Genomic DNA, 67,647 nt, shown 5'->3' with positions numbered 1-67,647 from the left:
GGATCCAAGAAACCAAAAATTCCTCGACTTAGTATAAACATCACTCAGCAACAACTAAAAACATCAGTTTGCTATCAACATTGTTCTCACACCAAATCCAAAACACAGCACTGCACCAGCTACTAAGAAGAAAATTAACTCTATCCCAGCTGAAACCAGGACATAGGAGTAGGTTGAGGATGGAAAATTTGTACCCCATAAGCACAATGTTTGTGAAGATGAAAATAATTACTTGGCTTCAAAAGGCATTTGTAGTAGCAAAGTGTTGAAGCTCAGAGGATCTATTTTCTATCAAGAAGTGCTGAGATTATCATGGCTATAGAGAAGGGAGCAAGAATTCATTGCCTTCGAAGGATGTAGGATGGAAATGGTCTGGGTAAACGTCCAGCGTTATCTTTGGAGACTGGAGAGTGCAGAAGGTCTCTGAGAAGGTATATGAACTCAGACTTTTGAAGAAGAGAATTTCCCTTTATTCTTCAAAGCTGGTAGATATACAGGGGAGATTTTAGAACAGATAGCCTCACAAACTGATGTTAGTAGACAGGAAGGACTGCTGCCTAGGAAGATATGTGTCCCCCATTGTGTCTGAGGAGGATAAGTAACATTTCTGTTTCAATCAAAACACTGGAGTTCTGACAGTAAAGGTCACTGGATCAAGGAGCAATCTGAGATCTGTCTGCAGAGCGATACCTGCACTCTCTTCTGTAAGATATTCTTTGAAAATTCTTTGCAGCTGATCCACGGGGCGGTGGAGGTTCGTGCTGCTATTAATACTGAATTGGTTCCTAACTTCAGATTACTTCAGGAGACGACGTACAACAGTTGGAGCTCTCCTTCTGAAACAGAAAATACTCAAAACTCTGAGCCTTCCACAACCAGCCTCTGCTTGAAAGCGCCTCGATTGTCTCTGACTTCTGGAAGATGTGCACAACACGTGAGCGATACTTGCTGTGTTTGCCCATAGCTTGCATCTTTATTAAGCACATTTAACAGAAGGTTTGTATAGGATGCCTTCTAGACGTTTCATACTTCCCTGTGTTATTAGTGCTAAACCAAATGTCTCAATAAGTACTAAGAAAGTGAGTTTATTTGACAAAGACATCAGGTGGGAAATGTGTTTCATAATTTGCGGTAGCAATAGCCAGAACCTAACGGAGGAGATGTGTGCTGAGGCGTGGGGGTAGACGTCCATGTGCAGTTCTTGCATTGGACGCCCAGTGCCGCTGTTGGCCAGCGTGTACTGGTGCTGCTGGGCGGGCAGCTCCCAAGCAGGGAGAGCCCAGCGAGCACAAAGTCAGATGCTGCATGGCTGACATCAGCTGAGAGCCCAGCCGAAATGTCTCGGTTGCACTGAAATACGCTCAAATTCAAAGCCCTTCCAAGGAATGTGCTGGGAATTCCGCATGGAGAAACGCCTGGAAACTCCAAGAGCACAAAGCAGAACCGAGAAGGTGAAGGAGGGAGACGGTGTCCCATGTCCGCCCCTAGGGATGTGGGAGGATTTCGCCGCAGGTCTGGGGTGACTCAGGCAGAGCCCGTTGGTTGGTAAGCACCGACTTAATACCTCAAAAAAGGAATGCTTACATTTAACGGAGCGGTGGGGAAAGCGTTAACTGGACTGAATGCAGGCAGAAAGAGGAGGCCGGTATCTCTCTTGGAAGATGAACCACAAACAGGACGTGTACCAGTGATATTTACAGTATAACAGAGAGCTACAATGTTGGAACGATCTTCTCAGCCTCCCTCACGGTTGCAGCCAGCTGAGATCTCAGGGCAGAAGTTTCTTGGGAGAGCTGGGAATGCAGGTGCTGTCTCAGTGCTAGAGGTGAGAGAAGAAATCCGTCCTGGGAGCTGGCTGGGAATGAGAGGACAGGAACGTCAGTCCCTCTTTGCATTAGAGCATGGAAACCACAGTGACGGGGGAAGCATCTGTGCTTTTGATCTGCAGGCACCTGCTCCTTCCTTAGGGTGTGCTTGTTACCCTTAGGGTGTGCTGGAGTGGCGCCAGGGGTGGGGAAGAAGTCTATATCCAAGGGGGCAACAAAACCCGGCATGGGGCCTCTGAGGTTTCACTCGGTGGATCTGAATTCCTAGCTGGAAGACCAAGAAGGGAATTTTGGAAACTGAACTTGCTCAGGCTGCAGAAGTGCAGGCAGAATCTTCTTTTAGGAACACTATGTTCTGAAATATGGAGACATACCAGGAACTGAGCAGAATATGTTGCTTTATCTCTTTTCTAGTGTTAAGGTGTAAATTTCAGAGTAAAGAGGAGAACCGATTTTCAGCCGTTTTAACCTACCTTGTTAGGATAAAGATGTCATCACTAAACCAAAAAATGAGGAAGCCTGCGACATCACTACGCGCTCAAGCAGAAGCATGAATTCTCTGACACATTTATCTTATTGTGGCTATAGTTACTTAGCCTGTCCTAAAACATAGTATGCCTTCATCTGGCAGTATACATATTCTTTTTTCTACTCGTACATATTCATTTTGTTATTTTGACCCAACAGCAAACACCAGCATTAGTTAGCTATCCGGTGGTGCACAGTAAGTGAGCCTCTTCATTTCGCGTTTCTCTAAAATCTGAAAGAAAACGAGCTTCAGTCTAAAAGCAGCTTCTTCTGATGTGCCAAGATACTATTACAGCCAAGAGCTCCGTTAAGGGTCACCGTTCCTCTTGCACCCTTCTACACATGAAGCTGAAGGACACTGTTTCCCTTCTGAGATGAGGGGAGTAACAATTACCGGGTTACTGCAGCCAGGGTGGGAAGTGTCTATAGAAGCATTTCTCAGCTTGTGTCTTTTCCCTGCTGCCTAGGGGTGCCAAAGATTAGGTTATGTAGAAGCAAACACACCTTCCTCTCTCGGAGATGCCGAGAGCTGAGCAGGAGCACTGGCAAAGGCACAAAGCAGATGGATTCCAGGTGTCACTGTTATTTTTGCATGGCACGGGTGAGGAAAGAAACCGTGTTCCCAGCGCATCAACTGGTTTACTCGGCCTATGGTTGGTTTTACATCAAACTTCTGCGTTGGTGATGATAACAGCAGATGGCCACATCCCTGGAAAGGGAGAAAGGAAGAAAGAGCTGACCTGCTCTTTGATGGAAGTTAGTCTTCTACATTCTGTCATGCTTCCAAGTCAAAGGACGAGAAGAAGAAATCACCAAAAATGGCTGCATCCACGCAAAGTCCTCTAGTAGCTACAATTCTGGGGAATCTTAAAGTCAATTCTGGTTGTTACTGTCTCCTACTGATACAGTCACGAAGCTTTTATTTTAAAACAAATCAAGGCATCAGCGAATTTGTAGGACTTCACCTGGTGAGTATTGTTTGATAGTCAGCTCCCTTAGCAAACAAAAATATGGAGAAAACGTCAAAGAAATTAAAGGAAAAGTGTCAAAATCAAGGAGGTTAGGAAACTTTATATATATATATATATATAAAATACCGTGGTTCCTTTTAAAGTACAAGCTGAATTTAAATTGCTGGAACCAAAAATAAGTAGCACAAGCTGTATTTTGTTTTCTCCACTTTTTTTTTTGTTTGTTTGTTTGTTTCGTTTTGTTTTGTTCTGCAAGAGGAAGACTGCTCTTGGAAGCACCAGTATATCGCGTGCGCATCTGACGGTGCTCGCCGCTGCATCTGCAGTCGCAGTCGCGATCTAAATCAATCCCCAGGGCCGGCGGTGAGTGCCTGACCCTGGGGGTTTTGTCAGGTCTCCGGCACCCATCCTGGTTCGCACTACCACGGCCTTGCTTAGGACCCCTCGCTTTCCCGTCCCACCTCCATGTCCCCACGGTTGTTCCTCCCGAATCCACTCCTGACCTCTCCCTTTTACCGAGTTTGATTCTGCCTCTAATAATCCCGTAATGTGCTTTGCATATTCCTAGAACCCCCCTCAAACATCTCGTAAGCAGTTTGCTCTTCCCTGTTAGACCCTTTCTGATAATCCATAATAATACTTCCCTCCCCCCGCCCCCCTACTTGTTACAGAGTTTCTGGTTGTATCTCTTCTGGAGTTTACACTTCGTGGTTGCTTTAATGGCCTATCGATCGGCGCGCTTAGATCCCTGGTCTTCTATTGGCTTCATTAGCTCCGGATCGTATCTGGGGTGTTAATTTACGGCTCTCCTGATGTTTCCTTGCCTTCTGTATTAAATAGCTGTTGGCCATATATCCTTACACAGGTATAGGAGCTGAGGTTTGACCTCTGAGCACAGGAACTTCTAAAGTATTTCTAAGCCTGTGTGGTAAACATTAGCGGAGGAGGACAGTATACCCTCCAAAATATGAAACAGGTTTGCAGCATTTTGACGTTTGGTGTGGCTGGGGACATTTTTCACGCATGTGTTATACAGTGATACATCTTCTATGGGTACAAGGTCACAGGCAGGAGGGGAGAATATCTCTGTCAAATAAGGAAAATCAGCTGTTTCACACAGAAAGGTGTTAAATCTGTGTGTCCTTTGGGTGGGGTGTGGTACCACAATGTGAAGGAAAACACGCATTAGAGTGATGTGTCCTAGAACAGCATTATCGTTCTAGGATGGTGGTGAGCTAGCATGATGGTGAAGCATTTACTTACGGGGCCTTTTCTCCTGTAAGCTCTCTGGCACCAGATCTCATATTCAACAGCGGTGCTTCTCTGACCCGCCCCACTTGCTAACTGCCCTGTGCTCAGTAACAAGTGGAGAAGAGAAGGCAAATCCTGCAGTGCATCCTCTGGAAGTGGCAGATCTTGCAATGCCCACACAACACAGAGGAAAACCAAAAGTTGTGTATAAAGAGCTCGCGGTTGCGAGCTGGGAAGAGACGCCCAGAGCAGCGCTCTAGATGGGGGAGGGAGCCCGCTTCCAAGCGAGAAGCGCATTTACACTGCGCCTTTTGCCTTCGGTTTGGCATGGAGAGTGCAGATTCAAACAGCAAACTCCGAATCCGCAGCAATGCGCCGAGTGCGGAGGGAACTATTCCCCCTTGCGACGCTGGGTGGGGATATTGGCCACGGACCGGCCGGTGGCTCTGCCCGCCGCGTCTGCAGGCGCAGGGAAACAAAAAACCCGTGTGAGCTGCTGGGGAGCGCGGCGGGCACGGGTCGGGGTGCTCGGAGGCTTCAGACCCCCTTACCTCCGGATTCCGGACAAGCACCGCTCTGCCTCGGACCCTGCTTAAAAATGCTGGGAGGCACGGAGGACGGTGGATGGCTTTTCTGGAGAGTAATGGCGTGTGTGGGATGGAGCCGAAACAGCAAGAGGCAAGTGATCTTCTTTATTCTGTGCGTTTGCGTGTGTCAGAGCGGGGCCGAAAGCCTCCGCTATTCTCTGGCGGAGGAAATGGAGAGGGACTCCTTTGTCGCCAATATTGCAAAGGACCTGGGGGTTTCTCCGAGCCAACTGGCGGCTCGCAAGGCCCGCGTTGTGTCCGAGGGGAACGAGCAGCTTTTCCGCCTCAATCAAAACACCGGAGCCCTGACGGCAAAGGAGTCGCTGGACCGAGAGGAAATCTGTCCGCAGAGCGATACGTGCACACTCTTTTTTAAGATATTCTTTGAAAATCCGTTTCAGCTGATCCGAGGGGAGGTGGAGGTTCTCGATGTGAACGACAACTCCCCCGTGTTCCCGGAGAAGGAGATGGTTTTAGAGATCCTGGAAACGGCATCTCCTGGGTCCCGTTTCCATCTGGAAAGTGCCCAGGACAAGGACGTGGGCAGTAACGGTTTACAGAACTACAGCCTCGAATCCAATTCGCATTTCTCCCTCGCTCTCGAAACAGGGAAAGATGGACTGAGATACGTGGAGCTCGTCCTACAGCGCCAGCTGGACCGTGAAGAGCAGCGAGAACTGAATTTACTTCTCACCGCCACCGATGGGGGCTCGCCACCCAGATCGGGCACAGCCCAGGTCCGGATCGTGGTGGTGGATGCCAATGACAACATCCCGGTCTTCCGTCAGGAGGTCTACGAGGTGCGCCTGCCCGAGAACAGCCCCCCGGAGCAGCTGGTAGTCAGAGTGGCGGCTGCGGATCCCGACGAAGGGTCCTACGGGAAAGTGCGGTACGCCTTCACGCAGACATTGGAGAGGTCCCGGCAGCTCTTCGAGCTGAACCCTGCCACTGGGGAGATACGGGTCGCGGGCAACTTGGATTTCGAGGAAGCGAAAATGCACAAGATGGTGGGTGAAAGCCATGGACGGCGGGGGGCTGTCTGCGCATTGCAAAGTGCAGGTGGAGGTCCTGACATGAATGACAACGCCCGAGGATAGCGCTCACCTCCGTCACAGCCTCCGTTCCCGAGGACGCCCCGCCCCGCACCGTGGTGGCCCTGTTCAGTGTGCGGGACAAGGACTCCGGAGACAACGGCAGGACAGAGTGTTCGATCGATGGGGACCTGCCCTTTAGCCTCACCCCCACTTTCGATAATTACTACGAACTGAGAACAAATCAGGCGCTGGACAGGGAGAGGACGGCGTTGTATAACATCACCATCACAGCCACGGACTGGGGCACGACGCGGCTGAGCACTCAGGAAAGCATATTCGTGCAGATATCGGACGTGAACGATAATCCCCCAGAGTTCACCCAGGAGGTTTACACCATGTCGGTCGCGGAGAACAGCAGCCCCATGCTCCGGATCGGCAGGGTGAACGCGACGGACGCCGACGCAGGAAAAAACGCTCGCGTAAACTACACGCTGGTGCCACAGGAAGGCAAATTGCAGCCCGACGTGTCGGTCAACTCTGAAAACGGGGATGTTTATATCCTCCGCCCGCTGGACTACGAGGAGGTGCGCGCCTTCGAGGTGACGGTGCGCGCAGCCGACGGCGGCTCGCCGCCGCTCAGCGCCCAGGCGGTGCTACGCGTGGTGGTGCGGGACGAGAACGACAACGCACCCGTCGTGCTGCACCCGCCCCCCGACAGCAGCGCGGCGGCGGGCGAGCTGGTACCGCGCTGGGCGCGGGCGGACTACCTGGTGGCCAAGGTGGTGGCGGTGGACGCGGACGCGGGGCAGAACGCGTGGCTGTCGTACGAGCTGGCCAAGGCGACGGAGCCGGGGCTGTTCCGCGTGGGGCTGCACAGCGGCGAGGTGCGCACGGCGCGGGCCGTGTCGGAGAGGGACGCGGTCCGGCAGAGGCTCGTCGTGCTAGTGCGAGACCGCGGGCAGCCGCCGCGCTCCGCCACCGCCACCCTCGGCATCGCCCTGGTGGACGGCTTCTCCGACGCCCATGTGCGGGTGAGTGAGGAGGCGCCGGCTGCCGAGCCCGACGGGCCACTGACCCTGTACCTCATCGCCTCCCTGGCCTGCGTCTCGGCGCTGTTCCTGGCGACCGCGGTGGCAGCCGTGGTGGTGAAGGTGCGGCGGGCCAGGCGGAGCCAGGCGGAGCCCTTGCCCACGTTCCCGAAGGCTGCCACGGAGAGCAACGCGGGCTCCCTGCCCCGCAACTACGTGTACGACGTCTGCTTCGCCGCCGGGACAGTCAACAGCGAATTTCGGTTCCTCAGGCCCCTCTTCCCCTGTTTCCCCGCTGGGCTGCCCCCCGGTCCGGGCGAGCAGCGGAGCTCGGTGTGCTCACAAGAGGCAGCCAGCCCCAGGGGAGAAGGTGACTGGGCTGCACAGGTGAGGGACGTGGCCGCGCCGGGGCGATGAGAGAAGCAAGGAGCGAGTAGTGCGGAGGTGGGGGTGGGGCGTCATCCCTGGCAGGAAGGACTATCGATGTTGCGGAGATCGTGGTGGAGGAGCTGCTGGGGAGGGAGGAGAGGGTAGAAGAGGGTCCCAGAGCCGCTGTCGGGGGCCTCCCAGGAGGATCCGGCACGACTCAGCTGCTCCCTAAGTTCTGACTAACCGCACCTCTCTGCATCCAGCTGTATGCTCTGAGTGTCCGCGTTAGATCAAGTCTTTGGCATCACCACAAAGAGGGGCAGCTGGACCATGAGAAGGTGAGAAGTAGAGGTGTAGATGTGTGATCCACACAGCGGGTCCTGTCCATGCATTGTGTGGAGCCCGTAGGGACCCAGAGCAGGAGCGACACCGCTCCTCCCGGGGGCTGCAGCACCGGGAATGTAGTGGGTTCTATTCAGCGTCAGCTGGGGCTGTGGGGACAATAGTGCAAAGCGCAGTCACATCACTCACGGTGTCCCCTGCACTGCTGTTAGGAGCCTGTGCCCGGCGCTGCCAGGTGCCGTTCATCAGGGTGGTTGCGGTGCTGAACTCAAGCTGCTTTACAAGTTCCTGGAGTCTATGGAGGCGGGGCTCTCTGCCATTAAATTCCCTTATATTTTTGTGGCTTGCATGGACAGTATCAGCCAGGAAAATGTGGTTATCTGACTTTACAATGCGCTTTCCTAGTCCTTTCCTGGCCCAGGTGGGCTCTCCCAGGCAGTACCAGCACCTTTCTTTTCAGTCCTGCTGTGAACTCAGAGTCATAGCTGAGGCGCCCCTCAACCTCCAGCTTCAAAGAGCATGGGAGAGGCAAGGGGTGATCAGTGAAACAGTTTCTTCTCCCCTCACTCTCTCACTGGGTCCAAGTGGGACTTCTAAAACACGGGGTTACCAGTTCTGGGGATCCATCTAGCACTTCACAGGAGTCTAGACGATGAACATATGAGGTTGAAGACCTACCCACACCTTCTTACCCCTTAAAGTTTTTGTATTTAATCGCCACTGATGACTTGGACTAACTTTACTGCGGGTTCTCAGAACCGCAGTCGCAGTGGCCTCAGCGTAGATAAGGACACATCTTGATATATCACATTTCCTGTTTGTGAGAAAGTGGTTTTATTTCGGGCTCTTACCGCCTTAAATTACTTCCTCAGATTCATAAAAGGTTTCATTAGTGCCTTTGTGATGTCCACAGTGGAGGATGGTTTCTGGCTTTCGATTTTCCCTGTTCAGGTCAGAGACCCACCACCTAGTCCAACCTTTTCTTTGGCTCTGGATAGGGAAGAGTCTGGTGGTCTGGTGTCACTCATGCAGTAGTGTAAGACGTGACCTCCAAGATTCTCGCTGATGCCTGTTTACCTTCAGCACCCAAATGACAACCTCCACTCTCTGTTCTTTGCAGGGCAGAGCTCCCCTCCCCGAAGACACGGGTCCCAGACCTGCGGAAGCAGCTTGCTCTGCAAACAAGGGGATGGAGCTAAATATCAATTCTGATCAAAACCCTTGGGTCAGCCATCAGTAAGTGAAGAGAAAAACAAGCATCTCTGTCCTCACTGGCTAACATGCTCACGGGGAAAAGTGAACGAAGAGACCAAACACCCACCAAAAAAAGTACCAGGGAGATACAAAGCTTCTCTGTGAGAGAGCAAAAACACTCTCCTCTTGAGCATACTTTATTCATGTAGGTATTTTGTAATTGTGATATGGATGGGACGAGGACTGTGTTGCATGTTGATTACACTTAGACCTGATGTGTGATTGTGAGAGTGCTACCGCTTCTAAATGTTAAGGGAAGTACCGAGAACTGGAAGCAGATGTTCAAGAGAACTTTTTTCTACATCACCTTTTCTGTGTTTTTTCTTATGCAGAGGGATCTGTAATAATGTCTTAATTTCCTGCAGCCTGTTCAATACCAAACAATATTAAGCAAAATTAAGTGGTGCTTGCAAAGAAATTTCTTAATAACAAGCAGAAGCTGATTACATTACAAACGGCCGACAGTGGCACACTTTGTGTATTTGATCAAGAGTTTACAGGTTCTCCACACTGCAGAGTGGGCTTTGAGCAATGTATTCTTTTTTTTTTTCCCTTCATAACGTGAAGTTGAAATTAACATTTCAGAATTTTGGGGTATACAGTAGTAGAGAATTAAAAATACTGTCTGTAGTTTTAAAGTAGGCTAAACCATTTACAATAAACTTAAGGTATAGTAGAATATAGGGCGTCAATAAGCTTTCAGTTTTTCTTTCATTAATCAGTATTGATCTATAAAGTAATGTGGTATTTCCCGTCGCTCACACATTTTTTAGAGCCAAATGCCTGAAGACAGAAAACAATAAAATCTACTTGAAAGTCCCTCAGGTGAGTGTGCGGTCTCGAAGGTCACTTCTCATAGTCATCGCTGAGGAAATAGCCACCCCAAAGAGCAGGATTTCGGGAATAAATCCCTGCATTTGGGATGGAATTTATGCAGGGGAAATCAGAGCGATCTGGAAAGTAGGCTGCTCTCAGAAGCCAGAGTAAGGTGGAGGGGCCTTTTCTGAGCCAAGCTGAGGTTTGAGAGATGCTGCCTCCGGCCTCTTTGCGAGGGCTCCCAGCCTTGAGAGGTCGTGAACTGGGGGAACAATCTCGGTCCCTTCCAGAAACCCACCGAGAATTACTACATGGCCATCGCTGCCATGCGTGGTTCATGGACCAGCTCACTCTGGATGCCGGACATCTATAGCCATACACAGCTTTTTTTCTTTAGCTAAACGGGCTAAAACTCATTTCTTCACTGTGTATAAACAGTCCAAACCGTTATAGGGGGGACACATAAAAAAAAAAAAGCTTTAAATAAATCTCCTTTACAAATAAAAGGTAAAGAGAAGCATTGCTCACTCAAGCGGAGGCCATACTTTGAACAGGGTTGTATGGACAGCTAAATCCTTATGCCTTTGACCTCGTAAGAGAGAAATCGAACGGTCTGGGTCCCTCCCGCAGGCTCCGCGCTGGGAGATCTCCGTGTCTTTCCGCAGGTTGGCCGCCTGGTGCCGCTGCCGACCGCGGAGGCTCCGCGCAGCTCCCGGCTCCACCGCGCCGGGGCTCGGGCGGGCGGGGCGGCACCGTCCGGGCTGCGCTGCTCAGAGCTCGGCAGGCTGGCTCGGCAGCTCCATCCAGCTCACAGGGGGAAGAAATCGGTTCGCTGAGAAGGAATGGAGCTGACGAAGAGGGAGGAACCGCTCCTACGGCCAGCAGCGGCTCTGGTCCTGCTCCTCTGCGTGTCAGGGATGAGGGCAGAAACCGCCCGGTACTCTGCGCCCGAGGAGGCGGAGAGAGGCTCCTTTGTGGCGAATATCGCTAAGGATTTGGGACTGACCGGTGAAGAATTATCGGCTCGACAAGTTCGGCTCGTTCCTGAAGGAGAAAAGCAGTATTTACAGCTGAACCAGCACAGCGGGGATTTGGTGGTGCGAGAGCGGATGGACCGGGAGGAGCTGTGCGGGCAGAACGAGCCCTGCCTGGTGCGTTTCGAGGTGCTGCTGGAGAGCCCCCTGCAGTCCTTCCGAGCTGAGGTAAGACTCACAGACATCAATGATCATTCTCCTGTGTTCTTAAATAAAGAGATAGTTTTAAAGATCCCGGAAAGTGCAGTGCCAGAGGCTCGATTTTTGTTGGAAAGCGCTCAGGATCCAGATGTGGGGAACAACAGTCTGCAGCATTACAGTATCAGCTCGAACGAGTATTTCCGTATCTACACCCGGAGGCGGAGTGACGGCAGGAGGTACGCCGAGCTGGTGTTGGACCGTGCCCTGGACCGGGAGCAGCAGGCTGAAATCGCGTTCACCATCACGGCTGTAGATGGCGGGTCTCCACCGCGCTCTGGTACAGCCTTAATCCGCGTGGTAGTCCTGGATGTAAATGACAACGCCCCGGTATTTAGCCGGAGTCTGTACAAAGTCCCGCTATTAGAAAATAGCTCCCAGGATACCTTTGTGGTGGCAGTGTCCGCTAGAGATTTAGACTCAGGAACGAACGGGGAAATAGCCTATTCCATAGTGCAAAATTCAGAGGAAAATCGCCACACGTTTAAAATAAATCCAGAGTCAGGGCAGATTCGACTCAAAAAGTCGGTGGATTATGAAGAAACAAAGACCTACGAGATAGACGTCCAGGCAACAGACGGAGGGGGGCTATCTGCGCACTGCAAGGTGCAGGTGCAGGTGCAGGACGTGAACGACAACGCCCCCGAGGTGATCATCACCTCCCTCACCAGCACCCTCTCGGAAGCCGCCCCGCCGAACACCGTGGTGGCCCTCTTCAACGTGCGGGACCGGGACTCAGGGGACAACGGCAGGGTGAGCTGCGAGCTGCCGGGTGAGCAGCCTTTCAGCATCACGCTGTTGCCGGCCGATGCTTACGCGCTGGTGACGTCGGAGGAGCTGGACCGGGAGGAGGTGGCAGAGTACAACGTGACTGTGCGGGCCCGCGACCAGGGCTCCCCCGCGCTCACGACGTCCAAAACGCTGCTCGTGAGGCTCATAGACGTGAACGACAACGCGCCAACCTTCGCCCAGGCCGTTTACACTATGATGCTTAGCGAAAATGAGCCGGCGGGGAAGAGCCTGGGTCGCCTGACCGCGACGGACGCCGACGCAGGAAAAAACGCCCGCGTGAGATACGCGCTGGACCCGCCCCCGCCGGGCGCAACCTCCGCAGCATCATTCGTGTCCGTGGACGCGGAGAGCGGAACCGTGCGGGCACTGCGCCCGCTGGACTACGAGGAGGTGCGCGCCTTCGAGGTGACGGTGCGCGCAGCCGACGGCGGCTCGCCGCCGCTCAGCGCCCAGGCGGTGCTACGCGTGGTGGTGCGGGACGAGAACGACAACGCACCCGTCGTGCTGCACCCGCCCCCCGACAGCAGCGCGGCGGCGGGCGAGCTGGTACCGCGCTGGGCGCGGGCGGACTACCTGGTGGCCAAGGTGGTGGCGGTGGACGCGGACGCGGGGCAGAACGCGTGGCTGTCGTACGAGCTGGCCAAGGCGACGGAGCCGGGGCTGTTCCGCGTGGGGCTGCACAGCGGCGAGGTGCGCACGGCGCGGGCCGTGTCGGAGAGGGACGCGGTCCGGCAGAGGCTCGTCGTGCTAGTGCGAGACCGCGGGCAGCCGCCGCGCTCCGCCACCGCCACCCTCGGCATCGCCCTGGTGGACGGCTTCTCCGACGCCTTCCTCCAGCTCTCCCATGGTCCTGCGGGGAGGCAGCAGCCGCAGGCGCCCGAGGAGGACCTGCTTACCACCTACCTCATCGCCTCCCTGGCCTGCGTCTCGTCGCTCTTCCTCCTCTCCGTCCTCACCTTTTCGGCGGCCAAGCTCTGCAAGGCCCGCCTCCGAGCACGCCTGTCGCCCCCTTCTGCCCCCAGCTACGGTGACGGCGACTTCGCCGCCGACGGCGTGGACGTGACCGGCACGGGGACACTGTCGCCGGCTTACCGCTACGAAGTGTGCCTGACCACCGGCTCGGGGAGGAGCGAATTCCAGTTCCTGAGGCCCGTCTTGCCCAGCCTGAAACGCAGCGCTGAAAGTGGAGGGGGCCAGGAGGGGGAAGGGCCGTGCTGCTCGCAGCTGGCTGGCGAGAGGGAAGGCGGCCCGGGGAGCGCGGCCCCTCCTGCCGTCCCGCCACCGGGCTGGCCGGCCGCCGGGCGCGTCCATGCCTGAGGCTCGCTGGGAGCCGCCTCCGCTCCCCGCGCTCAGCAGTGCCGTGCCGTGCCCGGCGCGCTGCCCCTGCGGAGGCTCTCGCCCGGCTCCTCCGGCCGGGGAAGGCGGCTCAGTCCCTGCGGCCTGAGCCCCCGCCCCACGGCGCCGTGGGAAGCGCCCCGAGCTCGCCTCGCCGCCGCGCCTCTCGGAGTGCCCGGCCCGGCCTCCCGGCAGCCGAGCACGCCCGCCTGCCCGCGGGCCCCGGGAGGCGGCGGAAGGCGCGGGGCAGCTGCCGGCGCTGTCCGTGCGCTCGGGCTGCGGCGGCGGCCGCGCGGGGCTCCCGGCACGCCTTCCCGGCGCCTCCCTCCGCGGCGCGGCGTGCTGCCGCGGGGCCCCCACGCGGGCGAGCGGGGGCGGCGTGTGCGCACGGGGCAGTGTGCCGGGGCGAGCCGGCGGCGGGCGGCGGCCGCAGTCCCGGCGCGGGCCGCAGGGTGGTGCTCCCGGCCAAGGCGGCGCAGAGCGGCGGAGGGCGGGGAGGCGGCCAAGCACGGCCCTACCCAGCGCAACCGGGCAGCCGCGGCGAGCGGCGGCGAGTGGGGTCCGCGCAATCCGCTGCCGGGCCGCCAGCCGGACTCGGCGAGAGGGAGCGCGCCCGCCCGGCACCGGCGATCCGCGAGACGGAGGCTGCCCGCCGGCCCGACATGGCGATCGCCAGGCAAGTGCTTTGTCTCTCTGCTTTCCTCTCTCTGCCGCACGCGCGCTGCGAGCCCATCCGCTACTCCGTAGCCGAGGAGCGGGAGAGCGGCTCCGTGGTCGCCAACGTGGCGGAGGACGCGGGGCTGGCCCCGGCGCAGCTGGTGGCTCGCCGCGCCCGCCTGGCCTCGGAGGACGGCCGGCAGCGCTTTCGCCTAGACCGCGGCACCGGCCGCCTCGTGGTGGCCGAGAGACTGGACCGGGAGGAGCTGTGCGGGCAGTCCGCTACCTGCACGCTGCCCTTCGAGCTCCTGCTGGCAAACCCCCTGCAGTTCCTCCGGGTCGAGGTGACCCTGGAGGACGTCAACGACCACGCGCCCGTTTTCCCGGAGGAATCGCTCACTTTTAAGATCCTGGAAACGAGTGACCCGGGCTCGCGATTCCCACTGGAGGGGGCTCGGGACCTGGATGTGGGCAGTAACAGCGTCCAGGCTTACAGCGTCACCCCCGAGAACAAGTACTTCAGTGTCTCCTTTGGGAGCCGGAGTGAGGGCAACAAATACGTGGAACTGGTCTTGGAAAAGCCGCTAGACAGAGAGGAGCAGGCAGAGGTGCATTTCAGTGTCATTGCTGTGGACGGAGGCTCTCCGCCCAGGAGTGGGACCACCCAAATCCACGTTGTCGTTCTAGATGTAAACGACAACGCTCCTGTCTTCACACAGGAGAGGTACGTTGTGAAGGTTTTGGAAAATGCGCCGGAGGGCTCTGTGGTTCTCAGTGTGGTGGCAACTGATCGGGATGTGGGAGTTAATGGGGCCATCTCCTATAAGTTCAGCCAAACAGTGGGCCAGCGTGACTCAGCATTTGCAATTGACCTGACGAGCGGAGAAATCAAACTCACAAAGCCTCTGGACTTTGAGGTGGCAAAGAACCATGAGCTCAGTGTGCGGGCCACAGATGGCGGGGGCCTCTCAGCAATCTGCAAGGTGTTGGTGGAGGTGCTGGATGTGAATGACAACGCACCGGAGCTGGTGGTCAGCTCCTTCAGCAGCCCCCTCCCGGAGAATGCATTACCTGGGACAGTGGTCGCCCTCTTCACTGTCAGGGACCGGGATGCTGGTGCCAATGGCAAGATCTCCTGTGCCCTTGAGGACCAGCTATCATTCTCCCTGCGGCCAGCCTATAAGAACTACTATGAGTTGGTAACTGTGAGCACATTGGATCGGGAGGAGATGGCTCGATACATCCTCACTGTCATAGCAGCAGACGCAGGGTCACCTCCTCTGACAACCACCCAGACCTTCACGGTGGACATCTCTGATGTCAACGACAACGCACCTGTCTTTAACCAGACATCGTATACCATGTATGTGCATGAGAACAATGTCCCCACAGTGCTCGTTGGAGCTGTCAGTGCTGCTGATGCCGATGTGGGGCCCAATGCCAAGGTGACCTATTTCCTGGCACCGCACCACTCTGCAGAGCAGCCTCCCTGCTCCTGCATCTCTATGAACTCCGAGAACGGGCATGTATTTGTGCTGCGGCCTCTGGATTATGAGCAGGTGAGGCAGATCGAGGTGTTGGTGAGCGCCTCCGATGCAGGCTCTCCTCGCCTCAGTTCCAATGTCACTGTCCGCCTTGTAGTGGTGGATGAAAATGACAATGCACCGCTGGTGCTGTACCCCTCGCAGGACAGCAGCCCTCCATCTAATGAGCTGGTGCCCGTTTCGGCTGAGGTGGGGTACCTCATCACCAAAGTGGTGGCTGTCGATGCAGACTCGGGGCAGAACTCATGGCTCTCGTACCACCTGCTGAGGGCCACCGACCCCGGGCTGTTTGTGGTGGGTGCCCAAAGCGGGGAGGTGCGACTGAGGAGGCTGGTGACAGAGCGAGACGCCATGAAGCAGAAGCTCGTTGTCCTGGTGCGAGACAATGGGCAGCCAGCACTGTCAGCCACAGCGGCACTGAGCGCGCTCCTGCTCAGTGACTTCTCAGATGTGGGCCTACCACACAGCAGCCAGGCCACGGAGGATGAGGATGGCTCCCTGACAACATACTTAATCATTTCCTTGGTCTTCATCTCACTCCTCTTCCTTGTGTCCACAGCAGCCTTCATCACTCATAAGGTGTGCAAGAGAAAGGAGCTGAAGGATGGGCATGTGCTTTACGGCACTGGCAACTTGCAGAGTGACCTGGCTGATGCGGCCACTGCGGGGACCCTGCCCCATGCCTATTGCTATGAGATCAGCCTCACAACGGGCTCGGGCAACAGTGAGTTCAAATTCCTGAAGCCCATCCTCCCCAGCCTGCCTCTGCAGCACCATGCCCTGGGAGGGGGCACCCATGATGAACAAGATTTCTCCCGAGGCCCTGCCACTGCAGAGGAGGTGGTGCCAGGCAATCCTGGGATGCTCTCTGCCAAACAGCCCCGTAGTCTTTCCTCTAACTAGCATGGAGTCAGCACAGCCAGGGGCTTCATGCCTTGCAGAAGGAAGGGACCAGGGCTACAACATCTGCAATGCTTCCTCCAGAGTAAATCTGCCTTTGCAACAGGCATCACCAATTTCCTGCAAATTCTAAGTAAGAAAGATTGTCTCCCCCTCCAAAAGTAGAAACAAAAGGAACTAAAATCTCCCTCAGTCTGGTAATCATATGTTTCAGCCCTGTTACAGCCGTTAAATGCTTCAAGAGTGGGGTCCAGGGTCCTCAGCTAAGTTCTTGTCTAACCTGCTCTCAGGCATTACTGTGGGCCTCTAATCCTGTGCTGTAATGCATTGGCACGGCCAAGCACACAAATCAGGTGCTTGCTGAAATGCATGTAGCCCTCCTCCCGGGTCAGGGAGGCAAGGAGGTGGTGAGCACCACAGTGGTGCCAGCACTGGGCTCTTCTCTGCATTCTGGATGTCTGCCTGTGAGACCTGTGCGCTCTGCCATGGTGTCTGTCTGGACAGCTGTTGTGTGTCTGCACATGCTGCACAAAGGCTGGCTGGTGAATCTTACCATCGCAATGTGCATCATTACAGTTCAGCAAGCAAGAACATTATTTTGATCCTTTGAGTTCAGAAGTCTCCTCTTCTCCAGGGCAGAGCAGCAAAAACACACCACAAGGACTTCCCTGGGCCCCTAAGAGGGAGGTGGGTGGGCTGTTTCCTTGGGATTGCAGCACAAATGGTGTTGGTATAGACTGTAACTGTACAGAGCTGGGAAAGCATGTTCATTGTTTTTGGGTGCATTGTAAGGAAACTCCTCCAGTTACATCAGAGGACTTTGATGGTAGAATCAAGATGAACAGGGAAAGGGGCCATAGAGTCTGGTCTCATCTTTGTTGTTCCTGAAATCAGAGGCTTCTTGGTGGGAGTGGACAGCCATCCCGATACGGTTTTTCTAGGTTTTTGTTAGAGCATTTGCATTCTCCTTTTTGCCCTTTCTCCTTCTACCCTGTGAACTGTGCTTGAGCGTTGTCCTGCCTGTTCCTCTTCAGAAATACCATTGTACAGTAACAGATTGTTTGAATGATGGCAATGTGGCACGGAATATTTGGAAACCCTCACGCTGTGTTGTGTTGCAGTTATTACACTGTTCTGTTGTAAACAGGGACACCCTTGTGTGTAATAGTGAAATAAAGAGAAAGCCTGAATGCCTTGTACGGAGACAGTCTTTGGGAGAGGTTCTTTCTGGAAAGCTCTGTCAAAGTTCTTCAAGAGGCTGGGAGTGGTGTTCTTGCTGTGTCCCTTGGCTGAGGCAGAGTTGAGTGGGGACACTTCCTCAGTCTGGGGATGCAGCTGATAAAGCATGCAGGGAAATTATTGGGAGCAGAAAAGTGCTGGCAGGCCTGTATGGGTCTTCTGAGCTTCTGTTTGTGACTTGGCTCAGTTAGTTCCAGGCCCAGGGAGACTGGCCCCTACCCTAAGCAATGAGGTGGGGAAAGTGACATTTCCCACTGTCCAAATGGCTCCAGCTGCTGATAGGAACTGTAAATCATTTGAGCACAAAGTATTTTGATTCTGAAGGTTTTGGAGGATGGATTTCACAAAGCATATGTGTTCCTCTGGAGAGGTGTTTGGGGTAGCAGCTTGAAGTGGTTAATTGGAGGGTGAAAACTACTTCCAGGGAGAGGATTCACTCTGGAAATGCAGAGAACTACAGCCATCCCTTCTGCAAAGATTCTGAGAAAAAGGTAAGTCCTGGGGACAGGCTGGTGTAATGATTCTAACTGAAAACCATTGTGCATCGAGGACTGAGTGATCCAGTATCCCATTAATCTAGGAAGAGACACACCTGTGCTGTGCTGTGCTGTGTTGTACTGCATAAATCCCTGGTCAGCAGTATAAACTCAGTCAGCTCATTGTAACCAAAGAACCTGCAGGCAGCTCCCAGTTGTTAGTGGTGAGAAAGGCACCTGTGAGCAAGAAGACTGCATGGGAACTTCTTTTACTGACACAGTAGAAATGATGAATAGAATTGCTTTGTTGCAGGAAAGTGCTGTAATGACTTGAATGACTGAAACAGGGGCACACTATTCTTTTCTATGACCACAGTCTGCATGGCATACTGTGAATGGCTGGGGTCATGTTTGAAGCTGCTCTTCTGAGGGTTCTCTGCATCTAAAGGGACATAGGATTATCTATGCTAATCTCTTCCAATAGGGTGAGCTATAATAAACAGGGTCGTGGATGACATCTGAGATAGTCGGCATGTGTCCCTTACTGAGATCACAAGGAACCAGCCCATCTGGGTGTAAAACTGGTGCTTCTCGGGTCGTTCCACCTTGAGGGTTTGTGTGTCTGATGCAGTTAACTAGATGGTTTATTAAGTTTTTTACCCTGTGAGAGGGGGAGGCTGTTTCCTGCATTGGAGGGCCTGAACACACTGCTGAGCTTTCCCAAGGGGCTTTTTGGAGATGCCCTTTAGTAAAGATAACTTCTCAGGCTAGGTAATCGACAGCCCTACTGGAGGGCATGTGTTTCTGGGCCCGTTGGTCACCAACGCAAGTGTGCTAATCAGAGGCTTCAGGCTTAGAGGCAGCCTGGGCTACAGTGATCATGCACTGGTGGAGTTGTCTGTCCTATGGGATATGGGCCAGGTAAAGTCAGGTCCCTGAATTTTAGGAAAGCAAACTTACAGTTGTTCAAGGGGTTGGTCAATGGGACCCTCTTGGAAACTGCCATCAGAGACAAAGGAGCAGAACAAAGCTGGTAGATCTCTAAAGACACTTCCCACAGAGCATGAGAGCTCTAGATCTCCACATGTAAGAAATCAGGAAAGGAGCGCAAGAGACTGGCCTGGATGAGTAAAAGGAAATGCACAGGCAGCGGAAGCAAGGGCAGGTGTCCTGGGAAGAGTATGGGGACATTGCCTGGTTGTGTGGGGGTGGGATCAGGAAGGCCAAGGTGTTGCTGGAGCTGACCTTGGCAAGGGATGCAAAGAATAGTAAGAAAGGCTTCTATGGGTGTGTCAGCCAGAAAAGGAAGGTCAAAGAAAGAGTACCTCCACCAATGAACATGACTGGCAAACTGGTAACAACAGAGGAGAAGGTGGCTGATGTACACAACTTTTTTGCCTCAGTCTTCACTGGCAGTCTGTCTTCCCACACCTCTCAAGTGGATGGACCTGAAGGCAGGGACTGGGGGAGCAAAGTCCCTCTCACTGTAAGAGAAGATCAAGTTTGAGACCACCTGAGGAACCTGAACATACAGAAGTCTATGAGACCTGACGAGATGCATCTCAAGGTCCTGACGGAATTGGCTGATGTAGTTGCTAAGCCACTCTCCATATTTCCAAAGTCATGTCAGTCAGGTAAAGTCCCTGGTGACTGGAAAAAGGGGAAGATTGCACCCATTTATTAAAAGGGAAGAAAGGAGGACCTTGGGACTAGTGACCTGTCAGCCTCACCTCTGTGCCTGGAAAGATCATGGAACAGATCCTCCTAGAAGTTACGCTAAGGGACATGGAGGACACGGAGGTGTTTTGAGAGCCAGTGTGGCTTCACCAAGGGCAAGTCTTGTCTGACCAACCTAGTGGCCTTCTATGGTGGCATGACTACATCAGTGGACAAGGGAAGAACTACAGGTGTCATCTATTTGGACTTCTGTAAGGCCTTTGACATGATCTCCTCCCTAAATTGGAGACAGATGGATTTGATGGATGGACTATTTGGTGGGTATGTAATTGGCTGGGTGGTCGCATCCAGAAAGTGGTGGTCAATGGCTCGGTGTCTGGATGGAGACCAGTGATGAGTGCTGTCCCTCAGGGGTCTGTATGGGGACCAGTACTATTTAATATCTTACTCAGTGACATAGACAGTAGACATTTGCAGGTGACACCAAGCTGAGTGGTGCAGTTGACATGCTTGAGGGATGGGATGCCATTCAGAGGGACCTGGACAAGCTTAAAAAATGGGCACACAGAAACTTCATGAAGTTTAACAAGGCCACGTGTAAGGTCCTACACCACTGCCAGGGCAATACAGTTACTGAAAGCAGCCCTACGGAGAAGGACTTGGAGGTACTGATGGATGAAAAACTGGACATGAGTCAACAACGTGCACTCACAGCCAAGAAGGCCAAACATGCCCTGGGCTGCATCAAAACAAGTGTGGCCAGGAGGTTGAGGGAGGTGATTCTGCCCCTCTGCTCTTCTCTGGTGAGTCCCCACCTGGAGTACTGAATCTAGTTCTGGGGTCTTCAGCACAGGAAACACATGGACCTGTTAGAGTGGGTCCAGAGGAGGGCCACAAAAATGATCAGAGGGATGAAACGCTTCTCTTATGAGGAAAGGCTGAGAGAGTTGGGGTTGTTTAGCCCGGAGAAGACAAGGCTCTGAAGACACCTTTTTGTGGTCTTTCAGTACGTAAAAGAGGCTTCTAAGAAAGACAAGGGCAGACTTTTTAATAGGGACAATAGGACAAGGGGTAATAGTCTGAAACTAAAAGAGGGTAGGTTCAGAATAGACGGAAGAAATGTTTTACAATGAGGGTAGCGAAACACTGGAAGAGGTTGCCTAAGAAGCTGTAGGTGCCCCATCTCTGGAAACATTCAAGATCGGGCTAAAGGGTCCAGCGCAGGGGTACGAGGATGATGAGGGGACTGGAGCATCTCCCTTATGAGAAAAGGCTGAGAAGGCTGAGACTGTTTATCCTGGAGACTCGGAGGGGATCTAGTCAGTGTATACAAATATTTAAAGGGCGGGTGTCAAGAGGATGGCGACAGGCTCTTTTCAGTGGTGCCAAGTACAGGACAAGGGGCGATGGGCATGAACACAGGAAGTTCCATCTGAATATGAGGAAAACCATCTTTACTTTAAGGGTAACAGAGCACTGGAAGAGGCTACCCAGAGAGGTTGTGGAGTCTCTTCTGGAGACATTCAAACCCACCTGGTTGCAATTTTGTGACACCTGGCCTAGTTGAACCTGATTTACCAGGAGGCTGGACTAGATGATCTCCAGTTGTGCCTTCCAACCCCGAACAATCTGTGACTTTGTGGACGGGACTCTGGGTCACCTGATCTAGTTGAAGATATCCCTGCTCATTGCGGGGGTGTGTGGGATGGGGTGGGGTAGGCTATGTGATCTTTAAAGGTGCCTTCAAACACAGACTGTGATTCTCTGGTTCTATGAATCTACAAATCTATGATGCTATATTCTATCATTCTATTATTTTCTATCCTTCAATGATTCTGTGAAGCAATCCGGTGGAGAGGGCCTGTCAGAGAGACTCTCCTGAATGCGTGCATGTCCCGTGAATGTGTTCCCACTGCTATCAGGTATGCTCGCAAACGCGGGGCTGCAGCAGGTGCTACGGGCTGAGCCGGAGCGAGAAGCCGAGAGGGCGGAGGGCGGCTCCTGCGCCAGAGCGCGGCAGTTTTTGCCTGCGACTGCGAGTGTCGCTGTCGGCTCGTGATGTGTCCGAAGATGGGCGGCAGCCGCAGCAGCAGCGAGCGAGCGGCAGGACTACACGGCCCCAGCCCATGCAGCGCGGGGAACGAGCCGAGCCGGACTGCTCGGAGGAAAGGCTCGGCGGGAGCAGCGCGGCGGCAGAGCTGAACCGCAGGCCGGCTCCGGAGTGCGGAGGGGCGAGCAGGCGGCTGCTGCCAGGATTTAGAATGGCGGAGGGGGAAGAGCGCTGGGGCCGGCGGGAGCGAGCCCTGCTCTGGTGCGTCCTGCTGGCGGCGTGGGAGGCGGCGTGGGGGCAGCTGCGCTACTCGGTGCCCGAGGAGATGCCGAAGGGCTCGTTCGTGGGCGACGTGGCCAAGGACCTGGCGCTGCAGCTGCCCGCGCTCCCCGACCGCGGCGTGCGCATCATAGACAGAGGCAGGGCGCAGTATTTCGCCCTGCACGGGAAGACGGGACACTTGGTGACGGCGGAGAGGATAGACAGAGAGCAGCTTTGCCGGCTGGTGGAGAAATGCGTGCTGCGCTGTGAGGTGATAGTGGACGGGGAAATGAAGGTTTACGGCATCGACGTGGAGATCACGGACATTAACGACAACGCGCCAAGCTTCCAAGACACAGAAACGGAGCTGAGAATGAGCGAGACGACAGCGCCGGGGTCGCGGTTTCCCCTGGCCGAGGCTCACGACCCGGACGCGGGAGCGAATTCCCTGCAGAGCTACGAGCTGAGCGGCGACGAGCACTTCTCGCTGGCCGTGCAGGCGGGCCCCGGCGGGGACCAGCGCCCCGAGCTGGTGCTGGCCAAGGCGCTGGACCGGGAGGAGGCGGCGTTCCACGAGCTGGTGCTGAGGGCGAGCGACGGCGGCGAGCCGGCACGGACGGGCACGGCGCGGATCCGCGTGGCCGTGCTGGACGCGAACGACAACGCGCCCCAGTTCAGCCAGGCCGAGTACACGGTGCGTGTGCCGGAGGACGTGCCCGTGGGCTCCGTCCTCATCACCGTCACGGCCACCGACGCCGACGAGGGGCTGAACGGGCACGTGAAATACTCATTGAAGAAAACGAAGGACCTGGCACCGCAGGTTTTTCACCTGGACGCTGAGACGGGATCGATCACGGTGCTGCGGAGCCTGGACTTCGAGGAAGCCGAGTCGTACGAACTGGAGGTGCAGGCGCATGATGGTGGGGCCCTTTTCGACACGGCCAAAGTCGCGATCAGCGTGACAGACGTAAACGACAACGCGCCCGAACTGACAGTATCGTCGGCGCTGAGCGCGATCTCCGAGGACGCGCCGTCGGGGACGGTGGTGGCCCTGCTGCACGTGCAGGACCGGGACTCGGGGGCGAACGGCGAGGTGCGGTGCAGCATCGGCGAGGGGCTGCCGTTCCGGCTGGAGAAGTCGTTTGAGGGCTACTACCGCGTGGTGACGGCGAGGGAGCTGGACCGGGAGGAGGTGGCGGAGTACAACGTGACGGTGCGGGCGGCGGACGGCGGGTCGCCGTCGCTGTGGAGCGGCGCGGTGCTGGCGCTGCGGGTGCTGGACGTGAACGACAACGCGCCGGTGTTCGCGGAGGCGCGCTACAGCGCCCGGCTGCCCGAGAACAACGCGGCGGGCGCGCTGGTGCTGACGGTGCGGGCGGCGGACGCGGACTGGGGTCAGAACGCGCGCGTGCGGTACCGGCTGTCGGAGGGGCGGGTGCGCGGCGCGCCGCTCTCGTCCTACGTGTCGGTGCAGGCGGAGACGGGCGCGCTGTACGCGCTGCGCTCCTTCGACTACGAGGAGGTGCGCGAGGTGGGGCTGTGGGTGCGGGCGGAGGACGGCGGCGCGCCGGCGCTGAGCAGCAACGTGTCGGTGCGGCTCGTGATCGTGGACGAGAACGACAACGCGCCGCAGGTGCTGTACCCGCCGGCGGCGCCGGGCGCGGGCTGGGCGGGCGTGGAGCTGGCGCCGCGCTCGGCGGAGCCCGGGGCGCTGGTGGCCAAGGTGGTGGCGGTGGACGCGGACGCGGGGCAGAACGCGTGGCTGTCGTACGAGCTGGCCAAGGCGACGGAGCCGGGGCTGTTCCGCGTGGGGCTGCACAGCGGCGAGGTGCGCACGGCGCGCTTCCCGCTGGCCCGCGACGCGGCGCGGCAGAGCCTGGTGGTGGTGGTGAAGGACCACGGGCGGCCGGCGCTGTCGGCCACGGCCACGCTGACCGTGGTGCTGGCCGAGAGCGTGGCCGAGCTGCTCTCGGAGCTGGGCAGCGCGGCGGCGGCGCCGGGCGAGCCGGCCGGCAGCCTGACGCGCTGGCTGGTGGTGGCCGTGGCGGCCGTGTCCTGCCTCTTCCTCGCCTTCCTGCTGCTGCTGCTGGCGCTGCGCCTGCGGCGCTGGCGCCGCTCGCAGCTGCTGGCGGCGGGCAGCGGCGCCGCGCGCGGCGTCCCGGCCTCGCACTTCGTGGGCATCGACGGCGTCCGCGCCTTCCTGCACTCCTACTCGCACGAGGTGTCGCTCACCGCCGACTCGCGCAAGAGCCAGCTCCGCTTGTCGGCCGGCAGCTGCTGCGACACCCTCCCGGCCCGGCCGCCGCCCGACGAGCCCGCGCCGCTGCTCGGCGACGACCCCGCCGCGCCCCCGGTGAGTGCCTCTGCCCGCGCTTGGCTGCCTTTCCTTCCTGCCGCTCTGGAGTTTCTCGCTGCCCCTTGCCTTCCCTCTGCGCACGCAGGCAAGGCCGCGGCAGCTGCGGGCACAGGGCCTCGGTGCGCTCCTGCCTCTCGTTCCCGCGGGGCCCGTGCCTGGCTGGCTCATCCGGCGCTCCGGCTGCGGTGGCAGGCAGGGGCGCTGAGGGTCCCTGGCGCTCTCTCGCGGGGCTGGCGAGGGGAGGAGGCGTAGGCACGACCGCAGCAGGACAGGCGCCGGGGTGCGTGGGGGTGCATGGTCTGGAGGGAGCGCTCGGGACTCCTGCTTTGCTCGGTATCCACCCCCAGGCTCTGCTGAGAGCCTTGCAGAGAATACGCCTCCCTTCTTGGAATGCTCCCAGGCGTGATAATGGCGCATGTCACAGAGAAGTGGCCTGGGGGACTGGCCCTTTGGTGAGAGGTGCTGGCACATTAGGAGGGTCCAAGAACACCACGCGACTTGTGAGGGGCTGTTGACGAGCATCCTGGGAGCTGTCCTTGAGCGGCTGCAGATGGGTATAAGACACGTCGTTTAGCCATAGGAATGTTATTCCAACTGCACTGCGAGCCCTGGGAGGTCCTTCCTGTGTGTTCGCCCATTGTCACAGTGTTTTTAACAAATGGCTTAATTATGTGCTTATGGCAATGGCCATTACAAGAGCTTTGGGAGGAGCCACCTGAGTGTGATGTACCTGCTAATACCTGAATTAGTTCCTGAGCCTAAGTGCAGTGCTCGAGAAGAGAATGCTATGATCCCTTCAGTTCAGCAGGGGTTAATTTCTTGCCTTGCTCGGTGTGATGATCCGGAAGTGGGTTATCACCTCTGATAATATGTGCAAGATCAGATCTGCTACATTTCTCTGACTGTCACATACCTGGCTTGATGATCACTGCTGTAAAGAGGAAGACGATCATAGCTCTGTTTCCTTAAAATGTTACTGGAGTAACAAGCAACACAAGTGTTTTGTTAGTTCCCAGGCTTCACTGCATTCATCAATTTATTCTTCCTTTTGAGTGATGTGTGCTGTACATGGCAGTTATTGAGCATTGACGTGCACTTTATGTCATGGTTTGGGAATCGTCTATCTTCCAAGGTGCCCCTGTGCTGTAGTAGGATTGTGTATCTTTGAGGTGATCCTTGGATGACAGGGTCTTTATCGGAGCTGCGTATCACTTATGGACTTGAGAATGCTGTGTATTTCCCTTAAGTAGTGTGATGCGCGGAGAAATCCCTTTGCGTGCATCTGTGTTGTGGTCCTTGTTCTTCAGTAAGGAGAAGTTGGCGTGCAGCTTTTCTTTCAGTGGTGTCTGTCTGCAGATGTAGCCTTCCCATTGTGTAATGTTTGGGCAGGGTGAAAAGTTCTGCCTGTCCAGAGACCGGGCAGGTGAAAAAGGTTGCTATGCCTGACATCTGAAATGTCTGAAACATATAACTGCTGTAAAAGTTTAGTTTGTCCTAGTTGTTACAGGGAGCCCGCAGCTGTGGTTCCATGCATTTTCCCTCTTCTACTCTGCAAAGACATTCCATTGAGGAAATGTGGCTGTGGTCTTTGGTGTGAGCCACTCACTTGCTTATTACCAACTAGATACCATTCTTGGGTAGCTTCTGCGGTTGGCAGGGGCTGAACTGTGAAGCTGTGATTCGTTCTCTGCAGCAGATGTCTCGTTCTTTCCTTGTTGGTTGTCCAGGCCTAAGTCTGGGCCTCATTGCGCCTGGTGACCCTTACAACATTTGAAGGTCTCTTCTAGTTGTTGGGCTGGCAAAGCACTTCCCATCCATACCATGAGGGTGTACAGCTGCCAAGGCAAAGACTTTGATGCCCTTCTGTTTCCCTAAGGTGCCACCAAATGACATGCTCTTTAGCCTGTGGCTGACACGTGGCCAAAACACTGGTTACTGTCCATGGTGCAACTGAAGGCTGTGAGCGCAGAGCCAGGAGGATGAGTGGGAGGCTTGTAGCCAGGGAAACCGGTGGGTCAGCATGGTTCTGGCTGAGCAACGGTCTGATTTTGTGCCTTTTGCCAAGGCCTGTGCCATTCAGGCAGTGGTCCTGGTTGCCCTGTCCTGAAAGGGAATGTCGGTCCTCTAGCAGTTTGCGCAGGAACTGTTGGTGTAGGACCATGATGCATGGGAAGAACGGCTCCAATTCCCCTGTGAAACTGCATTACCCATCTGTCTGCCCCTGTAACATTGTGATGTGGAGTTTCTTCATAGTTGTAATGACACTGTCTTTCAGGCCTTTGTGTCCTGGAAGGTCGTGGTTCATTTCCCCCCTTTCTGCAGAGTGCTTTTGCATTTGAAACTGTGCTTTCTTCAGACACCAAAGACAGACTTTTGCCTGTGAGGAAAAGCAAGCAGAAGCTAAAAGAGAGTCTGCTGTAGTAGCCCAGGAGAATGAGGAGGGTCCAAGAACGCCACACGACTTGTGAGGGGCTGTTGACGAGCATCCTGGGAGCTGTCTGTGAGCAGCTGTAGAAGGGTATAAGACACGTCGGCGGCCAAAGGAATGTTATGGTGTGTGACTGTTGTGTGTTTACGCCAGCTGGTAACCGTAAAGCCATTTGCTCGCTCCCCCCCACTGGGGAGGAGAATCTGAAAGGAATGTAAAACTCAAGGACTGAGATAAGAAAAATTTAATAACTCTAAACAGAATTTAAAAAGTTAAGAACTACAGTAATAATAATAATCATAATATTAATAACAGCAGTCATCATGAGAAGGTGGGTAAAAGAATAAAATCCAAAGGAAAAGGGAGAAAGGAAAGCAAGTGATGCACAGTACAACTGCTCAACATCCGCTGACCAATGCCCAGCCAGTCCCTGAGCAATGATTCCCCCCGCACCTCCCCCTCCAAGTTTATATACCAAGCATGACATCCCATGGGATGGAATACCTCTTTGGCTGGTTCAGGTCATCTGACCTGGCTGTGTCCCTTGCCACTCTCTTGTGCCCACCCCTCCAGCACTCTGGCTGGCAAGGCCCAAGAAACTGAAAAATTCTTGACGTAGCATAAAAAATACCCAGCAACAACTGAAAACATCAGTGCATTATCAACATAGTTCTCACATCACAGCCAGAACACAGCACTGTACTCGCTACTAAGAAGAAAGTTAACTCCATCCCAGCTGAAACCAGGACAGTGACGAATGGGACGTGAGCTGGCAATGTGGGCTTGGTGCCCAGAAAGCCACTCACATCCTGGGCTGCAGAAGAAGTAGTGTGGCCAGCAGGCCAAGTGAGGTGGTTCTTCCCCTCTACTCTGCTTTCGTGAGACCCCAGCTGCAGGACTACGCTCAGCTCTGGGGCCCACAGTCACAACAGACATGGACCAGTTACATTAGGTCCAGAGAAGGACCACCTAAATGGCCAAAGGGCTGGAACATCTGATGATCCAGGCTGTTGTGACAAGGCAAGAGGCAATGGTTTTGTACTGGAAGAGGGTTGGTGTTGATGATTCGGAAAGAAACATTTTATGATGAGGGTGGCCAGACAGTGGAACAGGTTGCCACTGAGAAGGCGTGGATGTGCCATCCTTGGAAGGGTTCATAGTCAGGTTAGATGGGGCTTTGAGCAACCTGACCTAGTGAAGGAGGTCCCTGTCCATGGCACAGGGATGGGTTAGGTGAACTTGAAAGGTCCCTTCCAATGCAAATCATTCTTTGGTTTCATGAAAGACTCGGTATTGCTTTGCACTTTCCCCTGCTCAGCTCCTCAAGTTCGGAGATACAAGAGCAGAAACTCCTGTGAATGAAAATGGAACTAGTAAGGGTTATTCTGCTCTCTTAGACCAGAGCTATACACGAGGCCGTTTAAATTTTCTTCCCCCAAATGGAAATATACAAAAGGAGAAGAAAAAACTAATAAGAAAACAAAAGAGACACGTTGTAAGTCTACCATGACAGGACTGCAGAGGATTTTGCTTCATTCTGTTTCTGATGCCTTATTGAGTACTCCAGCACGAATTTTTCCTTGATGGTACTCGTTCTAGGTAAGGAAAGCAGAACGGAGAATGAAGTCTTCCGCAGCTATCAATCTGTGTGTTGCTCTTCTCGTTGCCGCCGATTTCACCAAGAGCGGCTGAGTTCCTTTGTGTTCTGCTCTGCCGCGCGTATCGGGTGCTGAGCACTCTCTGCGATGGGGGAGGTGACTCGAAAGCCCCTGGCAGTGTACCTGAGCGTTAAACGCCCCCGGGGCCGGCGCAGCCGCCACGCCCCGCGGAGCGCGGCCATCAGCCGGCTGCGGTGACACCGTGGCGCCTCCGGGTGCCGCTGTTGGCCGACGCGGAGCGGCGCTGGAGCCGGAGCCGCAGCCGCAGCCGCCGCAGCGTCCTGCCCCCACGGGCTGCTGGCTCGCACGGCGCCGGGCAGCAGCGGCGAGAGGCGGCGCCGAGATCGCTGCCCTCCGGCAGCCCCCGCGCTCGTGGCTGAGCGGGGCTGCAAGGCAGGGAGGGCAGCGGCAGGAGGGAGGAGCGCGGCGAGCGCTGGCGAGAATGGCGGGCAGGCCGGGGCCGAGCCGGCGGCGAGCGGCCGAGCGAGCGCTGCTGCCCGCCGTGCTGCTGTGCTTGTGCTGCCGGGCGGCGCCGGAGCGGATCCGCTACGCCATCCCCGAGGAGCTGGGCAGAGGCTCGCTGGTGGGGCCGCTGGCGCGGGACCTGGGGCTGAGCCCGGCAGAGCTGCCGGCACGCAAGCTGCGGGTGGCGTCTGCCGCTAAGAGGCAGCTGAGATACTTCAGCGTGAGCGGGGAGAACGGGAACCTGTACGTGAGCGAGAGGCTGGACCGGGAGCAGATGTGTGGCGAGTCGCCGTCCTGCGCCGTCAGCTTCGAGGCGCTGGTGCAGAACCCGCTCAACGTCTTCCACGTCGACGTCGCCATCCACGACGTCAACGACAACGCACCGGCCTTCAGCAAGGCTGCTCTCCACCTCGACATCATAGAGCTGACTATTCCCGGCGCTCGTTTTCCGCTGGAGATGGCCCGAGACGCGGACGTGGGCAGCAACTCGCAGCTGACTTACCAGCTCAGCAGCAACCCGTCCTTCAGCCTGGCCGTCAAGGAGAGCCCGGATGGAAGCAAGCAGCCGGAGTTAGTGCTGGAGCGCGCGTTGGACCGTGAGAAGCAGAGCTCCTTCGAGCTGCTGCTGACGGCGGTGGATGGCGGGGACCCCGCCAGGTCCGGGACCGTGCAGGTTCGCGTCAACGTGACGGACGCCAACGACAACCCCCCCGTGTTCAGTAAAAGCGTCTATGAGGCGCGAGTGCGGGAGAATCTGCCGCCGGGGTCGCCGGTGCTGCGGGTGCGGGCCACGGATGCGGACGCGGGCTCCAACGCGCGGGTCTCCTACTCCTTCGGCAACGTCCCCGACGGCGTCCGCGCGTTGTTCAGTGTGGACAGCGAGAGTGGCGAGGTCAGGACGGCGGGGCCCCTCGATTTCGAGGAGAGGAGTAAATACAGCTTCGGCCTGGAGGCGAGGGACGGCGGCGGGCTGACGGCGCACTGCAGGGTGCAGCTAGAGATCACCGACGAGAACGACAACGCGCCCGAAATCACGGTGCTGTCGGTGTCGAGCCCGGTGCCCGAGGACGCGCCGGCCGGCACGGTGGTGGCCCTGCTGAACGTGAACGACGCGGACTCCGGGGAGAACGGTCAGGTGTCGTGCGAGCTGTCGGGCGAGGCGCCGCTGTCGATCGTGGCGTCGTCGGGCGGCTCGTACAAGGTGGTGACGGCGAGCGCGCTGGACCGGGAGCAGGCGGCCGAGCACCGGGTGACGGTGGTGGCCAGGGACGGCGGCAGCCCGGCGCTGTCCAGCCGCACGGCGCTGGTGCTGGAGGTGTCGGACGTGAACGACAACGCGCCGGTGTTCGAGGAGGCCGCCTACAGCGCCTACGTGGCGGAGAACAACGCGGCGGGCGCGCCGGTGCTGCGCGTGCGCGCGCGGGACGCGGACGCGGGCGCCAACGGGCGCGTGAGCTACTGGCTGGCGGGCGGCAGCGCGGGCGCGGCGCCGTACGTGTCGGTGGAGGCGCGGAGCGGCGCGGTGTACGCGCAGCGCTCCTTCGACTACGAGCAGTGCCGCGAGTTCGCGGTGGCGGTGCGGGCGCAGGACGGCGGGGCGCCGGCGCGGAGCTCCACGGCGACGGTGCGCGTCTTCGTGCTGGACCGCAACGACAACGCGCCGCGCGTGCTGTGGCCGGCGGCGGCGGCGGGCGCGGGGGCGGAGGCGGCGGCGGGCGCGGGGCCGTTCGAGGTGGTGCCGCGCTCGGCCGAGGCCGGGTACCTGGTGGCCAAGGTGGTGGCGGTGGACGCGGACGCGGGGCGCAACGCGTGGCTGTCGTACGAGCTGGTGCAGGCGCCGGAGCCGGCGCTGTTCCGCGTGGGGCTGCACAGCGGCGAGGTGCGCACGGCGCGGGCCGTGTCGGAGAGGGACGCGGCCAAGCAGCGGCTGGTGGCCGTGGTGAAGGACCACGGGCAGCCGGCGCTGTCGGCCACGGCCACGCTGCACGTGGTGCTGGCCGAGAGCTTGCAGGAGGCGCTGCCGGAGCTGAGCGAGCGGGCGGCGGGCGCCGACGCGCCGGCGGAGCTGCAGTTCTACCTGGTGCTGGCGCTGGCGCTGCTGTCCGCGCTGTTCCTGCTGAGCGTGGCGCTGGCCGTGGTGGCGCGGGTGCGCGGCGCCGGGCCGCCCGCCGTCCTGCGCTGCCTGGGCGCGCAGCGCTTCTCCGTGGCCGGCGCCGCTTTCCCGGCCGACTTCTGCGAGGGCACCTTGCCCTACTCCTACAACCTGTGCGTGGCGCCGGGCCGCGCCGTCGCCGAGGGCGCTTGGCTGCCGCCGCCGCTGCCCAGCCTGCCCGCGGAGGAGCTGCTCGGCGGGGAGCCCTGCGGGAAGCCGAGCCCGAGCAGCAGCGCCGGCGCGGGAGAGCCGCCCGCGGACGCCGACGCACCGCAGGTCGGTAAGCCCGCGCGCTCGCGCCCCTCCCCTCGAGCCTTTCCGAGCCGCCGACCGCTCTTCCCCGGGGCTTCCCGCGGGGGCGGTGCAGGTGCAGCGCTGAGCCGTGTCCCCGCCAGGGAACGGAGGCACGCACGGGCTCTCCGCCTGCCCCTTGATGCTCTTTCCCACAGGAAGGTGCGCGTGGCGCCGTGACCGGGGCAGTTACCCCGGCGCTTGTTCTCCGCCAGTGAGCAGTTTCCTCCTTCTGCCAGGTGCCCTCCCATCTTCTGGAGAAGTCTGCAGGAACGGCTGCATTCGGGGGGCAGATAAATTTCATCAGGGCGTGATTTTCCCGAGTTCTGTGCGCTATTATTTCTTCTCTCTTTTTCCTGGGTGGTAGTTCCCTCCTCCTTACTGGCCCTCTTCTGTCTGTCTGTCTGAGACAAGTGCAGGTGTAGAACGGCAAAAAAGAAAGCGAAAGAAAGTCGCCTCTTGTTGTGTTTCAGAGCCTGTCTTCCCATCCTGAGAACATACCTAAGACTACAATGAGGTATGCAAAACGACACTATTTGCGCACTCGAATAAAGTGCATTTGCACATTTTCGCATCGTCCGCGTGGCTTAGGGTTTGCAGCCGTCCTTGTCTTCTGCCGCTTCCTACAGCATTTAGTGGCAAAGTTGTGTCCCACGGCCGGGAAGATTCACGAACTAGACGAGTGTTTTCCTGCCACGCATCAAGCTCTTACAGCGTGATTTTTGAGAAGATGAAAGCCGCTGCGCGGTCGTTGAAACCGATTATAGAATTATCAGTATCGAATTATCGAATGTCTTGGATAAATGTGAATGTGTATAAGCTATCCTGTGTCTTGCGGGGAGAAATCCCAGAGCCCGTGTAGGTGCCCGAGCAGCCCCCCTCGTCAGGGTCTGGCTGGGCGGGGGTGGGGCGCTGAGGTTCTGTGTTGATGGCCGCCACCCCCTTTAGCCTTTAACCGCCTAATGACCGTCAGCGGTGGCGGAGCGTTTAATCTGGGGCGTGTTCCTGGCGGCTGGGTGAATGAGCCTGATCCCTCTGGCTCCCGGGGGACGCTCTGGACGTCGTGTTTTGTGTTGCAGAGCCTGTTTGCTCTTGCTGTCCTTGTACCGGTCGTTCAGCGTGACGGCTACAGAAGCCAGTGGTGGTGGTGGGCAGGGGTTTATGGTTTTGGACTACTGGTCTGAGCGTCGTATTACGAGAAAAATTACTTTTTCCGCAACGATCCACTGCATCCATGGCGGTTAGGCAGTCATCATTGCCGTGCGGTAGCATCAGGCGAGCCGCGGGAGGCGCGCTCTGTCTCCCTGGCCGGGATGGTCTCGGGGAGCCAGGCAGGGGCGGGCGGGAGAGAAGGCGACGGCGGAGATCCCCGCTGGACGGGACCCGCTGCCTCCGCGGCGAGTGCCGCGTCCCGGCGAGCTGCCCGTGGGGAGGCCGGGCGGGCCGCGCTCGGCAGCGCTCGGTGCCTGCAGTGCCGGGAGGAGGCTGCGGGCGCCGCTGTTGACCGAGGAGGAGCGAGAGGAAGGCCGGAGCGCTGCCCGCAGCCCCGCCCGCTGCCGCCCGGCTCGCTCGCTCTCTCGCTCGCTGGCTGGCTCGGCGGCCGGGCGGTCTGCGAGCGTCCCCGCGGTGCGGAACCGCGCTGCAGCGAGGCGGAGGGGCCCGGAGCGGCGAGCCGTGCCCGTGCCCGTGTCGGTGTGAGGCGGCGGGGATCTGCCGGCGGTGCCGCAGCAGGGATGTGCGCGGCGGGGAGGCGCTGGGGCCGGCGGGAGCGAGCCCTGCTCTGGTGCGTCCTGCTGGCGGCGTGGGAGGCGGCGTGGGGGCAGCTGCGCTACTCGGTGCCCGAGGAGATGCCGAAGGGCTCGTTCGTGGCCGACGTGGCCAAGGACCTGGCGCTGCAGCTGCCCGCGCTCCCCGACCGCGGCGTGCGCCTTGTCTGCGAAGGAAAGGCGCAGTATTTCGCCCTGCACAGGAAGACGGGACACTTGGTGACGGCGGAGAGGATAGACAGAGAGCAGCTCTGCCGGCGGGTAGAGAAATGCGTGCTGCGGTGTGAGGTGATAGTGGACGGGGAAATGAAGGTTTACGGCATCGACGTGGAGATCACGGACATTAACGACAACGCGCCCAGCTTCCGAGAGGCAGAAAAAGAACTTCGAATGAGCGAGATGACAGCGCCGGGGTCGCGGTTTCCTTTGGCCGAGGCTCACGACCCGGACGCGGGAGCGAATTCCCTGCAGAGCTACGAGCTAAGCGGCGACGAGCACTTCTCGCTGGCCGTGCAGGCGGGCCCCGGCGGGGACCAGCGCCCCGAGCTGGTGCTGGCCAAGGCGCTGGACCGGGAGGAGGCGGCGTTCCACGAGCTGGTGCTGAGGGCGAGCGACGGCGGCGAGCCGGCACGGACGGGCACGGCGCGGATCCGCGTGGCCGTGCTGGACGCGAACGACAACGCGCCCCAGTTCAGCCAGGCCGAGTACACGGTGCGTGTGCCGGAGGACGTACCCGTGGGCTCCGTCCTCATCACCGTCACGGCCGCCGACGCCGACGAGGGGCTGAACGGGCACGTGAAATACAGTTTTAAAAGAATTTCAGACAGAGAGTCAGAACTTTTTTACCTAGACACTGAGACAGGGGAAATATCCCTTAAGGGGGCTGTGGACTTCGAGGACACGTCCTCACATCAAATGGAGCTTCAGGCATATGACGGCGGAGGTCTCTCCGACACGGCCAAAGTCGCGATCAGCGTGACAGACGTGAACGACAACGCGCCCGAGATTTCTGTGCGGTCGGCGCTGAGCGCGATCTCCGAGGACGCGCCGTCGGGGACGGTGGTGGCCCTGCTGCACGTGCAGGACCGGGACTCGGGGGCGAACGGCGAGGTGCGGTGCAGCATCGGCGAGGGGCTGCCGTTCCGGCTGGAGAAGTCGTTTGAGGGCTACTACCGCGTGGTGACGGCGAGGGAGCTGGACCGGGAGGAGGTGGCGGAGTACAACGTGACGGTGCGGGCGGCGGACGGCGGGTCGCCGTCGCTGTGGAGCGGCGCGGTGCTGGCGCTGCGGGTGCTGGACGTGAACGACAACGCGCCGGTGTTCGCGGAGGCGCGCTACAGCGCCCGGCTGCCCGAGAACAACGCGGCGGGCGCGCTGGTGCTGACGGTGCGGGCGGGCGGACGCGGACTGGGGTCAGAACGCGCGCGTGCGGTACCGGCTGTCGGAGGGGCGGGTGCGCGGCGCGCCGCTCTCGTCCTACGTGTCGGTGCAGGCGGAGACGGGCGCGCTGTACGCGCTGCGCTCCTTCGACTACGAGGAGGTGCGCGAGGTGGGGCTGTGGGTGCGGGCGGAGGACGGCGGCGCGCCGGCGCTGAGCAGCAACGTGTCGGTGCGGCTCGTGATCGTGGACGAGAACGACAACGCGCCGCAGGTGCTGTACCCGCCGGCGGCGCCGGGCGCGGGCTGGGCGGGCGTGGAGCTGGCGCCGCGCTCGGCGGAGCCCGGGGCGCTGGTGGCCAAGGTGGTGGCGGTGGACGCGGACGCGGGGCAGAACGCGTGGCTGTCGTACGAGCTGGCCAAGGCGACGGAGCCGGGGCTGTTCCGCGTGGGGCTGCACAGCGGCGAGGTGCGCACGGCGCGCTTCCCGCTGGCCCGCGACGCGGCGCGGCAGAGCCTGGTGGTGGTGGTGAAGGACCACGGGCGGCCGGCGCTGTCGGCCACGGCCACGCTGACCGTGGTGCTGGCCGAGAGCGTGGCCGAGCTGCTCTCGGAGCTGGGCAGCGCGGCGGCGGCGCCGGGCGAGCCGGCCGGCAGCCTGACGCGCTGGCTGGTGGTGGCCGTGGCGGCCGTGTCCTGCCTCTTCCTCGCCTTCCTGCTGCTGCTGCTGGCGCTGCGCCTGCGGCGCTGGCGCCGCTCGCAGCTGCTGGCGGCGGGCAGCGGCGCCGCGCGCGGCGTCCCGGCCTCGCACTTCGTGGGCATCGACGGCGTCCGCGCCTTCCTGCACTCCTACTCGCACGAGGTGTCGCTCACCGCCGACTCGCGCAAGAGCCAGCTCCGCTTGTCGGCCGGCAGCTGCTGCGACACCCTCCCGGCCCGGCCGCCGCCCGACGAGCCCGCGCCGCTGCTCGGCGACGACCCCGCCGCGCCCCCGGTGAGTGCCTCTGGCCGGACAGGTTTCGCTACGCATCTCTCTGCTGCTTCTCTGCCCTTTCTCTCCCGTCTTCTTATACTGCGTGGGGAGGTTTGGTTAGGAGTGAGGCAAAGTTTCATTTAGCATCGCGCTGCGTGGTCGTTCCTCTTGGTCCCGGGAGGTGGACGTGGGAGTATTTTTTCCGCCTCACCGTGGTGTGGGAGGCTGCTGTGGCTATATTGTCCTTAGTCTGGGCCAGGTCGTTTCTCAGTCTGTCCCCCGACATGTAGAATAACAGTTTTCCTTTTAGTAGCAGCTCTTCTGAACGGATATATTGCATTAATATGAAACAGTACTTCGCGTTATTAGCAGGGTCATGTATCTTACCGACAGCACATGCGTTTTCGTAACGTTAGGTTTTCTGTAAGCAGAACGTCAACCACCCCGTGCATAACTTTGTACGGCTGGTTACTAGTTTGTAATATTTATGAATCCTTATCTTGTTTCGTACTTGCGCATGTAGTACCTTTTTGATCTTCTATTAAATATTATTGTTGAAAGCCGTGTGTGACGAACAGTTAGTATGCCTTTTGGAACCTGTAGTTATTTGAAAGGTTCTATTAATTTTTGTGTTTCTTACCAGCCTGTGAGACATTTTACTTACAGGTGTATTACAAATGCACAATTGTATTTATCGTGAACGACGTTTTAGTTAAGGTGTTTATCTGAAGTCTTTTATTTTGGTTCACTTGATTATCTCTCTTCCCTTGTTACACATCTCTTTCATTTAACAGTCATTTATTTAGGATGGATGTAAGCGATTGTTGAAAATGAACGTATAGCGACTGTGTGCTGTGGCGTGTCTTGTACTTGTCTCTTGTGTGAAAGTCCCTCACGGAGCATGTTCCTCAGCCAGTAGTGATAGCAATGCCGATTTTGTGTACCAGAATGGGGTGTGTTTTCCACATGGGAGGTGGAAAACGCCTTCCTTAATCAGGAGACCATTCCCAGGCATTCCTGGGATAATAATTCCTTGTTATTTGTCGGAATTTCCTTGACTGGGTCAAAAGTGAGCTCCATGCTCCGGATTTAGAAAGAGGGTCGAGGAGGAGCGCAAATTACTTGTTGGTAAGTGTTAAATTCTAAAATACGCGTGCATATGCATGAGCTGGTTGGTTCATGTTGGTTGTGAGTTACCGCTGTGCTCTTCCAACGATGGAGTGGAGTTGAAGAACTAGATGTTCCCAGACTGAATGTTGTGCTTATAGACTCTAATAATAGGTAATAGTATTGTCTCGATTTCTGTCGGGGTGTGTTACAGACAGCATGGCACTTTCAAGAAATGTCAAGACGCTCTTGCAGTGAGGGGTTGTTCATTTGTGCTTTTGATGTCGCCTTACAGCTTGTTTCTTACGGTTTTCCCTTGTGTAGCAGCGCTTGATTTTCGATACTAAGTGTTTAAATTCGATGCAAATGGTGTGTGAGGAACAGAGAAGCACGCATTCTTACTAGCGTTACAGGTTGGAAAGGTTGTTTTCTCCTTTTGGGCTCCTTTACCCTTACTCCCAGCCGGTGAGCACATCCAGAGTCTTCCTGTACCTAGAACGATTTTGTGAGAATGACCTCGTTTTCCACGAGATACCTGTTGACGCAGCAACCCTGTAGCCTCTTCTGCCAAAGAGGGGCTAATCTCTGAGGGATCGTTACTCTCCTCTGGGCACTCTTCACCTGCTTTACTGTTCGTCTTCGTGTCTTTTACAGAGCCGTGTAGTTAGAGGTAGTGGTGTAGCTGAGGATGTAGTGACAGGGTCTTAATGTGCCTAATGCCGATATAATGCTAAATTCTTGCTCGCCAACGTTATTCATCGGATTGGACTATTAGACATGCACAGGTATTTTCATTATGAACGGCTTATTAGCTGAAGGTTTTTCTAAAGTCTATAATTCGTTCCTTTATTTATCACGATTGTCTTACAACACAGAGTTTTCATGTACCATTAGTTATTTGAAATGCATGTGAGCAGTAGTAGTGCAATGCAACAAAAGTTGAGGAATGGCGAGATTCTGCGTCAATACTTGCTTAGTGTGGGAAGGTGACCCTCCTGTATGTGCCTCTGCATCTGAAGCACAGTGCGGTGGCTACTTTGTGAGCATGGTCTTGTTGGCAAGGAAAGGCCTATTCTTACAGCAATGTTGTGGCTCAACGATCGTTTGTTAGTAACTACTGCAGTGGAAAAAACTTGTGAAGGAGAAACTGAGTCCTGCAGCCCATGTCTTTGTACCTTTTTAGGAAGTGGCAAGAGTGGCATAACCAGGAATTGACTTATCACCAGGATCTCAAGAATGAGCACAGTAGTCATCCACAGAGTCAGGTCTTGTTTGGAGCAATAGGAGTCTTAGCAAAATCTGATGTACCTGTAGTTTCTCAGCCCGTGGTCTGTGTAGTGCTTGGAATGATTCAGCTGGTCGTACTGTGCCCTGCTTTCTCCGTGGTCATGAACCAAGACTTGTTGAAGACGGGCTTGCATTCCGTGATTTCCTGATTGTTGCTGAGAGGTGGTGTTATCGTACAAACAGGAACTGAGGAGGATCAAGTACTTTTTCATAGATGTCGCACTCAAGAGGGTTTCATCCTTTTCATTTTCAGACCATCCCACGCCTGGAGTGATACGTGTATGATCGGTGCAAAGCACACGTCCCTGTGTTTGTGTCATGGGTAAACTGCCTTCTCTAGTGTTGTCCTTCTGACTTTTTCTTCTTGGACTTCTTTTGCCGCCTTTTTATTCTACAAGTCTCTGGCTGTCCCGGGAAAGTTAGCTGACATGTCACATGCACCTGGGGCAACACCGCGGAGGACTATACCACTCCTCCTCACAATTCCTGGAATAGCGGACTGGTAACTGAAGTATCCTGGGCGCATGTCTACCTGTTTGCTGCCCGTCCATCTTAGATCTACTTACTTACCCCGTTCGCTGAGAGAAACAATCCTGAAAAAAGTGCTTTAACAGGTCTGTCTTCCCGAGAGCAAGAAGTAGTGATGTCCGTGATATGTAAAACTCTGAGCATGTAATAATAGTGCTGTTGAAAGGAATAAGGGTTACCGTTTTCCCTCGGTCTCAGTCACACTCAGAGGTATGTAAAATAAAAGGAATATGAACAAGAATCTCCTCAAATCAAAAGGCGGGGTCTGGCGCTTCCTGTCTACAACAGCTTCTCCTCGAAAGTCACTTGTGGCTGTTAGTTCTCAGAGCTCGTAGAAATGAAATAAAAGATCTGGGAAATCCCACCCGCAGCAAAAGTAGAAGCTGTTGGAATATATCGGAAATGCGCTGTACAGTGCACCTGCTTGTACTCACCTGTACTCACCTGTGCTCTGCTGCGCGGAGCCTGAGCGCTCCTCCGCCGCTCGGCAACACGTTCCCGAGCCAGACTGCCGTGCCGCGGCTGAGCAGCGCTGCTTGAGTCGCCTTGCCGCGGCTGTGAGAAACTCGCCGCACTGAAAAGCTGAATCGCGCGTTCCGGTAGCCGGTGGCGCCGACTCCCGGCAGCTGCTGGGAGCGCCCCCGAGAGCGGGTGTGCGCCGCGGAGCGCGGCCATCAGCCGGCTGCGGTGGCGTCGTGGCGCCTCCGGGTGCCGCTGTTGGCCGACGCGAAGCGGCGATGGAGCCGCAGCCGCAGCCGCAGCCGCGCAGCGTCCTGCCCCCGCGGGCTGCTGGCTCGCATGGCGCCGGACAGAACGGCCGCGGCACGGGCAGCAGCGGCGAGAGGCAGCGCGGGGAGCAGCGGCGTCCGAGCCGGCACCGAGATCGCTGCCCTCCGGCGGCCCCCGCGCTCGTGGCGGAGCGGGGCTGCAAGGCAGGGAGGGCAGCGGCAGGAGGGAGGAGCGCGGCGAGCGCTGGCGAGAATGGCGGGCAGGCTGGGGCCGAGCCGGCGGCCAGCGGCCGGGCGAGCGCTGCTGCCCGCCGTGCTGCTGTGCTTGTGCTGCCGGGCGGCGCCGGAGCGGATCCGCTACGCCATCCCCGAGGAGCTGGGCAGAGGCTCGCTGGTGGGGCCGCTGGCGCGGGACCTGGGGCTGAGCCCGGCAGAGCTGCCGGCACGCAAGCTGCGGGTGGCGTCTGCCGCTAAGAGGCAGCTGAGATACTTCAGCGTGAGCGGGGAGAACGGGAACCTGTACGTGAGCGAGAGGCTGGACCGGGAGCAGATGTGCGGCGAGTCGCCGTCCTGCGCCGTCAGCTTCGAGGCGCTGGTGCAGAACCCGCTCAACGTCTTCCACGTTGACGTCGCCATCCACGACGTCAACGACAACGCGCCGCGCTTCTTGCAAGATAGTTTCCAGCTGGAGATCAACGAGCTCACTCCCCCCGGCGCCCGCTTTGCTGTGGGCATGGCCGAGGACGCGGACGTGGGCAGCAACTCGCTGCAGGGCTACGAGCTGGAGGCCAACGAGTACTTCGCGGTGGAGGTGAAGGACAGCCAGGACGGCAGCAAGTTCGCGGAGCTGGTGCTGCGCCGCGCACTGGACCGAGAGCGTGAGGAGAACCTGCGGCTGGTACTGACGGCGCTGGACGGTGGAGAACCGCCCCGGAGCGGCACCGCCCAGCTCTGCATCAACGTCACCGACGCCAACGACAACCCGCCCGTGTTCGCGCACGACCGGTACCACGCGAGCCTGCGCGAGGATGCGCCGCCGGGGTCGGCGGTACTGAATGTCTCCGCCTCGGACGCCGACGCCGGCACCAACGCCCAAATCTCCTACAGATTCGGGCAGCTGCCGGCCAAGGTGCTTGAGAAGTTCGTGTTAAACGCAGAGAGCGGGCGGCTCGTGCTGCAGGAGCCGCTGGACTTCGAGGACACACGAAGCTACACGCTTCTGTTGGAGGCGAGGGACGGTGGGGGGCTGGTAGCGCACTGCAAGGTGGAGGTGGAGGTGCTGGACGTGAATGACAACGCGCCCGAAATCACGGTGCTGTCGATATCAAGCCCGGTGCCCGAGGACGCGCCGGCCGGCACGGTGGTGGCCCTGCTGAACGTGAACGACGCGGACTCCGGGGAGAACGGTCAGGTGTCGTGCGAGCTGTCGGGCGAGGCGCCGCTGTCGATCGTGGCGTCGTCGGGCGGCTCGTACAAGGTGGTGACGGCGAGCGCGCTGGACCGGGAGCAGGCGGCCGAGCACCGGGTGACGGTGGTGGCCAGGGACGGCGGCAGCCCGGCGCTGTCCAGCCGCACGGCGCTGGTGCTGGAGGTGTCGGACGTGAACGACAACGCGCCGGTGTTCGAGGAGGCCGCCTACAGCGCCTACGTGGCGGAGAACAACGCGGCGGGCGCGCCGGTGCTGCGCGTGCGCGCGCGGGACGCGGACGCGGGCGCCAACGGGCGCGTGAGCTACTGGCTGGCGGGCGGCAGCGCGGGCGCGGCGCCGTACGTGTCGGTGGAGGCGCGGAGCGGCGCGGTGTACGCGCAGCGCTCCTTCGACTACGAGCAGTGCCGCGAGTTCGCGGTGGCGGTGCGGGCGCAGGACGGCGGGGCGCCGGCGCGGAGCTCCACGGCGACGGTGCGCGTCTTCGTGCTGGACCGCAACGACAACGCGCCGCGCGTGCTGTGGCCGGCGGCGGCGGCGGCGGGCGCGGGGGCGGAGGCGGGGGCGGGCGCGGGGCCGTTCGAGGTGGTGCCGCGCTCGGCCGAGGCCGGGTACCTGGTGGCCAAGGTGGTGGCAGTGGACGCGGACGCGGGGCGCAACGCGTGGCTGTCGTACGAGCTGGTGCAGGCGCCGGAGCCGGCGCTGTTCCGCGTGGGGCTGCACAGCGGCGAGGTGCGCACGGCGCGGGCCGTGTCGGAGAGGGACGCGGCCAAGCAGCGGCTGGTGGCCGTGGTGAAGGACCACGGGCAGCCGGCGCTGTCGGCCACGGCCACGCTGCACGTGGTGCTGGCCGAGAGCTTGCAGGAGGCGCTGCCGGAGCTGAGCGAGCGGGCGGCGGGCGCCGACGCGCCGGCGGAGCTGCAGTTCTACCTGGTGCTGGCGCTGGCGCTGCTGTCCGCGCTGTTCCTGCTGAGCGTGGCGCTGGCCGTGGTGGCGCGGGTGCGCGGCGCCGGGCCGCCCGCCGTCCTGCGCTGCCTGGGCGCGCAGCGCTTCTCCGTGGCCGGCGCCGCCTTCCCGGCCGACTTCTGCGAGGGCACCTTGCCCTACTCCTACAACCTGTGCGTGGCGCCGGGCCGCGCCGTCGCCGAGGGCGCTTGGCTGCCGCCGCCGCTGCCCAGCCTGCCCGCGGAGGAGCTGCTCGGCGGGGAGCCCTGCGGGAAGCCGAGCCCGAGCAGCAGCGCCGGCGCGGGAGAGCCGCCCGCGGACGCCGACGCACCGCAGGTCGGTAAGCCCGCGCGCTCGCGCCCCTCCCCTCGAGCCTTTCCGAGCCGCCGACCGCTCTTCCCCGGGGCTTCCCGCGGGGGCGGTGCAGGGGCAGCGCTGGGCCGTGTCCCCGCCAGGGAACGGAGGCACGCACGGGCTCTCCGCCTGCCCCTTGATGCTCTTTCCCACAGGAAGGTGCGCGTGGCGCCGTGACCGGGGCAGTTACCCCGGCGCTTGTTCCCCGCCAGTGAGCAGTTTCCTCCTTCTGCCAGGTGCCCTCCCATCTTCTGGAGAAGTCTGCAGGAACGGCTGCATTCGGGGGGCAGATAAATTTCATCAGGGCGTGATTTTCCCGAGTTCTGTGCGCTATTATTTCTTCTCTCTTTTTCCTGGGTGGTAGTTCCCTCCTCCTTACTGGCCCTCTTCTGTCTGTCTGTCTGAGACAAGTGCAGGTGTAGAACGGCAAAAAAGAAAGCGAAAAAAGTCGCCTCTTGTTGTGTTTCAGAGCCTGTCTTCCCATCCTGAGAACATACCTAAGACTACAATGAGGTACGCAAAACGACACCACTTGGGCCCTCGAATAAAGTGCATTTGCACACTTGCGCATCGTCCACGTGGCTTAGGGTTTGCAGCCGTCCTCGTCTTCTGCCGCTTCCTACAGCATTTAGTGGGAAAGGTGTGTCCCACGGCCGGGAATATTCACGAACTAGACGAGTGTTTTCCTGCCACGCATTAGCTCTTACAGCGTCATTTTTGAGAAGATGAAAGCCGCTGCGCGGTCGTTGAAACCGATTATAGAATTATCAGTATCGAATTATTGAATGACTAGGATAAATGTGAAAGTGCATAAGCTATCCTGTGTCTGCGGGGAGAAATCCCAGAGCGCGTGCAAGTGCCCGAGTAGCCCCCCTCGTCAGGGTCTGGCTGGGCGGGGGTGGGGCGCTGAGGTTCTGTGTTGATGGCCGCCACCCCCTTTAGCCTTTAACCGCCTAATGACCGTCAGCGGTGGCGGAGCGTTTAATCTGGGGCGTGTTCCTGGCGGCTGGGTGAATGAGCCTGATCCCTCTGTCTCCCGGGGGACACTCTGGACATCGCGTTTTGTGTTGCAGAGCCTGTTTGCTTTTGCTGTCCTTGTACCGGTCGTTCCAGCGTGACGGCTACAGAAACCAGTGGTGGGGGTTTGTGCTTTTGAACTAATGGTCTGAGCATCGTATTTCGAGAAAAATGTACGTTCCTGTGCATCCATGGCCGTTAAGCAGTTATCACAGCCGTGCAGTAGCGTCAGGCGAGCCGCGGGAGGCGCGCTCTGTCTCCCTGGCCGGGATGGTCTCGGGGAGCCAGGCAGGGGCGGGCGGGAGAGAAGGCGGCGGCGGAGATCCCCGCTGGACGGGACCCGCTGCCTCCGCGGCGAGTGCCGCGTCCCGGCGAGCTGCCCGTGGGGAGGCCGGGCGGGCCGCGCTCGGCAGCGCTCGGTGCCTGCAGTGCCGGGAGGAGGCTGCGGGCGCCGCTGTTGACCGAGGAGGAGCGAGAGGAAGGCCGGAGCGCTGCCCGCAGCCCCGCCCGCTGCCGCCCGGCTCGCTCGCTCTCTCGCTCGCTGGCTGGCTCGGCGGCCGGGCGGTCTGCGAGCGTCCCCGCGGTGCGGAACCGCGCTGCAGCGAGGCGGAGGGGCCCGGAGCGGCGAGCCGTGCCCGTGCCCGTGTCGGTGTGAGGCGGCGGGGATCTGCCGGCGGTGCCGCAGCAGGGATGTGCGCGGCGGGGAGGCGCTGGGGCCGGCGGGAGCGAGCCCTGCTCTGGTGCGTCCTGCTGGCGGCGTGGGAGGCGGCGTGGGGGCAGCTGCGCTACTCGGTTCCCGAGGAGATGCCGAAGGGCTCGTTCGTGGGCGACGTGGCCAAGGACCTGGCGCTGCAGCTGCCCGCGCTCCCCGACCGCGGCGTGCGCATCATAGACAGAGGCAGGGCGCAGTATTTCGCCCTGCACGGGAAGACGGGACATTTGGTGACGGCGGAGAGGATAGACAGAGAGCAGCTCTGCCGGCTGGTGGAGAAATGCGTGCTGCGCTGTGAGGTGATAGTGGACGGGGAAATGAAGGTTTACGGCATCGACGTGGAGATCACGGACATTAACGACAACGCGCCCAGCTTCCGAGAGGCAGAAAAAGAACTTCGAATGAGCGAGATGACAGCGCCGGGGTCGCGGTTTCCTTTGGCCGAGGCTCACGACCCGGACGCGGGAGCGAATTCCCTGCAGAGCTACGAGCTAAGCGGCGACGAGCACTTCTCGCTGGCCGTGCAGGCGGGCCCCGGCGGGGACCAGCGCCCCGAGCTGGTGCTGGCCAAGGCGCTGGACCGGGAGGAGGCGGCGTTCCACGAGCTGGTGCTGAGGGCGAGCGACGGCGGCGAGCCGGCACGGACGGGCACGGCGCGGATCCGCGTGGCCGTGCTGGACGCGAACGACAACGCGCCCCAGTTCAGCCAGGCCGAGTACACGGTGCGTGTGCCGGAGGACGTGCCCGTGGGCTCCGTCCTCATCACCGTCACGGCCGCCGACGCCGACGAGGGGCTGAACGGGCACGTGAAATACAGTTTTAAAAGAATTTCAGACAGAGCGTCAGAACTTTTTTACCTAGACACTGAGACAGGGGAAATATCCGTTAAGGACCATTTGGACTTCGAGGACACGTCCTCACATCAAATGGAGCTTCAGGCATATGACGGCGGAGGTCTCTCCGACACGGCCAAAGTCGCGATCAGCGTGACAGACGTGAACGACAACGCGCCCGAACTGACAGTATCGTCGGCGCTGAGCGCGATCTCCGAGGACGCGCCGTCGGGGACGGTGGTGGCCCTGCTGCACGTGCAGGACCGGGACTCGGGGGCGAACGGCGAGGTGCGGTGCAGCATCGGCGAGGGGCTGCCGTTCCGGCTGGAGAAGTCGTTTGAGGGCTACTACCGCGTGGTGACGGCGAGGGAGCTGGACCGGGAGGAGGTGGCGGAGTACAACGTGACGGTGCGGGCGGCGGACGGCGGGTCGCCGTCGCTGTGGAGCGGCGCGGTGCTGGCGCTGCGGGTGCTGGACGTGAACGACAACGCGCCGGTGTTCGCGGAGGCGCGCTACAGCGCCCGTCTGCCCGAGAACAACGCGGCGGGCGCGCTGGTGCTGACGGTGCGGGCGGCGGACGCGGACTGGGGTCAGAACGCGCGCGTGCGGTACCGGCTGTCGGAGGGGCGGGTGCGCGGCGCGCCGCTCTCGTCCTACGTGTCGGTGCAGGCGGAGACGGGCGCGCTGTACGCGCTGCGCTCCTTCGACTACGAGGAGGTGCGCGAGGTGGGGCTGTGGGTGCGGGCGGAGGACGGCGGCGCGCCGGCGCTGAGCAGCAACGTGTCGGTGCGGCTCGTGATCGTGGACGAGAACGACAACGCGCCGCAGGTGCTGTACCCGCCGGCGGCGCCGGGCGCGGGCTGGGCGGGCGTGGAGCTGGCGCCGCGCTCGGCGGAGCCCGGGGCGCTGGTGGCCAAGGTGGTGGCGGTGGACGCGGACGCGGGGCAGAACGCGTGGCTGTCGTACGAGCTGGCCAAGGCGACGGAGCCGGGGCTGTTCCGCGTGGGGCTGCACAGCGGCGAGGTGCGCACGGCGCGCTTCCCGCTGGCCCGCGACGCGGCGCGGCAGAGCCTGGTGGTGGTGGTGAAGGACCACGGGCGGCCGGCGCTGTCGGCCACGGCCACGCTGACCGTGGTGCTGGCCGAGAGCGTGGCCGAGCTGCTCTCGGAGCTGGGCAGCGCGGCGGCGGCGCCGGGCGAGCCGGCCGGCAGCCTGACGCGCTGGCTGGTGGTGGCCGTGGCGGCCGTGTCCTGCCTCTTCCTCGCCTTCCTGCTGCTGCTGCTGGCGCTGCGCCTGCGGCGCTGGCGCCGCTCGCAGCTGCTGGCGGCGGGCAGCGGCGCCGCGCGCGGCGTCCCGGCCTCGCACTTCGTGGGCATCGACGGCGTCCGCGCCTTCCTGCACTCCTACTCGCACGAGGTGTCGCTCACCGCCGACTCGCGCAAGAGCCAGCTCCGCTTGTCGGCCGGCAGCTGCTGCGACACCCTCCCGGCCCGGCCGCCGCCCGACGAGCCCGCGCCGCTGCTCGGCGACGACCCCGCCGCGCCCCCGGTGAGTGCCTCTGCCCGCGCTTGGCTGCCTTTCCTTCCTGCCGCTCTGGAGTTTCTCGCTGCCCCTTGCCTTCCCTCTGCGCACGCAGGCAAGGCCGGCGCAGCTGCGGGGTGCGCTCCTGCCTCTCGTTCCCGCGGGGCCCGTGCCTGGCTGGCTCATCCGGCGCTCCGGCTGCGGTGGCAGGCAGGGGCGCTGAGGGCCCCTGGCGCTCTCTCGCGGGGCTGGCGGGGGAAGGAGGCGTAGGCACGACCGCAGCAGGACAGGCGCGGGGGTGCGTGGGGGTGCATGGTCTGGAGGGAGCGCTCGGGACTCCTGCTTTGCTCGGTATCCACCCCCAGGCTCTGCTGAGAGCCTTGCAGAGAATACGCCTCCCTTCTTGGAATGCTCCCAGGCGTGATAATGGCGCATGTCACAGAGAAGTGGCCTGGGAGACTGGCCCTTTGGTGAGAGGTGCTGGCACATTAGGAGGGTCCAAGAACACCACGCGACTTGTGAGGGGCTGTTGACGAGCATCCTGGGAGCTGTCCTTGAGCGGCTGCAGATGGGTATAAGACACGTCGTTTAGCCATAGGAATGTTATTCCAACTGCACTGCGAGCCCTGGGAGGTCCTTCCTGTGTGTTCGCCCATTGTCACAGTGTTTTTAACAAATGGCTTAATTATGTGCTTATGGCAAGGGCCATTACAAGAGATTTGGGAGGAGCCAACTGAATATTCATTCCCTGCTAAATACCTGAATTAGTTCCTGAGCCTAAGTGCCTTGCTCCAAGAAGAGAATGCCATGATCCCTTCAATTCAGCACGGGTTAATTTCTTGCCTTGCTCGGTGTGATGATCTGGAAGTGGGTTGTCATTTCTGATAACATGTGCAAGATCAGATCTGCTACATTTCTCTGACTGTCACGTACCTGGCTTTGATGGTCACTGCTGTAAAGAGGAAGACAATCATAGCTCTGTTTCCTTAAAATGTTACTGGAGGAAATGCTTTTGGTTGTCACAAACCACAGAAGTGTTACGTTACTTCACAGGCTTCACTGCATTCATCAATTATTCTTCCTGTTGAGTGATGTGTGCTGTACATGGCAATCAGTGAGCATTGATGTGCACTTTATGTCGTGGTTTGGGAATCGTCTATCTTCCAAATTGCCCATGTGCTGTAGTAGGATTGTGTATCTTTGAGGTGATCCTTGGATGACTGGTTCTCTATCAGAGCTGCGTATCACTTATGGACTTGAGAATGCTGTGTATTTCCCTGAAGTAGTGTGATGTGCGGAGAAATCCCTTTGCATGCATCTGTGTTGTGATCCTTGGCCTCAGTAAGGAGAAGCTGGTCTGCAGCTTCTTTTTCAGTGGTGTCTGTCTGAAGAGGTAGCCTTCCCGTTGTGTAATGTTTGGGCAGGGTGAAAAGTTCTGCCTGTCCAGGGACCGGGCAGGTGAAAAAGGTTACTGTGCTATGATCTGAAATGTCTGAAACATAACTGCTGTAAAATTTCAGTTTGTCCTGGTTGTTACAGGGAGCCCGCAGCTGTGGTTCCATGCATTTTCCCTCTTCTACTCTGCAAAGACATTCCATTGAGGAAATGTGGCTGTGGTCTTTGGTGTGAGCCACTCATGTGCTTATTACCAACTAGGTACCGTTCTTGCATCGCTTCTGCAGTTGGCAGGGGCTGAACTGTGAAGCTGTGATTCGTTCTCTGCAGCAGATGTCTCGTTCTTTCCTTGTTGGTTGCCCAGGCCTAAAGCTGGGCCTCATTGCGCCTGGTGACCCTTACAACATTTAAAGGTCTCTTCTAGTTGTTGGTCTGGCAAAGCACTTCCCATCCATACCATGAAGGTGTACAGCTGCCAAGGCAAAGACTTTGATGCCCTTCTGTTTCCCTAAGGTGCCACCAAATGACATGCTCTTTAGCCTGTGGCTGACACGTGGCCAAAACACTGGTTACTGTCCATGGTGCAACTGAAGGCTGTGAGCGCAGAGCCAGGAGGTTGGGAGGGAGGCTTGGAGCCACGGAAACCGGTGGGTCAGCGTGGTCCTGTCTGAGCAACGGTCTGATTTTGTGCCTTTTGCCAAGGCCTGTGCCATTCAGGCAGTGGTCCTGGTTGCGCTGTCCTGAAAGGGAATGTCAGTCCTCTAGCAGTTTGCCCAGGAACTGTTTGTGTTGGACAATGATGCACGGGAAGAACGGCTTCAATTCCTCTGTGAAACTGCATTACCCTTCTGTCTGCCCCTGTAACACTGCGATGTGGAGTTTCTTCATAGTTGTAATGACACTGTCTTTCAGGCCTTTGTGTCCTGGAAGGTCGTGGTTCGTTTCCCCCCTTTCTGCAGAATGCTTTTGCATTTGAAACCGTGCGTGGCATTTTGCAGCAAATACTTCCTTCAGCCACCAAAGACAGACTTTTGCCTGTGAGGAAAAGCAAGCAGAAGCTAAAAGAGAGTCTGTTGTAGTAGCCCAGGAGAATGAGCATGAGAAAGAGACTGATGATAAGGTGTTTACACTTATTGCTTCATATTTGTGGGAGATGAACGGGTCACACAGTAGAAAAAAAGGTTTCTGGGAGCTGATGACTATTTCTTAAAATGACCCCCCCTACTACTATGCAGTTCAGGGTGAGACTTCAGGGCCACACTGGCAGATTGAGATCTGTGTGACTTCCAGGTGCTCTCAGGGAGGAATTTCAATGCCTGCAGTGAAGACCAAGAAGACTTCCAGGTGAGTTTCTCTGACAACACTTCGTCTTCTGATGCTTCCTTGCCTTGCTTTGTTGATTTATGGGGGTTTTTTTCTTGGTTTCCTGTGCATGTAGGTTTCCTTGTCATTATCAGCAGAGCTTTGTTTAGCAATGTGTCACATGTTAGTGCCTCTTGTCCACACTACAGCAAGTGTGAAAGGCAGGAGATGTCAGAGTATCTTTGTGTTCTGTTATTGTTGGGAGGAATCTCTTTAAACATGACCTTAGAGGAAGCCACATCTCTATGGAAGAGCGTGTGTGCTAAAAGAGGGGAGGAGATTCCACCTCAGCAGACAGCGTGATGACCCTGACTCTGTTGGAGGGATGTTCCTCTTTTATTTTGTCCTTTTTTCAGTGGTGTGCTTTACAATCCTTCTGTTTGTTCTCAGACTTGGGGCGAGGAAACATAACTGCCCTCTTGGTGTGATTGTAGTGCATTGTATTAGCATGGTGTGTCTTTTCCAACTCTGAGAAGGCCAGAAGCAAATCAACCAGTTGTGTACCGTTGGAGAGAAGAGAGGGGAGCTGTGTGTGTGAGATTGTAGAAGAACAGATAGTCATTTTCTTTCCTTGTTATAGTTAACACAACTGTGTGCCTGACGGTGTACCATGTGTGCAATTGGGGTTCCTGCTTCTCAGACAGTGTGGCCTAAGAAATACTATTCCCTGTGATGCTTTCATTCCTGCATGATTCTGACTCTTGCTTCGCTTGTTGTCACGAGCTAGAATTTGACCTCCGTGTGCCTGATGACATAGGGAAGGTCAGGTCCCTTGCAATTCCCAGAGTGCAGGCTCAGATCACATACACCCCTTTGATGTTGAGAGCTGTAAAGAGGAAGGCTTTCCTAGGCAAAGTGCAAGGTGCTGCAGCTGGGTCTGGGCAATTCCCAGTTTCAATGCAGACTGGGGGATGGGTGGATTAAGAACATGTTTTGGGTACTGGTGGGTGACTGTTGCGGGTTTATCCCAGCTGGTAACCATACAGTTGTTTTCTCGCTGCCCCCCACCCAGAGGGGTGGGGAGGAGAATCTGAAAGAAATGGAAACCTCGAGGTTGAGATAAGAACAGTTTAATAATTTACACAGAATTTTAAAAAGTTAACAACAATAATAATAGTAATGATAATATTATAGCAGAAGTCATCATGAGAAGGTTGGGAAAAGGAAAAAATCCAAAGGAAAAGGGAGAAAGGAAAGCAAGTGATGCACAGTACAACTGCTCAACACCCGCTGACCGATGCCCAGCCAGTCCCTGAGCAATGATTCCCCCCGCACCTCCCCCTCCAAGTTTATATACCAAGCATGATGTCCCATGGAATGGAATACCTCTTTGGCTGGTTCAGGTCATCTGACCTGGCTGTGTCCCTTGCCACTCTCTTGTGCCCACTCCTCCAGCACTCTGGCTGGCAAGGCCCAAGAAACTGAAAAATTCTTCAACGTAGCATAAACATTACCCAGCAACAACTGAAAACATCAGTGCATTATCAACATAGTTCTCACATCACAGCCAGAACACAGCACTATACTAGCTGCTAAGAAGAAAGTTAACTCCATCCCAGCTGAAACCAGGACAGTGACAAATGGGACATGAGCTGGCAATGTGGGCTTGGTGCCCAGAAAGCCACTCACACATCCTGGGCTGCAGAAGAAGTAGTGTGGCCAGCAGGGCGAGGGAGGTGGTTCTCCCCTTCTACTCTGCTTTCATGAGACCCCAGCTGCAGGACTGCGCTCAGCTCTGGGGCCCACAGTCACCACAGACATGGGCCAGTTACATTAGGTCCAGAGAAGAACCACCTAAATGGTCAAAGAACTGGAACATCTGATGACCCAGGCTCTGTAAGATGACTGCACCTCTTTTCTTTTGGCCATTTATCTCTTCTTTGAGGAAGGGCTGAAGCAGTTGAGGTTCTGCAGCCTAGAGAAGAGAAGGAGACCTTATTGTTCCCTTTTAATGTATAAATGGGGCTTATAATAAAGACGGAGAGAGACTTACAAAGGGCTGCTGTGACAGGGCAAGAGGCAATGGTTTTGTACTGAAAGAGGGTTGGTTTTAAAGAGAGAGAAAAACGAAATGTTTTACGATGAGGGTGGTTCTTGGTCAGGTTAGACGGGGCTTTGAGCAGCCTGACCTAGTGAAGGAGGTCCCTGTCCATGGCACAGGGCTGGGCTAGGTGAACTTGAAAGGTCCCTTCCAACCCAAACCATTCGTTGGTTCCATGAAAGACTCGGTATGGCTTTGCACTTTCCCCTGGTCAGCCGCTCAAGTACGGAGATGCAAGACCAGGAACTTCTGTGAATGAAAATGTGACTAGTAACGGTTATTCTGTTCCCTTAGCATAAAGCTATACACGTGGCCTTTCGGGTGATATGTTTCTCGGGGTAATTGTTCTTCTTCCTAAGAGAAGAATTTACAAAAAAACAAAGGAGACCCCTTACAGGTCTACCATGACAGGACTGCAGAGGATTTTGCTTCATTCTGTTTCTGATGCCTCATGAGTACTCCAACACGAGTTTGTCCTTGATGGTACTCGTCCCAGGTAAGGAAAGCAAAACGGAGAATGAACTCTTCCGCAGCTATCAAACCGTGTGTTGCTCTTCTCGTTGCCGCCGACTTCACCAAGAGCGGCTGAGTTCCTTTGTGTTCTGCTCTGCCGCGCGTATCGGGTGCTGAGCACTCCCTGCGATGGGGGAGGTGACCGAAAGTCCCTGGAAGTGTACCTGAGCGTTGAACGCCCCCGGGGCCGGTGCAGCCCCCGCGCCCCGCGGAGCGCCCCCAGCAGCCGGCTGCGGTGGCGTCGTGGCGCCTCCGGGTGCCGCTGTTGGCCGACGCGAAGCGGCGATGGAGCCGCAGCCGCAGCCACAGCCGCCGCAGAGTCCTGCCCCCACGGGCTGCTGGCTCGCACGGCGCCGGCCAGAGCGGCAGCAGCACGGGCAGCAGCCGCGAGAGGCGGCGCAGGGAGCTGCGGCGAGAGGCGGCGCGGGGAGCAGCGGCGTCCGAGCCGGCGCCGAGATCGCTGCCCTCCGGCGGCCCCCGCGCTCGTGACGGAGCGGGGCTGCAAGGGAGGGAGGGCAGCGGCAGGAGGGAGGAGCGCGGCGAGCGCTGGCGAGAATGGCGGGCAGGCCGGGGCCGAGCCGGCGGCGAGCGGCCGGGCGAGCGCTGCTGCCCGCCGTGCTGCTGTGCTTGTGCTGCCGGGCGGCGCCGCAGCGGATCCGCTACGCCATCCCCGAGGAGCTGGGCAGAGGCTCGCTGGTGGGGCCGCTGGCGCGGGACCTGGGGCTGAGCCCGGCCGAGCTGCCGGCACGCAAGCTGCGGGTGGCGTCTGCCGCTAAGAAGCAGCTGAAATACTTCACCGTGAGCGGGGAGAACGGGAACTTGTACGTGAGCGAGAGGCTGGACCGGGAGCAGATGTGCGGCGAGTCGCTGTCCTGCGCCATCACCTTCGAGGCGCTAGTGCAGAACCCGCTCAACGTCTTCCACGTCGACGTCGCCATCCACGACGTCAACGACAACGCGCCGGCCTTCAGCAAGGTTGCTCTCCACCTCGATATCGGTGAATGGACGCTTCCCGGCGCTCGTTTTCCGCTGGAGATGGCCCGAGACGCGGACGTGGGCAGCAACTCGCAGCTGACTTACCAGCTCAGCAGCAACCCGTCCTTCAGCCTGGCCGTCAAGGAGAGCCCGGATGGAAGCAAGCAGCCGGAGTTAGTGCTGGAGCGCGCGTTGGACCGTGAGAAGCAGAGCTCCTTCGAGCTGCTGCTGACGGCGGTGGATGGCGGGGACCCCGCCAGGTCCGGGACCGTGCAGGTTCGCGTCAACGTGACGGACGCCAACGACAACCCCCCCGTGTTCAGTAAAAGCATCTACGAGGCGCGAGTGCGGGAGAATCTGCCGCCGGGGTCGCCGGTGCTGCGGGTGCGGGCCACGGATGCGGACGCGGGCTCCAACGCGCGGGTCTCCTACTCCTTCGGCAACGTCCCCGACGGCGTCCGCGCGTTGTTCAGTGTGGACAGCGAGAGCGGCGAGGTCAGGACGGCGGGGCCCCTCGATTTCGAGGAGAGGAGTAAATACAGCTTCGGCCTGGAGGCGAGGGACGGTGGGGGGCTGGTAGCGCACTGCAGGGTGCAGCTAGAGATCACCGACGAGAACGACAACGCGCCCGAAATCACGGTGCTGTCGGTGTCGAGCCCGGTGCCCGAGGACGCGCCGGCCGGCACGGTGGTGGCCCTGCTGAACGTGAACGACGCGGACTCCGGGGAGAACGGTCAGGTGTCGTGCGAGCTGTCGGGCGAGGCGCCGCTGTCGATCGTGGCGTCGTCGGGCGGCTCGTACAAGGTGGTGACGGCGAGCGCGCTGGACCGGGAGCAGGCGGCCGAGCACCGGGTGACGGTGGTGGCCAGGGACGGCGGCAGCCCGGCGCTGTCCAGCCGCACGGCGCTGGTGCTGGAGGTGTCGGACGTGAACGACAACGCGCCGGTGTTCGAGGAGGCCGCCTACAGCGCCTACGTGGCGGAGAACAACGCGGCGGGCGCGCCGGTGCTGCGCGTGCGCGCGCGGGACGCGGACGCGGGCGCCAACGGGCGCGTGAGCTACTGGCTGGCGGGCGGCAGCGCGGGCGCGGCGCCGTACGTGTCGGTGGAGGCGCGGAGCGGCGCGGTGTACGCGCAGCGCTCCTTCGACTACGAGCAGTGCCGCGAGTTCGCGGTGGCGGTGCGGGCGCAGGACGGCGGGGCGCCGGCGCGGAGCTCCACGGCGACGGTGCGCGTCTTCGTGCTGGACCGCAACGACAACGCGCCGCGCGTGCTGTGGCCGGCGGCGGCGGCGGGCGCGGGGGCGGAGGCGGCGGCGGGCGCGGGGCCGTTCGAGGTGGTGCCGCGCTCGGCCGAGGCCGGGTACCTGGTGGCCAAGGTGGTGGCGGTGGACGCGGACGCGGGGCGCAACGCGTGGCTGTCGTACGAGCTGGTGCAGGCGCCGGAGCCGGCGCTGTTCCGCGTGGGGCTGCACAGCGGCGAGGTGCGCACGGCGCGGGCCGTGTCGGAGAGGGACGCGGCCAAGCAGCGGCTGGTGGCCGTGGTGAAGGACCACGGGCAGCCGGCGCTGTCGGCCACGGCCACGCTGCACGTGGTGCTGGCCGAGAGCTTGCAGGAGGCGCTGCCGGAGCTGAGCGAGCGGGCGGCGGGCGCCGACGCGCCGGCGGAGCTGCAGTTCTACCTGGTGCTGGCGCTGGCGCTGCTGTCCGCGCTGTTCCTGCTGAGCGTGGCGCTGGCCGTGGTGGCGCGGGTGCGCGGCGCCGGGCCGCCCGCCGTCCTGCGCTGCCTGGGCGCGCAGCGCTTCTCCGTGGCCGGCGCCGCTTTCCCGGCCGACTTCTGCGAGGGCACCTTGCCCTACTCCTACAACCTGTGCGTGGCGCCGGGCCGCGCCGTCGCCGAGGGCGCTTGGCTGCCGCCGCCGCTGCCCAGCCTGCCCGCGGAGGAGCTGCTCGGCGGGGAGCCCTGCGGGAAGCCGAGCCCGAGCAGCAGCGCCGGCGCGGGAGAGCCGCCCGCGGACGCCGACGCACCGCAGGTCGGTAAGCCCGCGCGCTCGCGCCCCTCCCCTCGAGCCTTTCCGAGCCGCCGACCGCTCTTCCCCGGGGCTTCCCGCGGGGGCGGTGCAGGGGCAGCGCTGGGCCGTGTCCCCGCCAGGGAACGGAGGCACGCACGGGCTCTCCGCCTGCCCCTTGATGCTCTTTCCCACAGGAAGGTGCGCGTGGCGCCGTGACCGGGGCAGTTACCCCGGCGCTTGTTCCCCGCCAGTGAGCAGTTTCCTCCTTCTGCCAGGTGCCCTCCCATCTTCTGGAGAAGTCTGCAGGAACGGCTGCATTCGGGGGTAGATAAATTTCATCAGGGCGTGATTTTCCCGAGTTCTGTGCGCTATTATTTCTTCTCTCTTTTTCCTGGGTGGTAGTTCCCTCCTCCTTACTGGCCCTCTTCTGTCTGTCTGTCTGAGACAAGTGCAGGTGTAGAACGGCAAAAAAGAAAGCGAAAAAAGTCGCCTCTTGTTGTGTTTCAGAGCCTGTCTTCCCATCCTGAGAACATACCTAAGACTACAATGAGGTACGCAAAACGACACCACTTGGGCCCTCGAATAAAGTGCATTTGCACACTTGCGCATCGTCCACGTGGCTTAGGGTTTGCAGCCGTCCTCGTCTTCTGCCGCTTCCTACAGCATTTAGTGGGAAAGGTGTGTCCCACGGCCGGGAATATTCACGAACTAGACGAGTGTTTTCCTGCCACGCATTAGCTCTTACAGCGTCATTTTTGAGAAGATGAAAGCCGCTGCGCGGTCGTTGAAACCGATTATAGAATTATCAGTATCGAATTATTGAATGACTAGGATAAATGTGAAAGTGCATAAGCTATCCTGTGTCTGCGGGGAGAAATCCCAGAGCGCGTGCAAGTGCCCGAGTAGCCCCCCTCGTCAGGGTCTGGCTGGGCGGGGGTGGGGCGCTGAGGTTCTGTGTTGATGGCCGCCACCCCCTTTAGCCTTTAACCGCCTAATGACCGTCAGCGGTGGCGGAGCGTTTAATCTGGGGCGTGTTCCTGGCGGCTGGGCGAATGAGCCTGATCCCTCTGTCTCCCGGGGGACGCTCTGGACATCGCGTTTTGTGTTGCAGAGCCTGTTTGCTTTTGCTGTCCTTGTACCGGTCGTTCCAGCGTGACGGCTACAGAAACCAGTGGTGGGGGTTTGTGCTTTTGAACTAATGGTCTGAGCATCGTATTTCGAGAAAAATGTACGTTCCTGTGCATCCATGGCCGTTAAGCAGTTATCACAGCCGTGCAGTAGCGTCAGGCGAGCCGCGGGAGGCGCGCTCTGTCTCCCTGGCCGGGATGGTCTCGGGGAGCCAGGCAGGGGCGGGCGGGAGAGAAGGCGACGGCGGAGATCCCCGCTGGACGGGACCCGCTGCCTCCGCGGCGAGTGCCGCGTCCCGGCGAGCTGCCCGTGGGGAGGCCGGGCGGGCGGGCCGCGCTCGGCAGCGCTCGGTGCCTGCAGTGCCGGGAGGAGGCTGCGGGCGCCGCTGTTGACCGAGGAGGAGCGAGAGGAAGGCCGGAGCGCTGCCCGCAGCCCCGCCCGCTGCCGCCCGGCTCGCTCGCTCGCTCGCTGGCTGGCTCGGCGGCCGGGCGGTCTGCGAGCGTCCCCGCGGTGCGGAGCCGCGCTGCAGCGAGGCGGAGGGGCTCGGAGCGGCGAGCCGTGCCCGTGCCCCTTTCGGCGTGCGGCGGCGGGGAGCTGCCGGCGGTCCCGCGGCGAAGATGTGCGCGGCGGGGAGGCGCTGGGGCCGGCGGGAGCGAGCCCTGCTCTGGTGCGTCCTGCTGGCGGCGTGGGAGGCGGCGTGGGGGCAGCTGCGCTACTCGGTTCCCGAGGAGATGCCGAAGGGCTCGTTCGTGGCCGACGTGGCCAAGGACCTGGCGCTGCAGCTGCCCGTGCTCCCCGACGGCAGTGTGCGCATCATAGACAGAGGCAGGGCGCAGTATTTCGCCCTGCACGGGAAGACGGGACATTTGGTGACGGCGGAGAGGATAGACAGAGAGCAGCTCTGCCGGCTGGTGGAGAAATGCGTGCTGCGGTGTGAGGTGATAGTGGACGGGGAAATGAAGGTTTACGGCATCGACGTGGAGATCACGGACATTAACGACAACGCGCCAAGCTTCCAAGACACAGAAACGGAGCTGAGAATGAGCGAGACGACAGCGCCGGGGTCGCGGTTTACCCTCGCCAGGGCTCGCGACCCGGACGCGGGAGCGAATTCCCTGCAGAGCTACGAGCTGAGCGGCGACGAGCACTTCTCGCTGGCCGTGCAGGCGGGCCCCGGCGGGGACCAGCGCCCCGAGCTGGTGCTGGCCAAGGCGCTGGACCGGGAGGAGGCGGCGTTCCACGAGCTGGTGCTGAGGGCGAGCGACGGCGGCGAGCCGGCACGGACGGGCACGGCGCGGATCCGCGTGGCAGTGCTGGACGCGAACGACAACGCGCCCCAGTTCAGCCAGGCCGAGTACACGGTGCGTGTGCCGGAGGACGTGCCCGTGGGCTCCGTCCTCCTCACCGTCACGGCCGCCGACGCCGACGAGGGGTTGAACGGGCACGTGAAATACTCGTTAACGAAAGCGACTGATCTGGCATCGGAGGTTTTCCGTCTGGACACTGAGACGGGATCGATCACGGTGGTGCGGAGCCTGGACTTCGAGGAAGCCGAGTCGTACGAACTGGAGGTGCAGGCACGGGACGGCGGAGGTCTCTCCGACACTGCCAAAATCGCGATCAGCGTGACAGACGTGAACGACAACGCGCCCGAACTGACAGTATCGTCGGCGCTGAGCGCGATCTCCGAAGACGCGCCGTCGGGGACGGTGGTGGCCCTGCTGCACGTGCAGGACCGGGACTCGGGCGCGAACGGCGAGGTGCGGTGCAGCATCGGCGAGGGGCTGCCGTTCCGGCTGGAGAAGTCGTTTGAGGGCTACTACCGCGTGGTGACGGCGAGGGAGCTGGACCGGGAGGAGGTGGCGGAGTACAACGTGACGGTGCGGGCGGCGGACGGCGGGTCGCCGTCGCTGTGGAGCGGCGCGGTGCTGGCGCTGCGGGTGCTGGACGTGAACGACAACGCGCCGGTGTTCGCGGAGGCGCGCTACAGCGCCCGGCTGCCCGAGAACAACGCGGCGGGCGCGCTGGTGCTGACGGTGCGGGCGGCGGACGCGGACTGGGGTCAGAACGCGCGCGTGCGGTACCGGCTGTCGGAGGGTCGGGTGCGCGGCGCGCCGCTCTCGTCCTACGTGTCGGTGCAGGCGGAGACGGGCGCGCTGTACGCGCTGCGCTCCTTCGACTACGAGGAGGTGCGCGAGGTGGGGCTGTGGGTGCGGGCGGAGGACGGCGGCGCGCCGGCGCTGAGCAGCAACGTGTCGGTGCGGCTCGTGATCGTGGACGAGAACGACAACGCGCCGCAGGTGCTGTACCCGCCGGCGGCGCCGGGCGCGGGCTGGGCGGGCGTGGAGCTGGCGCCGCGCTCGGCGGAGCCCGGGGCGCTGGTGGCCAAGGTGGTGGCGGTGGACGCGGACGCGGGGCAGAACGCGTGGCTGTCGTACGAGCTGGCCAAGGCGACGGAGCCGGGGCTGTTCCGCGTGGGGCTGCACAGCGGCGAGGTGCGCACGGCGCGCTTCCCGCTGGCCCGCGACGCGGCGCGGCAGAGCCTGGTGGTGGTGGTGAAGGACCACGGGCGGCCGGCGCTGTCGGCCACGGCCACGCTGACCGTGGTGCTGGCCGAGAGCGTGGCCGAGCTGCTCTCGGAGCTGGGCAGCGCGGCGGCGGCGCCGGGCGAGCCGGCCGGCAGCCTGACGCGCTGGCTGGTGGTGGCCGTGGCGGCCGTGTCCTGCCTCTTCCTCGCCTTCCTGCTGCTGCTGCTGGCGCTGCGCCTGCGGCGCTGGCGCCGCTCGCAGCTGCTGGCGGCGGGCAGCGGCGCCGCGCGCGGCGTCCCGGCCTCGCACTTCGTGGGCATCGACGGCGTCCGCGCCTTCCTGCACTCCTACTCGCACGAGGTGTCGCTCACCGCCGACTCGCGCAAGAGCCAGCTCCGCTTGTCGGCCGGCAGCTGCTGCGACACCCTCCCGGCCCGGCCGCCGCCCGACGAGCCCGCGCCGCTGCTCGGCGACGACCCCGCCGCGCCCCCGGTGAGTGCCTCTGCCCGCGCTTGGCTGCCTTTCCTTCCTGCCGCTCTGGAGTTTCTCGCTGCCCCTTGCCTTCCCTCTGCGCACGCAGGCAAGGCCGGCGCAGCTGCGGGGTGCGCTCCTGCCTCTCGTTCCCGCGGGGCCCGTGCCTGGCTGGCTCATCCGGCGCTCCGGCTGCGGTGGCAGGCAGGGGCGCTGAGGGCCCCTGGCGCTCTCTCGCGGGGCTGGCGGGGGAAGGAGGCGTAGGCACGACCGCAGCAGGACAGGCGCGGGGGTGCGTGGGGGTGCATGGTCTGGAGGGAGCGCTCGGGACTCCTGCTTTGCTCGGTATCCACCCCCAGGCTCTGCTGAGAGCCTTGCAGAGAATACGCCTCCCTTCTTGGAATGCTCCCAGGCGTGATAATGGCGCATGTCACAGAGAAGTGGCCTGGGGGACTGGCCCTTTGGTGAGAGGTGCTGGCACATTAGGAGGGTCCAAGAACACCACGCGACTTGTGAGGGGCTGTTGACGAGCATCCTGGGAGCTGTCCTTGAGCGGCTGCAGATGGGTATAAGACACGTCGTTTAGCCATAGGAATGTTATTCCAACTGCACTGCGAGCCCTGGGAGGTCCTTCCTGTGTGTTCGCCCATTGTCACAGTGTTTTTAACAAATGGCTTAATTATGTGCTTATGGCAAGGGCCATTACAAGAGATTTGGGAGGAGCCAACTGAATATTCATTCCCTGCTAAATACCTGAATTAGTTCCTGAGCCTAAGTGCCTTGCTCCAAGAAGAGAATGCCATGATCCCTTCAATTCAGCACGGGTTAATTTCTTGCCTTGCTCGGTGTGATGATCTGGAAGTGGGTTGTCATTTCTGATAACATGTGCAAGATCAGATCTGCTACATTTCTCTGACTGTCACGTACCTGGCTTTGATGGTCACTGCTGTAAAGAGGAAGACAATCATAGCTCTGTTTCCTTAAAATGTTACTGGAGGAAATGCTTTTGGTTGCCACAAACAAGACACATGTTTTGTTTGTTCCCAGGCTTCACTGCATTCATCAATTTATTCTTCCTGTTGAGTGATGTGTGCTGTACATGGCAATCAGTGAGCATTGATGTGCACTTTATGTCGTGGTTTGGGAATCGTCTATCTTCCAAGGTGCCTCTGTGCTGTAGTAGGACTGTGTATCTTTGAAGTGATCCTTGGATGACTGGATCTCTATCGGAGCTGCATATCGCTTATAAACTTGAGAAATTTCTCAGAAGCAGTGTGATGAGCGGAGAAATCCCTTTGCATGCATCTGGGTTGTGATCCTTGGTCTTCAGTAAGGAGAAGTTCATGTACAACTTTTCTTTCAGTGGTGTCTGTCTGCAGAGGTAGCCTTCCTGTTGTGTAAAGTTTGGGCAGGGTGAAAAGTTCTGCCTGTCCAGGGACCGGGCAGGTGAAAAAGGTTACTGTGCTATGATCTGAAATGTCTGAAACATAACTGCTGTAAAATTTCAGTTTGTCCTGGTTGTTACAGGGAGCCCGCAGCTGTGGTTCCATGCATTTTCCCTCTTCTACTCTGCAAAGACATTCCATTGAGGAAATGTGGCTGTGGTCTTTGGTGTGAGCCACTCATGTGCTTATTACCAACTAGGTACCGTTCTTGCATCGCTTCTGCAGTTGGCAGGGGCTGAACTGTGAAGCTGTGATTCGTTCTCTGCAGCAGATGTCTCGTTCTTTCCTTGTTGGTTGCCCAGGCCTAAAGCTGGGCCTCATTGCGCCTGGTGACCCTTACAACATTTAAAGGTCTCTTCTAGTTGTTGGTCTGGCAAAGCACTTCCCATCCATACCATGAAGGTGTACAGCTGCCAAGGCAAAGACTTTGATGCCCTTCTGTTTCCCTAAGGTGCCACCAAATGACATGCTCTTTAGCCTGTGGCTGACACGTGGCCAAAACACTGGTTACTGTCCGTGGTGCAACTGAAGGCTGTGAGCGCAGAGCCAGGAGGTTGGGAGGGAGGCTTGGAGCCACGGAAACCGGTGGGTCAGCGTGGTCCTGTCTGAGCAACGGTCTGATTTTGTGCCTTTTGCCAAGGCCTGTGCCATTCAGGCAGTGGTCCTGGTTGCGCTGTCCTGAAAGGCAATGTCAGTCCTCTAGCAGTTTGCCCAGGAACTGTTTGTGTTGGACAATGATGCACGGGAAGAACGGCTTCAATTCCTCTGTGAAACTGCATTACCCTTCTGTCTGCCCCTGTAACACTGCGATGTGGAGTTTCTTCATAGTTGTGATGACACTGTCTTTCAGGCCTTTGTGTCCTGGAAGGTCGTGGTTCATTTCCCCGCTTTTGCATTTGAAACCGTGCGTGGCATTTTGCAGCAAATACTTCCTTCAGCCACCTAAGACAGACTTTTGCCTGTGAGGAAAAGCAAGCAGAAGCTAAAAGAGAGTCTGTTGTAGTAGCCCAGGAGAATGAGCATGAGAAAGAGACCGATGATAAGGTGTTTACACTTATTGCTTCATATTTGTGGGAGATGAACGGGCCACACAGTAGAAAAAAAGGTTTCTGGCAGCTGATGACTATTTCTTAAAATGACCCCCCTAGTACTATGCAGTTCAGGGTGAGACTTCAGGGCCACGCTGGCAGACTGAGATCTGTGTGACTTCCAGGTGCTCTCAGGGAGGAATTTCAATGCCTGCAGTGAAGACCAAGAAGACTTCCTGGTGAGTTTCTCTGGCAACACTTTGTCCTGTGATGCTTCCTTGCCTTGCTCTGTTGATTTATGGGGTTTTTTTCCTTGTTTTCCTGTGTGTGTAGGTTTACTTGTCATTATCAGCAGAGCTTTGTTTAGCAATGTTTCACGTTTTAGTGCCTCTTGTCCATGCTACAGTGCGTGTGAAAGGCAGGAGATGTCAGAGTATCTTTGTGTTCTGTTATTGTTGGGAGGAATCTCTTTAAACATGACCCTAGTGGAAGTCACATCTCTATGGAAGAGCGTGTGTGCTAAAAGGAGGGGAGAGTTTCCTCCTCAGCGAACAGTGTGAACACCTTGATTCTGTTGGGTGGTTTCTCCTCTTTTGTTTTGGCCTTGGTGGGCTTGGAGACAATCCTTCTGTTTGTTCTCAGACTTGTGGCGAGGAAACGTAACTCCCCCCTTGGTGAGATCGTAGTGCAATTATTAGCACGGTGTGTCTTTTCCAACTCAACAAAAGCAACAGAGCCTGTTTGCTTTTGCTCTTCTTGTACCGGTCGTTCCAGGGTGACAGCTACAGAAATTGCTGGTGGGGGCGTTGTGCTTTTGGGTTAACGGCCTGAGTGTCGTAATAGTCTGAGCATCGTATTTCGAGAAAAATGTACATTCCTCTGCATCCATGACCCTTAGGCAGTCATCATTGCCGTGCGGTAGCATCAGGCGAGCCGCGGGAGGCGCGCTCTGTCTCCCTGGCCGGGATGGTCTCGGGGAGCCAGGCAGGGGCGGGCGGGAGAGAAGGCGGCGGCGGAGATCCCCGCTGGACGGGACCCGCTGCCTCCGCGGCGAGTGCCGCGTCCCGGCGAGCTGCCCGTGGGGAGGCCGGGCGGGCCGCGCTCGGCAGCGCTCGGTGCCTGCAGTGCCGGGAGGAGGCTGCGGGCGCCGCTGTTGACCGAGGAGGAGCGAGAGGAAGGCCGGAGCGCTGCAGGCAGCCCCGCCCGCTGCGGCCCGGCTCGCTCTCTCGCTCGCTCGCTGGCTGGCTCGGCGGCCGGGCGGTCTGCGAGCGTCCCCGCGGTGCGGAGCCGCGCTGCAGCGAGGCGGAGGGGCCCGGAGCGGCGAGCCGTGCCCGTGCCCCTTTCGGCGTGCGGCGGCGGGGAGCTGCCGGTGGTGCCGCGGCGGAGATGTGCGCGGCGGGGAGGCGCTGGGGCCGGCGGGAGCGAGCCCTGCTCTGGTGCGTCCTGCTGGCGGCGTGGGAGGCGGCGTGGGGGCAGCTGCGCTACTCGGTTCCCGAGGAGATGCCGAAGGGCTCGTTCGTGGGCGACGTGGCCAAGGACCTGGCGCTGCAGCTGCCCGCGCTCCCCGACCGCGGCGTGCGCATCATAGACAGAGGCAGGGCGCAGTATTTCGCCCTGCACGGGAAGACGGGACATTTGGTGACGGCGGAGAGGATAGACAGAGAGCATCTCTGCGAGAGTCTGCAGCAATGCGTGCTGCGGTGTGAGGTGATAGTGGACGGGGAAATGAAGGTTTACGGCATCGACGTGGAGATCACGGACATTAACGACAATGCGCCCAGCTTCAAGGAAATTGAGGTGGAGGAGAGTATAAGCGAGGCAACAGCGCCGGGGTCGCGGTTTCCCCTGGCCGAAGCTCACGATCCGGACGCAGGAGCGAATTCCCTGCAGAGCTACGAGCTGAGCGGCGACGAGCACTTCTCGCTGGCCGTGCAGGCGGGCCCCGGCGGGGACCAGCGCCCCGAGCTGGTGCTGGCCAAGGCGCTGGACCGGGAGGAGGCGGCGTTCCACGAGCTGGTGCTGAGGGCGAGCGACGGCGGCGAGCCGGCACGGACGGGCACGGCGCGGATCCGCGTGGCCGTGCTGGACGCGAACGACAACGCGCCCCAGTTCAGCCAGGCCGAGTACACGGTGCGTGTGCCGGAGGACGTGCCCGTGGGCTCCGTCCTCCTCACCGTCACGGCCGCCGACGCCGACGAGGGGTTGAACGGGCACGTGAAATACTCAGTGAAGAAAATCTCGGAGAAAGCGTCAAAGATTTTCCAAATGGACGCTAAGATGGGAGTTGTAACGCTGGTGCGGAGCCTGGACTTCGAGGAAGCCGAGTCGTACGAACTGGAGGTGCAGGCACGGGACGGCGGAGGTCTCTCCGACACTGCCAAAATCGCGATCAGCGTGACAGACGTGAACGACAACGCGCCCGAACTGACAGTATCGTCGGCGCTGAGCGCGATCTCCGAAGACGCGCCGTCGGGGACGGTGGTGGCCCTGCTGCACGTGCAGGACCGGGACTCGGGCGCGAACGGCGAGGTGCGGTGCAGCATCGGCGAGGGGCTGCCGTTCCGGCTGGAGAAGTCGTTTGAGGGCTACTACCGCGTGGTGACGGCGAGGGAGCTGGACCGGGAGGAGGTGGCGGAGTACAACGTGACGGTGCGGGCGGCGGACGGCGGGTCGCCGTCGCTGTGGAGCGGCGCGGTGCTGGCGCTGCGGGTGCTGGACGTGAACGACAACGCGCCGGTGTTCGCGGAGGCGCGCTACAGCGCCCGGCTGCCCGAGAACAACGCGGCGGGCGCGCTGGTGCTGACGGTGCGGGCGGCGGACGCGGACTGGGGTCAGAACGCGCGCGTGCGGTACCGGCTGTCGGAGGGTCGGGTGCGCGGCGCGCCGCTCTCGTCCTACGTGTCGGTGCAGGCGGAGACGGGCGCGCTGTACGCGCTGCGCTCCTTCGACTACGAGGAGGTGCGCGAGGTGGGGCTGTGGGTGCGGGCGGAGGACGGCGGCGCGCCGGCGCTGAGCAGCAACGTGTCGGTGCGGCTCGTGATCGTGGACGAGAACGACAACGCGCCGCAGGTGCTGTACCCGCCGGCGGCGCCGGGCGCGGGCTGGGCGGGCGTGGAGCTGGCGCCGCGCTCGGCGGAGCCCGGGGCGCTGGTGGCCAAGGTGGTGGCGGTGGACGCGGACGCGGGGCAGAACGCGTGGCTGTCGTACGAGCTGGCCAAGGCGACGGAGCCGGGGCTGTTCCGCGTGGGGCTGCACAGCGGCGAGGTGCGCACGGCGCGCTTCCCGCTGGCCCGCGACGCGGCGCGGCAGAGCCTGGTGGTGGTGGTGAAGGACCACGGGCGGCCGGCGCTGTCGGCCACGGCCACGCTGACCGTGGTGCTGGCCGAGAGCGTGGCCGAGCTGCTCTCGGAGCTGGGCAGCGCGGCGGCGGCGCCGGGCGAGCCGGCCGGCAGCCTGACGCGCTGGCTGGTGGTGGCCGTGGCGGCCGTGTCCTGCCTCTTCCTCGCCTTCCTGCTGCTGCTGCTGGCGCTGCGCCTGCGGCGCTGGCGCCGCTCGCAGCTGCTGGCGGCGGGCAGCGGCGCCGCGCGCGGCGTCCCGGCCTCGCACTTCGTGGGCATCGACGGCGTCCGCGCCTTCCTGCACTCCTACTCGCACGAGGTGTCGCTCACCGCCGACTCGCGCAAGAGCCAGCTCCGCTTGTCGGCCGGCAGCTGCTGCGACACCCTCCCGGCCGGCCGCCGCCCGACGAGCCCGCGCCGCTGCTCGGCGACGACCCCGCCGCGCCCCCGGTGAGTGCCTCTGCCCGCGCTTGGCTGCCTTTCCTTCCTGCCGCTCTGGAGTTTCTCGCTGCCCCTTGCCTTCCCTCTGCGCACGCAGGCAAGGCCGGCGCAGCTGCGGGCGCAGGGCCTCGGCGCGCTCCTGCCTCTCGTTCCCGCGGGGCCCGTGCCTGGCTGGCTCATCCGGCGCTCCGGCTGCGGTGGCAGGCAGGGGCGCTGAGGGCCCCTGGCGCTCTCTCGCGGGGCTGGCGGGGGGAGGAGGCGTAGGCACGACCGCAGCAGGACAGGCGCGGGGGTGCGTGGGGGTGCATGGTCTGGAGGGAGCGCTCGGGACTCCTGCTTTGCTCGGTATCCACCCCCAGGCTCTGCTGAGAGCCTTGCAGAGAATACGCCTCCCTTCTTGGAATGCTCCCAGGCGTGATAATGGCGCATGTCACAGAGAAGTGGCCTGGGGGACTGGCCCTTTGGTGAGAGGTGCTGGCACATTAGGAGGGTCCAAGAACACCACGCGACTTGTGAGGGGCTGTTGACGAGCATCCTGGGAGCTGTCCTAGAGCGGCTGCAGATGGGTATAAGACACGTCGTTTAGCCATAGGAATGTTATTCCAACTGCACTGCGAGCCCTGGGAGGTCCTTCCTGTGTGTTCGCCCATTGTCACAGTGTTTTTAACAAATGGCTTAATTATGTGCTTATGGCAAGGGCCATTACAAGAGATTTGGGAGGAGCCAACTGAATATTCATTCCCTGCTAAATATCTGAATTAGTTCCTGACCCTAAGTGCCGTGCTCTAAGAAGAGACTACCATGATCCCTTCAATTCAGCACGGGTTAATTTCTTGCCATGCTCATTGTGATGATCTGGAGGTGGGTCATCATCTCTGATAACATGTGCAAGATCAGATCTGCTACATTTCTCTGACTGTCACGTACCTGGCTTTGATGGTCACTGCTGTAAAGAGGAAGACAATCATAGCTCTGTTTCCTTAAAATGTTACTGGAGGAAATGCTTTTGGTTGTCACAAACCACAGAAGTGTTATGTTACTTCACAGGCTTCACTGCATTCATCAATTATTCTTCCTGTTGAGTGATGTGTGCTGTACATGGCAATCAGTGAGCATTGATGTGCACTTTATGTCGTGGTTTGGGAATCGTCTATCTTCCAAGGTGCCTCTGTGCTGTAGTAGGACTGTGTATCTTTGAGGTGATCCTTGGATGACTGGATCTCTATTGGAGCTGCGTATCACTTATGGACTTGAGAACGCTGTGTATTTCCTTGAAGCAGTGTGATGTGCGGAGAAATACCTTTTCATACATCTGTGTTGTGATCCTTGGTCTTCACTAAGGAGAGGCTGGTGTGCAACTTTTCAGTCTGTCTGAAGAGGTAGCCTTCCCATTGTGTAATGTTTGGGCAGGGTGAAAAGTTCTGCCTGTCCAGAGACCGGGCAGGTGAAAAAGGTTACTGTGCCTGACATCTGAAATGTCTGGAAGATGTAATGGTGCTGTAAAATTTCAGTTTGTCCTAGTTGTTACAGGGAGCCCGCAGCTGTGGTTCCATGCATTTTCCCTCTTCTACTCTGCAAAGACATTCCATTGAGGAAATGTGGCTGTGGTCTTTGGTGTGAGCCACTCATGTGCTTATTACCAACTAGGTACCGTTCTTGCATCGCTTCTGCAGTTGGCAGGGGCTGAACTGTGAAGTTGTGATTCGTTCTCTGCAGCAGATGTCTCGTTCTTTTCTTGCTGGTTGTCCAGGCCTAAAGCTGGGCCTCATTGCGCCTGGTGACCCTTACAACATTTAAAGGTCTCTTCTAGTTGTTAGTCTGGCAAAGCACTTCCCATCCATACCGTGAAGGTGTACATCTGCCAAGGCAAAGACTTTGATGCCCTTCTGTTTCCCTAAGGTGCCACCAAATGACATGCTCTTTAGCCTGTGGCTGACACGTGGCCAAAAAACTGGATACTGTCCGTGGTGCAACTGAAGGCTGTGAGCGCAGAGCCAGGAGGTTGGGAGGGAGGCTTGGAGCCACGGAAACCGGTGGGTCAGCGTGGTCCTGTCTGAGCAACGGTCTGATTTTGTGCCTTTTGCCAAGGCCTGTGCCATTCAGGCAGTGGTCCTGGTTGCCCTGTCCTGAAAGGGAATGTCTGTCCTCTAGCAGTTTGCGCAGGAACTGTTTGTGTTGGACAATGATGCACGGGAAGAACGGCTTCAATTCCTCTGTGAAACTGCATTACCCTTCTGTCTGCCCCTGTAACACTGCGATGTGGAGTTTCTTCATAGTTGTGATGACACTGTCTTTCAGGCCTTTGTGTCCTGGAAGGTCGTGGTTCATTTCCCCGCTTTTGCATTTGAAACCGTGCATGGCATTTTGCAGCAAATACTTCCTTCAGCCACCTAAGACAGACTTTTGCCTGTGAGGAAAAGCAAGCAGAAGCTAAAAGAGAGTCTGTTGTAGTAGCCCAGGAGAATGAGCATGAGAAAGAGACCGATGATAAGGTGTTTACACTTATTGCTTCATATTTGTGGGAGATGAACAGGCCACACAGTAGAAAAAAAGGTTTCTGGGAGCTGATGACTATTTCTTAAAATGACCCCCCTAGTACTATGCAGTTCAGGGTGAGACTTCAGGGCTACACTGGCAGACTGAGATCTGTGTGACTTCCAGGTGCTCTCAGGGAGGAATTTCAATGCCTGCAGTGAAGACCAAGAAGACTTCCTGGTGAGTTTCTCTGACAACACTTTGTCCTGTGATGCTTCCTTGCCTTGCTCTGTTGATTTATGGGGTTTTTTTTTCTTGGTTTCCTGTGCATGTAGGTTTACTTGTCATTATCAGCAGAGCTTTGTTTAGCAATGTATCACGTGTTAGTGCCTCTTGTCCATGCT

At 59.2% G+C, this 67,647-nt stretch overlaps 9 protein-coding genes across 10 annotated transcripts; all 9 read left to right on the top strand.

Moving 5' to 3' along the window:
- Positions 1-4,824: 4,824 nt before the first annotated feature.
- On the top strand, positions 4,825-10,631 carry LOC119152615 (protocadherin beta-16-like). Its single transcript, XM_037398146.1, is given in 5 exon segments — positions 4,825-6,173; positions 6,175-6,229; positions 6,232-6,246; positions 6,249-7,612; positions 9,057-10,631. Coding segments are annotated over 5 exon segments (2,781 nt in total). The 5' UTR covers positions 4,825-4,946; the 3' UTR covers positions 9,177-10,631.
- Positions 10,632-10,688: 57 nt separating this feature from the next.
- Positions 10,689-25,182, top strand: LOC119152614 (protocadherin gamma-A10-like). Of its 2 annotated transcripts, XM_037398145.1 has the most exons (2): positions 10,689-12,720; positions 23,998-25,182. In XM_037398145.1, exons 1-2 carry the CDS (start codon positions 10,849-10,851, stop codon positions 24,775-24,777), a joined length of 2,652 nt encoding a protein of 883 aa, XP_037254042.1. In that variant the 5' UTR covers positions 10,689-10,848; the 3' UTR covers positions 24,778-25,182. The 2 variants fall into 2 exon arrangements, with proteins under 2 accessions (XP_037254042.1, XP_037254041.1); XM_037398144.1 differs by lacking the exon at positions 10,689-12,720 and having other exon boundaries at positions 21,962-25,182.
- LOC119152616 (protocadherin beta-4-like) lies at positions 13,228-16,475 on the top strand. The gene is given in 2 exon segments (XM_037398147.1): positions 13,228-16,340; positions 16,343-16,475. Coding segments are annotated over 2 exon segments (2,337 nt in total). The 5' UTR covers positions 13,228-14,027; the 3' UTR covers positions 16,367-16,475.
- A 3,871-nt stretch (positions 25,183-29,053) lies between the features above and the next one.
- Positions 29,054-31,699, top strand: LOC119152338 (protocadherin gamma-B5-like). The gene has a single exon (XM_037397492.1). The coding sequence runs from the start codon at positions 29,054-29,056 to the stop codon at positions 31,697-31,699; it is 2,646 nt and encodes an 881-aa protein (XP_037253389.1).
- A 1,054-nt stretch (positions 31,700-32,753) lies between these two features.
- Positions 32,754-36,774, top strand: LOC119152927 (protocadherin gamma-A10-like). Its single transcript, XM_037398728.1, is given in 2 exon segments — positions 32,754-34,680; positions 34,682-36,774. Coding segments are annotated over 2 exon segments (2,946 nt in total). The 5' UTR covers positions 32,754-32,832; the 3' UTR covers positions 35,780-36,774.
- Positions 36,775-39,382: 2,608 nt separating this feature from the next.
- Positions 39,383-42,694, top strand: LOC119151966 (protocadherin gamma-B5-like). Its single transcript, XM_037396389.1, has one exon. The coding sequence runs from the start codon at positions 39,539-39,541 to the stop codon at positions 42,185-42,187; it is 2,649 nt and encodes an 882-aa protein (XP_037252286.1). The 5' UTR covers positions 39,383-39,538; the 3' UTR covers positions 42,188-42,694.
- Positions 42,695-42,719: 25 nt separating this feature from the next.
- Positions 42,720-46,363, top strand: LOC119152337 (protocadherin gamma-A10-like). The gene is given in 3 exon segments (XM_037397491.1): positions 42,720-43,561; positions 43,563-43,653; positions 43,656-46,363. Coding segments are annotated over 3 exon segments (3,162 nt in total). The 5' UTR covers positions 42,720-43,198.
- Positions 46,364-51,796: 5,433 nt separating this feature from the next.
- Positions 51,797-54,605, top strand: LOC119152334 (protocadherin gamma-B5-like). Its single transcript, XM_037397483.1, has one exon. The coding sequence runs from the start codon at positions 51,960-51,962 to the stop codon at positions 54,603-54,605; it is 2,646 nt and encodes an 881-aa protein (XP_037253380.1). The 5' UTR covers positions 51,797-51,959.
- Positions 54,606-55,939: 1,334 nt separating this feature from the next.
- Positions 55,940-65,291, top strand: LOC119152333. The gene is given in 3 exon segments (XM_037397482.1): positions 55,940-58,647; positions 61,886-64,716; positions 64,719-65,291. Coding segments are annotated over 3 exon segments (5,658 nt in total). The 5' UTR covers positions 55,940-56,134; the 3' UTR covers positions 65,033-65,291.
- Positions 65,292-67,647: the final 2,356 nt, after the last annotated feature.

This window comes from Falco rusticolus, chromosome 8 (genome assembly GCF_015220075.1).
Source record: "Falco rusticolus isolate bFalRus1 chromosome 8, bFalRus1.pri, whole genome shotgun sequence".
NCBI classification, from domain to species: domain Eukaryota; kingdom Metazoa; phylum Chordata; class Aves; order Falconiformes; family Falconidae; genus Falco; species Falco rusticolus.
Note: the sequence above shows the minus strand (reverse complement) of the source record. Positions and strands in the feature narration are given on the sequence as shown.

Excerpts from the sequence above, each read along its gene's own strand:
- LOC119152614 (XM_037398144.1), top strand. The coding sequence starts at position 21,985 with ATGCAGCGCGGGGAACGAGCCGAGCCGGACTGCTCGGAGGAAAGGCTC.
- LOC119152338 (XM_037397492.1), top strand. The coding sequence starts at position 29,054 with ATGGCGGGCAGGCCGGGGCCGAGCCGGCGGCGAGCGGCCGAGCGAGCG.
- LOC119151966 (XM_037396389.1), top strand. The coding sequence starts at position 39,539 with ATGGCGGGCAGGCTGGGGCCGAGCCGGCGGCCAGCGGCCGGGCGAGCG.
- LOC119152334 (XM_037397483.1), top strand. The coding sequence starts at position 51,960 with ATGGCGGGCAGGCCGGGGCCGAGCCGGCGGCGAGCGGCCGGGCGAGCG.